This window comes from Talpa europaea, assembly GCF_964194135.1.
Source record: "Talpa europaea genome assembly, chromosome: 5".
Classification (NCBI taxonomy): Eukaryota; Metazoa; Chordata; class Mammalia; order Eulipotyphla; family Talpidae; genus Talpa; species Talpa europaea.
The window spans coordinates 50,954,600-51,026,688 of record NC_140071.1 but is presented as its reverse complement, the minus strand read 5'-3'; the positions used below and the strand labels follow the sequence as shown (position 1 = coordinate 51,026,688).

The following is a 72,089-nucleotide window of genomic DNA, read 5'->3' as shown; positions in this document are numbered from 1 at the left end:
AAGGTGCTTCCTTCCTTACCTTAACAGCACAAGAGCCAAATACCTGGAAAATACCAAATGTGAACTGAACGGTAAGCTTCCCAAATTCCCATGTAAATCACACATCAGGCATCAGGTGGTGTCAAGGATCATCCACTGGACAAAAATATCTGCCTCTCTTTCTAGTCTCTGATGCCTAAAATACTACCATGAAGGATTTTTATCTTTGTATTAAAAAACTGAGTTCACAAGTCAGAGGTTTGGGATTGTGTCATTGGTGGTGTTCTAGCACGCCATTGTTTCATCCCCTTTTAGTCCTCCCTTCTCTTCTACAACATCTGATTAACAATGCCACCTTTTAGGTTGTTGTGAAGATTAAATGAGATAGCAGTTGCTTTCAAACGTTGGTGTCTACAAAAAGTACTTTGGGTATTTGTTAGATTCTCATGCCTCTTTCAGAAGACAATATATAGAAACTTGTCTTGTAAATATAGTCTGTAAAAATACACGTAAATGCTCTTGTCATCCTGGGCATTCCTAGATGGGGTAACACTTTGAACAGTGATTAGCCTGTCACACATCAGGACAGGGGGTCTGTGTGTCTGTTAATCCTAAGTAGCCTGTTTGGCCACCACTTTTTGTAACTTACAGTTCTGCATTCCTATACAAGGTCAGAATTACCCCATCAGTCAGTCATTGGAGCCGAACCTTACAAGGTGCCTTTCAAATCAACCAAGAGCTTAAACCTTGATCATCTGGGAAGGCTATGTGTCGTGAGGTATGACGGGAAATGCCGGGGGGCTGATGACTGATGCATAAACATACTCCTGACTTATACATCACAAGTTATGACCAGGAATGCCCAGCGGGGTGAGGACTGATGTGTGACAAGGGACCCCAGAAGCTGATCAGTGGAAAGCCTTGTTGATAAGATTGAAACCAGGGCTGGGAGTCTAGGGCTAGATCTCAATGACAATACCAAGTCATCAAGCAGATGAGAAGTGCCTGGAGGGCAGACTCACAACCCCTGATACTATAGATGACAGAGCACTTTTCTAGTTTCACCCCTCCCTTTTCTTTTTGTCCTCCTTGTCCTCACAACTGATACTGTATGATTATTCTATCAATAAAAAGGCCAGGATCTTGCTCTTCAGGAGCATCCTGCATTTTATAGCTTACTCCACAACTCCCATTTGTCAGTGTGGTGTTGTCATCGCAACAGGGCAGGGGTGGGGGGCTAAAGTAATAGAATTTGTTGACTACCTAACATAGTCTGGGTCCGTCACATAATTATGTTACTTAATTACATGAGGTAGGTGTTCGTATTCCCATTTTATAGATGAGGGCATTAAGCCTGAGAGAAGTTTTTTTTTTTTTTTTTTAAAGATTCACTTACCCATGCATACAGGAACTGGGGTGTAAGCCAGAGGCTTGGGGGTGGGTGGGTGAGAAGATTCACTGAAGAGAGTGGGGAGCAGAACAGGTAGATCTACTGAGACACACTGCTGAGGGGAGCAGCAGGCAAGGCAGGAGAGGTCTGCTGTGCCATGTGGGTTGTTCCCTGGCTGTCTGGGGATTGGACTCATGCTGCAGTGGCTGGTGATAGCTTGGCAGTGCTGTCTTTAACCCCTGCACCACCAGGGAGACTCCAACTTATGGTTCTTGTTCAGCATCACACAGTTAACAAATGATAGACTCTCTGAATCTTTTTACCTGCACCCAAAGCCCTAGTTCTTCCATGATAATAGACTTAATTCATTGATTAGACTTAGATGCTATCTAAGAAGAGACCAGACTTTTAGAAGTAGAGAGACCATACATAAGTAAGAAATCCCAGATCCCCAGACCAGCAATTTTAGCAGCACCCTGAGAACTTGTTAGATAGGCAAATTATTGGCCCCCTCACCAGACTTCTGGATGAAAACCTGAAAGTGGGGTGCAGAAATTTGGATTTTAACAACTTTTGTAGGTGATTCAGAGGCACAATAATGTCTCACAACCTTTGCCATACAACATTCCCCCACTATCCAAGAGTAGAAAATTCCTCCTTCCTATGATTTGGGAGGTTATTTTGGGGGTCTGAGAATGCTAAAAAAAAAATTCCATATTAATTTGTGGTGATAGATTCCCATTGTAGAGCCGAGGCATAGGGTATAAGTTTCTGTCTGTCTGCTCTGTGTGGTGGGAGAGTCCTGGGATGGAGGAGAGGTCAGAAAGCTCAAGGGAAGAGCCATTGTGAGGTGGGGAAGGCAATGAAGGCAGAGTGGGCAATTGCAGTGCTCACCTTCACTCCCTGCTTGTTCTGTTCATTCCAGTCTCACGAGGAAGCTGCAGGCAGTATGGGGACGAAGCCCACCACTCCATGCCAAGGAATTAAAGGGTGTCCTGAGAGTTCCTATAAATCAAAGGGTCTGCTAAGCACCTGAGCTAATCATTCATTTTTCTTAGGTAACTAGAGATTTAGGGCAAGTTCAACAATGTTGACCAAATATAGGTCTTATCTCACAATGAATGGAAACAGAAAATGAGAATTAAACAATGTTCCCCTTTTCTTTTTGCTTTTACATCACCTCCTCACACCCCCACTCAAGAAATACCATCTGGACATCTTTGGAATGATCTTGCTCCCTTTCCAATTCAAAAAATTTCTCTTTAAAAATTTTATTGGTATTGAAAAAGGAGTGGAAATTGATAGCCAAGTAGCAGGTGATTTAAAAGAGAATTAGAAAATATTTCTAAGAATGGAATGACTAAAATGCAGCTTTTGAACTAATTAGGTCATAAGTATGAATTACCCATAGATGTACATGGGACTTCAGGAAATTACTGAATGTGGCAGAAGTGGATTCTTTCATGTAATTTCTCAGCATTTTTAAATGTGGTCTTTGAACAAGCAAATAGATTCACATGGTTCAAAATTTAACAGCTTCAAAGGGGCACACAAGGAGAATTCCTCCTGTCCCTCTCCAAACAGCCCGTTCCTTTCATGATAGACCTCCAAGGTCATCCCTTTTTCATCACTCTTTCTGGAGATAGTTCGGTTGTCAGACATTTGAACATTTTTACATGAATTTCAGCATAATATACAACCCTCTGCACCTCACTTTTTAAAACCTAACAATAATACCTTTCAAACCAATAAAAATAGGATAGTTTATATAAAGACATGAACTGGAATTATCACTGTGCCTTCCAAAAGAGTATTCCCAGAATAAAAGTATCTCAGTATAACTTGCTTTCCTAAGATACAGTGCTGCCTTCATCAGCTTCCATCGATCCAGATCTGTCTTCCACTTGTGGTTTCTTACTCTTACATGGAAGCAGGATGAGCTGCTGCTGCCACTGGTAAGTGTGATTGAACTGGGTGACCCACCAAAAGGGAACCACCAAGCACCAGTCTTGATTTTTGCAAGTTCAGAAATAGCTCTTTATTTATCCAGGAGGTGTTCCAGCTCCATGGGACTCTTAGAGAAAATTTATAAGTGCCCATTTAAAACAAGACTCAAAAGATTCAAGTAGACTCCAATTGGCTAATGAGCCCCATTAGCCTCTAGGAAAGTTTAGGGTTGGAAGCCAAAGACTATCTAGAAGGCATTTGGTAAAAGTAGATTTGGAGCCAGATGCACTGGTTGTGGTATTGCTGACTTTTGTCAGGGTGCTACTTACAACTTTTGGTGAGGAAGCTCTTACTCATATGGCTATTTTTTTTCTAGTAGTAGTTATTACTTATGCTTATCATGTGCTAAGCACTTTACTCCTGTTATCACATTCAAGTCTCACACAATGCTATGAAGTAAGTCTTACCCACAGGTTAACATATAAAAACTGAGGCCAAGAATGAGTAAACAACTGCCCAAGGTCACACAAAAGCCCTAACTAGTCATCTCCACTCTGCATGATCTTTGGGCAAACCCTCTCCCTAACACATTCATTTCACACAAGAATGTCGGAGTCACAATTTTCTTTCAGCAAACACTCGAGAATGCATCCAGCCTCATTGGCTCCTTGGAGGCTGGAGATATCTGTTGCCCTCATTTAGGAATGAGAAAAGACATGGAAACTAATAGTTACAATGTTCATAGAGACAAGGTACATCAGACATTCCTTGAGGGCATGATGAAATGTTATAACATTTGTTGAGTACTTGCCACATGCCAGGAACTTCTCTATTTTTTTTTTTTTAAACTTAAGCATCTCAACAATCCCCTGAGGGAGGGGATCCCCTTACTGATGAGAAAACAGTCACAGAAACATTATGTAACTGGCCCCTATGGCACACAGTTTGTATCAACTAAGCATTTCCAGAATATGCTTTTCTTAATTCAGTGGACAACATACCTGAGTCTTGTGGCACCTTGCCATGACTCTGATGAATGATTTGTGCTGTTAGAGATAAGGTTTGATGATGTGATGGCTAGGATGGTTTCTGTGAAGAAAAAGTAAAGTTTTATGAAGGTAACCAAGGAAATAGCTTCGATTTTTAACAGTGTGGTCAGCTTGCCCGCGAAGAAAAAATTGAATTGGTGTGAACATAAGTGGTTTTCAGAACTAGTAATTCATTCCATACAGGGCGTGGTGGTGTTATGCCTGGATTAACTTCTCCCCTAGCCTGTACACTGAGAAAAACTTTTTTAGCCAAAGACTGTATCCCTAACCAGCCAGTTGCCTGATGGTAGTTTTAAGGGAAACTAGTATGAAGATTCAACATGACCCACCACTGACACCAGGAAAGACAGTCCATACCTGCCAGCCTATTGGCTTTGATTTCCTGGTGTCATTGATCGAAAGAGCAGAATCACCTCATTGATCCTAAAAGATTCTCCTCTGAGAGGGGGTTTCACAGAAATGTACAAGTGTACAAGATGAACAAGAACCCAAATTTCACATGAGTGGGAACTGTGGAGAATGAGGATTTGGGAAGAATTTCAGAAGACAGAAATGGTCTAACCTATGAAAAGGCTTAAGATCCACTCTTAGAAAGGGACCAAGTATAGGGAATGAGGGCGGAGGTCAGGAGAGCGAGGCCTCTGAGGCAAGTGAGTTGCACTCAATTGTTTCCTGTTCTCTGAGAACTGGCCCCTAGTCACGTGGATGGGTTGCCAAATGCTGTGTCTGAATTACTTGAGACTATCCTTTCTTAGGCATCGTTGAATAGTGCGGGGGACCCCTGGCCTAAATGGAGCCCATCAGATGTGTCTCCGAGGAATTTGAAAGTTTGAACTGAGAAACACAGACACCAGTTGTCCACGCTGCTGAGTGAAGGCAGTGACCTGGTATGCTTGCTAATGTAATGGACCTTCCTTGGATCCAGCCTTCCCTTAGGATGGTTGCTCAGATTTTCCTGATATTTCACTTGTTACTTATTTACTTACTTATCCACCTACTTATGTTTAAGGTAGCTGGAGTTGATTTCTGTAATATGACATCAGAAGAGCCTTATCTAACACTGTCAGAAAGCTGGCAAACACCTCTTCAGATTTCAATGCTATCTTCCCAGTTTTGATTGAAGGAAACCAATTTCTTCTAAGTAAGATTGACAAGTTAATTAACTGGAAATTAAGGCTCCATTGAATCTGAGACTACTTGAGAGTGGAAACCAAGAAAAGTGCTCACTTGCACTCTTTTGCTCCTCCCTCCTTAAATCATTCAAACTATATGACAGGGAACAAGAGTTAAATACAGTTGTGACTGACTTCAGTCAGGAGTGATGAGAAATATTCCACCTGATGATGGCTAAGAGTTCTCAAATATGTTCCTGGCTACTAAGGCAGATCTTATTGCATCAGAATATCTAGACTAGGGCCCAGGAATCTGCATTTTATAAATCTCTATTTTAGGTTTAATGTAATTTTCTAGATAGATATTTACATGTATGTGTATGTATATATGTGTGTGTATACACACACAATATTTTTAGTAATTCTAGTTCTTCTAAAAACATTTATTAATCATTGGCTTACTAAATTCATTTCCTAAGACTACTGAAACCAAGTAGGTGGCATAAAAGACAGATATGTATTCTCCTACGGTTCTGGGGCTAGTCTGAAATCCAGCCATTGGCAGGCCAGTGCTCCCTGTGAAAACTTTAGGGAATACTCTTTCCTTGCTTTTTCTACCTGCTGGAGGTTGCCAGCAATCCTTGGCTTGCAGCCACTTCACCCAATTTCTGCTTCCATTATCATGTGGCATTCTCTCTTGTGTGTCCCTATTTCCTTCTTCTTATAAAGACACCACTCCTTAGATTAGGGCCCACTCTAATTGACGCTGATAATCTTAACATCAGGGAGACCCTATTTCTAAATACAGTCACAGGTACAGGTACTGGAGATTGGGACTTGAACATACGTATTTGGAGGGACACAAATCAACCAACAACACTTCCTATTAGACATTTATGTTGCTTCTAGTTTTTCCCAAATGATAATGTTGTACTGAACTTTTCTTTTATACAGATCTTTGATGTTACCTTCTCTGATAGATTATTAGAAGTGAGTGATGGGCCAGATGAGTATCAATGAGAGTCCAATCAGGAAAACCATTCTGAAGTTTCTATAACAGCGGGGATTTAGTGCAAAAAAAATTGATTACACGGTGTAAAGGCAGGACTGGACACGGAGCAGGTTTTCTGATCCAGCAGACCGGGTAAAGGAGGAGTCAGAGTCCTAGAGCCCTCAGCAGGTTTTCAGGCTTTTGTTGAGGTTCACCAGGCATATGGTAGGCAGGGGTGCTGGGGGGGCCGGGAGGCTGGCAGTCCTCCCAGCCCCCAGCAAATCTTCACTCTAATCTGGGCTCTCCGGCCTTCTCTCATCTTCTGATTCTCTTGCTTCTCTCTCGGCTTCTGCTGGCATCCCCGTGACGTCGCCCTTAAAAGCCCAGTCGAATCCCATCTACCTATGCCCACACCCCACTCCAGGTGCCCGCCATCAGGCATGCATTCAGGACCGCAGGGTTCCGTCCTCCTAATGGCAGGAGGGCAGAAAAGCCTGATACCTTTTACCTTACCCTACACATGGGGTCTAAGATTGGTTAGGGAACCATTAGTGGAAGTAGAGCAACCCAGAGTATAAGGGTGATACCATTAGCACCCCTATAAGCATCCCATGAGATCTAGAATCACAGACGGCAGGTGGGACAGAAGGAGCTGGATCCCTAGCAGTGGCTTTAAGGGGTTCCACCTAAGGCAGAGGAACACTTTTCCTTTCACCCCCCCAATTCCTCACTGGTGTTTCCCATAGCCAGGTGACCAGGGGCTCTGAGGCCCATGACCCACAGGGATCAGTCCCCTGTGGTCCAAAGCAGAACAGAAGAAGATATAAGTAACCTGAGGACAAAGGAACCGAGGCTGGCACAGAATAGAAGAGTATGTGAAATAGAAGGGTATGCTGCATTGCTAAATGCTTTCTACAAAGCATTTCTACAAAGGGCCTACCAGTGTACACTGACAATAATGAGTAAAGGCCTAATCATAACACTTTTGTTAGAATTTAGTATTTAAATCAATAAATAACATTTCCTTCAATTTCAAAGGAGATATATATATATATATATATATATATATATATATATATATACACACATACATGCATGTATAGTAAGAAAACTAGAAAAGCAAATGGAAAAATATTAACATCTCTGTAGTGCCAGGAAGGCATAGAGCAGGTTTTCTTTGATCAAAGCACACAGGTAAAGGAGGAGTTCTGGAGCCCTCAGTGGCTTTTTATGATCTTTCTACACCATTTGTAGTGAGGCAACCAGGTGCAGGGCAGGTGGGAGGCCTGGAGGCTATGAGGCTGTCAGGCCTCCTAGCCCCGGGCAAATCTTCACTCTCTCTGGGCTCTCTGGGGTTCCCTCACCATCTCTCTGCTGGTCTCTACTACTGCTCTCTGCCGCATGGTCTTCTGCCATTCCCCATCCTCTGCCCATATATGCTCAGTCTCTCGGCTCAGCTGTGCTCACTTATTCACGCCCACACCATGCTTCAGGCACCACCATCAGGCACACATGTAAGCCTGCAGGTGTTGATCACTAATGCTAATGGAGGGAGGATGGAAAAAACCTGATTATGTCCATGTACCCTACAATCTCCTTTAACTCTACCAAGGTGACAACCATTATTGACACATTTCTCATACACATCAGGAGTGTTCAATAAATATCCTAAAAACCAAGCGAAATCATGTATGAATTGCCCTTTCACATGCAAAGTGAGAGTTGACATTCACAAGGGTCTGTTCATTTTATTTCTGAACATTGAGACTTCCCCTTAATATTTGCTCTTCTGAATTCTTGAACTCATATCACTGTTGAAATACTATATACAGTGTGATGCAACTCAAAAATCCAGCAAGAAATGCATTTTGATTGCCCCAGCTCAGTGACTGCCAACTCTCAGAAGACCTTTTCTCCTTAGCTTCATGTGCCTGAGCCCAGCCCAGCCACGGCTCATAGCATGCAAGCGTGTGCCTGATGTTTACAGAATGAATGCAGGAGTACTCTCCTTGAAACGAACCACAGCAGCACAACCAGCATTATATAAACACAAAAGTTTATAGATAGAGAATAATTTTCTCACAGAACATAATAAAATTTCTACCTCTGGAAACAGACTTGTCTTGGCTCTGAAATAGGCCACAGGTGTTGGCGTTTACTCTTCCGTCGGCGAGGCAACTTCCTTAGCTCTGTGACTCAACATTTCAAATAAAGCTATCCATTAACACATCCAGGATTCAAACCAAAAACACAGCAGCTAAAGTAAATAAAAGCCTATAGGACATGCAGAAAGGAAGCAGTTTGCTCACAATCGTTTACAGCAGCTAAGGCAGAGCCAAAGCTTTTTCCTGGCCCCTGGCCCTCAGCTTACAATCTCAGGGGCTTAGCTGAATCTAAGCAGACACTGCCTTTATGTTCCTATCACTGGGCTCTAATTGACATTTTTTACCATGTCACTGTAGTGATGACACAAAGTCCTCAAGGATGCACAGAGAGATATGAGTCACTTGTGACTTTGTTGAGCCTTTGTAATAATTTCTAGATAATTGTTTTCAAAAAAGACACACACCATCCACCATTATGTTTTGGCACCATGTCACTTCATACTCAATGCAGATTTATTGATTAACTTATACATGTATTTATGTATATAAGTATGTGTATAAACATACACTATATATGTGTACACTCACACATAGATACAGATATAGATATAGATATAAATATAGATATGCATTGTATTAGACCACATCAGCACCAAGCAATGACAGCTGTCTTTGTTTTTCTAAAACAAATTCTGGTCCCAACATTATACTTGCAAGAGTTAATAGTTAATATCAACCTGATAACAGTGTTATATCTGTCATTTTTTTTTAATGTTCTTTCTTTCTTTTGATTTGTACCTAGACAGTGGCTCCTTAAAGATGTGTCTCCAAAGGGGTGTGTGTGTGGGGGGGGGGGACAGGAGGAAGAGACAGGAAAGGCATCTGCTTATTGGGTCGCACTAATCACTCTTGACACTATGGCTCCTTAGGCTGCATACTGCTGTTGTAGGGGCTGGCACCTGTTAGACGGGGAGGACAGCAGATCTGTAGCTTCACTAGAGATCTGGCATCTGTAGCCTTACACATGTCCTGAGTCAGATTCTGCCCCAGAGGGAACCCAGAGCCCTCTCTCTGCTAGTTTCCTGGAAACCTCTGACTCCAGTAGAAAGCACTGTCCTCTTTCATCCTCAAACCACAAAAGGCTTTCTCCATGGAGGGTGATCTCCAGACTTTGAAAGTAAGAGCTCTTTAGGACTGTCTTCCTGGTGTCTGCAACATTCCTTCTCTCTCTCTCTCTCTCTCTCTCCCTCCCTCTTTCTCCTGTTAACTTTCCTTGAAGATAAAAATAGAGGCCTAACTGACTAACTTTTATTTATGGGATGGTGGGAATAAGATCCTTTTTGTTTCTTTTCAAAAGACAAAGTAAGGAGTGAAGAAAAAAAGCCTGCAATATTACTATAATACAATAACTCATCTTGTTACATATTAATTCATTCCAGACTCAAAATCAGGTCACATCTGGATTCCAAAACTGAAATAATTGTGAGCCAAAAGAAAATAATAGACATTGATGGAGGGGAACATTTACGCTGGCAGAATGTACATTCCTAAGGGGAGGAAACAGGGGTCTCAAAACTCAAAAATCTAGACTCCTAGAGTCTAAAGAGTGGAAGGAAACACTGGGACTCTTAACTTTCTTCCCAGCTTAGACAACCCAGCTTCAGAAAACACCCATATGGTAGGAAATAACCTACTTTTCAGAAGCTGGCTCATTCCACCACCACCATCTTCATTATCTTAACTCAGGCCATTCTACATTTCATTCCTTATTATTATTATTATTTTAATTCTTGAGTCTAGGTTATTTTTGTTTTGTTTTCATTGAGTACATCTTGTCCTTTAGTCTTAGTTTTGCTTTTTAGGAGTAATGTGGAATAGGGTAGCACGGTATTCAAACGTTCAGAGCAGTTGGTGGACTCACGCACCTCCTCTGTGAGCTCCCAGTCTCCACAGCAGGGACTGCTTAACTGCACTGCCAGCCAGGGATCCCGATAAAATGACACTTTAATTCAAACCTCTGTACTGGGCCTCCCTGCTGACATAGGGCTTGAATCTCAGTGCTGTAGTCACTGCAGCCTGAATTCAATTCGAAGGCAAGGAGCTAATCCACATGGCACAGCAGACCTCTCCTGTCTTGCCCACTGCTCCCTTCAGTGGTGGATTTCAGTTCATCTGCCTGTCCTGCTCCCCACTCTGTCTCTGGTAAACCCTTTACCTCTCCCCCCACCGCCATACCTCTGGCCTACACCCCACTTCTTCTATGCATAAATAAATCTTTAAAAAAACAACAACTAAAAGAACCTCTGTACTTCCACATTAGGCAGTGAGATGGTTGGTTCTCCCTGACCTTTGTAATTTTAATGGCTGATAATAAGAAAAGTGTTTGCTAACTCTCACATATGCCAGAGTCACTGTTCTAAGTGGGGTGTGTGTGTGTGTGTGTGTGTGTGTGTGTGAGAGAGAGAGAGAGAGAGAGAGAGAGAGAGAGAGAGAGAGAGAGAGAGAGAGATTACTACTCTATAAGGTAGGTATTATTTCTATTCCCATTTTACAGATGAGGAATTAAAACCACATAGCTAGTAACTGGCAGAACTATATACATATATATTCTGACTCTTGAGTCCACGTACTTAATTACTAAGCCGGGGTACTCAATCCTGAGCATATGTTAGAATCACAGATTCTTTTTTCTCTTAAAGATTTATTTATTTATTTATTTTTTATGCATTCTAGAACTGGAGTACAGGCCAGAGGTGCAGGAAATAAGAGGATTCACCAGAGACAGAGTAGGGAGCAGAATAGGCAGACTGACTGAAATACACTGCTGAGGCGAGCAGCGGGTGAGACAGGAGAGGTCTCCTGTGCCATGTGGGCTATCTCCCTGGCTAGGGATCGAACTCATGTCTCAGTGGCTGCCAATAGCTTGATAGCGCTGAGACTATAACCCCTGTGCCACTAGGGAGGCCCTAGGATCACAGATTCTTTTTTTTTTTAAGATTTATTTATTTATTTATACAAGCACTGGGTACAGTCAGAAGCACGGAAGGGTGAGAGAATTCACCAGAGACAGAGCAGAGAGCTGAAAAGGCAGATTGACGAAGTACACTGCTGAAGGGAGCAGCAGGCGGCAGGAGAGGTCTGCGCGCCATGTGGGACCCTCCCCCGGTGGCCGGGATTGAACCGGTGCTGCAGAGGCTGCAGGCAGCTTCATAACCCAGCGCTCAATCGCTGCACCACTGGGGAGGCCCCAGATTCTTTTTTTTTTTAAAGATTTATTTTATTTATTTATACAAGAACCCGGGCACAGGCCAGATATGTGGGAGGGTGAGAGGATTTACCAGAGACAGAGTGGGGAGCAGAACAGGCAGACTGATGAAACACACTGCTGAGGGGAGCAGCGGGAGAGACAGGAGAGGTCTGCCAAGCCATGTGGGACCCTCGACGCCTGGGTTCGGGGATCGAACCCGTGCTGCAGAGGCTGCGGACAGATTCTCAGTGCAGCACTCAACTGCCTGCACCACCAGGGGAGGCCCAGGATCACAGATTCTAATGATAAGCATAGATTTCTGAGTGTTTCTTATTCAGTAATTTCTGAGGGCCCAGGCATTTGCATTTCTAGCTCATTACTAGATATGCTGATGTTATAGCCTTCTGAGACCATGTTTGGAGAACTACTGCTCAACATTAATTGAATCCTTCTGTGCATCCCCATTTCTCAGTTGTTCCTTTTGTTGCCTACCTTTCACCCCAGCTCCTCAGGAACTGGAATGCTCCCTCAGGGTACCAGGATATTGCTGGGTACCCCCTCTCTACTCTCAGACGCTCTTATACTATTTGATTTTCTAGATATCTGCTTATTGTCATCAGCATGATTTTCTGTTGTTCATCTGGGCTTCCAGATGCTAGAAATATCCCTAGTCATAGCCACTCAGCTGTGGGTTTGTCTGATCTACAGATTTCATTTTGTCCGGTCCCACGAGCTATGCCTGTGACAGCTGCTGTTGTGACATCTGTCAACTATCCCTTAGGTCTTCTCTGACCTAAAATAATTGGCTCTATGATTTCAGGTGAGATGGCCTCCAAACCTGTCACTCTTTAGTTGACCCTCCTCTGACCCTTCTATCAGCCAATGATCATCTTTGTATATGGAGCTCAGAACCAGGCACAGTTTTCCATATGGGGTCCAGCCAGTGTTCATTCAAACCAGCACTTCCCTATTCCCAGCCTTATATTCCCCTCATCCTGCCATTGCCTGAGATTGCATCTGTCTACTCTCTTGGCACATGTTGACTTTGGGCACAAGACTTCTAATAGTTTTCATATGAATTATTTTCAGACCCATCTTACCCCTATTTTATGGTTTTGTAATACTTTTTTTTACCTTGTTTTTAAGAGTTTATTCATGTTAATTTTCATCTGATTTGTTTTTATATTGTTTTGAGATTTTTTTCTTTTTGAAATGCCTATTATTTTTTCTTATTATGAAAGGAATACTTTTCATTACCAAAAGTGTCATGAAATTGAGAGAAATAAAAAGATGAACATCCAAAATTTTATAATGCCACCCACCTCGACAGCCATTATGAATACGTTGGAGCATATCTTTCTAGGACCTTAATAAACATCTTTCCAAATTATTCATACTTTTTTGCACATAACTAATCCATAGAAATCATTTTTAGAGTTTTTCTTACACCTCATATGTTTTCTATTCCTTCTTCTAGCCCGGAGTGAACCACAAAGTGGGTTTAGTGTTTTTGTACATGTTTTTAACAAAGTACTATACAGGCCATGAGAATCACTCTGCAGCCTGCAGGCAGGATCTAAGTCTTGTAATTTCCAAATAAACTGACTTCACAGTGACTATTTGTAGGTCACAAAATGCAGTATTATATTACCCAGCTTTCTTTCAGAAATAAGGTCATTTGTGTAGCTCAAAGTTTCAGGCTCCTTTTCCATTCTTTTAGGCTTAGCAAAAATTATTGGCAGTAATTTTACACTTACTTGGGTTATTTCTTTCAGCACATTGGGATACAATTCATCCAAGTCTAAAGAACGAAATCTTTTACAGAGGTTTCTTTTTCTCTTACTATCTGGACTCTGATCTTCAACTTCAATTACCTCTATACCACATTCACCCCATACTTTCAGGTTTGATGATCTTTCACCATCATAAGGAAGATGGAAGCAAAATAAGAGCTGTAAAGAAATTCTATTTCCCTCCTGTCATCCGTTAGCCTTAGAATATCAGCATCAGTACATGTTCCTGGTCATTTTTGTTCTGGCATATCCAATGAAAGATCATTTTGATGCTCTAGGTCTCTAGGTGTTTCTATCGCTTTGATCTTTTTTTTTTTTTTACCCCTTGGCTTCAGCCTTCCATGTGATTTTTAGTCTTTTATGCGAATTTTTCTTTTCCCCTTAGTAATGTACTGTTCTCTAATCCTATGTGTGTGTGATCTTTTACAACCTGATTTCCTTAAAGTGGCCCATCAACCACTCACTGGATTCCTTGAATTTCTCTCTCTTTGACTTTATCCAAAAATAATTTTTTAATTGTGTTTTCAGATTTGTTGTGTGTAGTCAAATCACTTCCCCCTTTATAGGCTCTAGTTATGTCAACATTCCTATCTTGTCTTTGAGTTTTTAAACCTCAGATAGATGCCTCATCATGCCCTGTTTTACTTTGGGTTATCACCGGATTTATATGGAGTGCATATTCAATAAAGGGATTTCATAGCAGCAGAAACAGACTATGGCTAAATTAAACAAAATGGAATTTATTCGGAGGGTTATCAGGAAACTCATGGAGTGACGAGAGATTTGGAGCCCGGCTCTGAAACAGAAAGAAGCAGGGTAGGCCCAGGAGTTTACTTAGCAGGAATTATTCTGTCCTTGTCAATCTACTTAAAATTAAAAGTCCAAGGGGAGACAGTGTGTCGGACAGAGTTAGCCCAGTTCTACACCCAGCGCTTGACTTGAGGAAGGCATGAAACCCTGATTGACATGCCCGATAAGAATGCATGCAACTGGGGAGGTAATTATCCCAGAGGGAATCAGGGTGCAATAATCTATAACGGGGTGAATACATATCAGAATTCTGAAGAAAAACTTATGTCCACTAACTACTGTCTCCCAACGTTTATCGCACTTCCAATTTACCAGTAAATTCGACTTCTTTCCTCAGGTAGAAGCATTGATCAGTATTGCCTTTATTGATTTATCTGCTTCTGAAAAAAGATATTGTTAGAAAGGAACATTAGAAATTTATGAAATGCTCTGCTTTCATCAGGATGAGACTTCCCATAGGAATCTGAAGACTGAAGTCCAGGAATACCAGTAATCTCTGAATCAATTTTAATAAAACCTCTGATATTCTATTTACCTTGTGGTCCAAAATCTTTTAGAAAGGAATATCAATAAACAAATGCATGTACACATATTAAAATACTGAATTGTTTTAAAAATCATATTTTGGAGTAATCATATAGGCATAGGAATCATAAATATTGTTCCTGAGTCTTTCCCATTTGTTCTTTTTTTGTTGTTGTTGTTGTTCCCATGAGCCCATCCTTACATTACAAGCTCAGGCTATTATCTGGGCTTCTGACCCAATGATTATAGATCAGAGGTTCATCAGACACCTGCCTCAGTTTCAATTAATTCACTAGAGTGGCTCAAAGAATTCAGGATTGATTATGAAGAATATTATTTAGGAATAGCCAGTTGGAAGAGTATACAGGGTAGTATATGACAAAAATATGTTTTCCCATTATTTCTTTCTGAAAATTATTTATTGTCCCTTCAATACCATTAATGAACCCTCCCATAGGTACCTCCTGGTACCCTTCATAATATTTGCTATTACAGCTTTTCTTAGATTTTTTTCTGCCTCTCATAATTTCAGGAAGCTGTTTTTTCTTGTCCTATTAAATGTGTTTCTTCAAGGTTTTTTTAATTGACCCTTGACCTTTGCCAGGAACTGATTCTCACTGATACATGGTATGCCAACCATGTAGCTAGCTGCTCATTTCTCATGACCATCTTCCTTTAAAGACAGACTCTTAAAAAAAAAAGAATAAAAGATGGTGATGCCCACTTTTTTTGTCTTTTATCTAGAACCAGCCATATGTGTGTTTCTTCAAAGATTTACTATTCATTCCATGTGAGCACATAGACATGGGGGTGGAGTCAGAATAGGCTCTCCTTTTCAAACATACTCCAGACTGTTCTAAATTGATCAGGACAGGTTAACTACAGTTATCTCCTCATCCCTCACTATGGATAAGATCCACAAAAAAACACCTTCTACCTGGAAAATCATTGGGTATATAGATATTGGAGTGTAAGGGTTGTTCTTAGAATAACTTATACAGAGTCTCAGGAGGTGGTGATAGTTGTTGGAAAGATGAGACTAAAGGAGTGCCATGGTAATAGAAAAGAATAGAACTCCTTAATAAATTCTTCTCTAAATGAGGTTGTGGTTGTTGTTGTGGTTTTTTTTTTTTTTTTCCATATCATCCTGGAGAACTCCTCTGCCTAACAAATGAGAATAACAATTGAGCTGGAATATTACATTTTAAAACTTTCTGAGCACTAAGGACTGTATTTGAAGTGGAGGTAGGCACACAAATAGTCCTAAATATCATATTTCAGGTGTCATCAACCTAGAAAGACTTGAACTCTATTAGAGAAGTTGAACTTCATTAGACTTTTAAGAAACCACAGTTGCCAACATGAGCTGATAGCCCCATTAGGATTTTTTGCTGGAATATGTCATTGGAATGGCCTTTAGTTTCAGAGACTCACAAATTGGGAAATTTGAAACTTGCCCATTACTCAGTTTTCCTTTCCTTTCCAGCAAGTCACACAATCCAACAATGGCCAAGCAGTCATGGGATAGGTTGGCACTTACTAGGCAAAGTAGTTTTCTGGGGTATTTAGATGTGACGGAAACTGAGGGTGAGACAGTGTCAAAGAGTGCTAAGATTCAAATGGGAGAAGACAGGGGCTTCCCCGGTGGCGCAGCGGTTGAGCACTGGGTTGCGAAGCTGCCTGCAGCCTCTTAAGCGCAGGTTCGATCCCCGGCTGCTCCCCGGCCACCGGAGGAGGGTCCCACATGGCGCGCAGACTCCTGCCGCCCGCGAAACAAAACAAACAAACAAATAAATAAATAAACAAAACATGCCTCTATTAAAACAAAACAAAACAAAACAAAAAAAACAAATGGGAGAAGACAAATTCATGGTCCAGGGATTCAAAAACAATGCAAAAGAGAGCAGAAAAGGCAGCAAGAAGGCTTGAGTAGTGGGAGGGTTTGGGGGAGTGGAACTCTGTCATTTTATGACTGACTTTCTGGAGCATGGGGATGGCAGCCTGAGCTAAAGGCTCGGGCAGGCTGAATAAGAATCACTGTTTTCAAAGAAAGAAACATCTTTCAAAGAAAGAACATACTTATTCTCTTAACCTGGCAGCAGACTAAACATCGAGAGACTTTCTCTTAAATCCCAGTCAGCTGCTCTGCTGAGTAGATGTTGAAAAGTCAACAGGATGATTTGTCATTCAATGTTTCAGAACCAAAAGTCACTCCTTGAACATCTATGTTGGAAAGTCTTAGTGATGAAAATGGAAGAAGAGGCAAGGGGGCTTAATTGAAACTAGATTTAGATAAAGTGAAGATTTATTTGGAGACAGCTTTAAGGTGGACAGAAAGGAGGCTAATGGCTATGGACACATCAGCATCCTCAAATCACCTCTAGCACCCCTCCCTTTCATAATCAAATTAACTTATTCTACCAAAGATTAAAGGGTGTTAAGAAAGTAACCAAGATGGACTGTGGAAAAGATGTTTGTGGGGATGCATGATGGTGGGGGAGGTCAGGATCCCCACATGCTGCCTGTCCTCAATACTATGACATATATCAATCATTGCAAGGGCATATAATTCATATTTCTGTCTATATTTCCATTTTTTACTCATACAAACAGAAAAATGATTTTGAAAAGAATGTTGAAGGAAAAAGATACATTAGAATTAAGATTACTTATCCTTAACAGGGAAAAAGGAGAGAGTTTATCACTAAATCTAAAAGGGATATTGAATAGATACCGTTAAGCTCAGGGTAGACGTAATAAAACAGACTGAAGCCATGGCAAGGGGGGACATTGATCTGGGTAGCAGAATTTTCTTTAAATGAGAAGTGATGCTGTTGTCTTAATAGGACTCAGTCTTGGCCCATGATCCTCAGCAGTGCCTCTGGCCATAGTAAGTATAATCAGATATCATAACCAAACACTCAGCATCAGTCTCTACCTGGTGTGGAGGAAGTAGACTCAGTTGGTATCTTGATCACAACGTCATAAGACACCATAAGCCAGAAAGATCAAATGAACCTCTCCTGAATTCCTGAGCTACAGGATAATAATGCTCAGCTGCTTAGTTCTGGGAGATTTAACCTGTATTGTATGCCACTACAAACAACTGTGGAACAGAAGGCAAAGAACAGGTTGTGGGCAGAGGTTGCAGATGAGTTGTGATGGCCTCAATTGGCCTTAAAGGAGCTTCTGAAGCTGGCATGACCCTGTAGGCAGGATTATTCCTTTTTTTTTTTTTTTACTATAGCAATTTTATATTTTTACCTGTTGGAAATCATTCCATATTTGTCACTTAAATAGCTTCCTTCTTCTCTTCCACAGTGTTGTAGCATGCCATTGTATGGTGGTAGGTATTGTCATTTATTTAGGCAATCTCCTGTAATAAGAGTACTCTAGTAATTTAGACTATCTTGTTATTTTGAAACATACTTAAAGATACATATGTATACGTTCTTGTCTATACACAAGTGCATGCAAAAACAATGAATCCCTACAGTTGGAATTGCTGGTAGCCTGCTCCTCACTCATTGTCCCACACTAAGCTATTGGTGTCGCCTGGGCCTTCATGCTTCACCTACCAAACCCTGTTCCCACCTAAATGCTGCAGCCTCTCTCTACTGTGAACTTCCTGAAGACCCCAGTATACTTGTCACAAAAGGGGCAATTTATGTTAGTTCAGAGACAATTTCTGAAAACCTTATAAATGAGTTATATAAAGACATTACAAGAGAACTGTCTTGATAAGTGCATTTCTGTGTCTGTACAGACTTTCAGGTCAACACAGAGTTCTCACACGCTGCTACGATGAGACACTGGGAGAGCCAAAAGAAATAAAAGACTGGTCTTTACTCTTCAGGAGAAAATCAAGTCTTTCCACTAGTTGAGACTCCAGAGAGCTGAATCTAATCAGCTACTTCTCTCCTGACACAGCTCTAGTTAGCAGAGGAGAAAATACCTGAGGTCACTGGGAATAGAAATATACCCTTTGAAGATCTCTCTCTCATATTCTCTCTCTCTCTCTCTCTCTCTCTCTCTCTCTCTCTCTCTCTCTTCATACACACACACACACACACACACACACTTTTTGATAAAGTAAAGTTATACCATGTAAATAAAATAAAAGGCATTGACTGAGTGATTCAAGTTTCCCCTTACCTTCATGTAATTCTTTATTCTAGAATAGTTGTTTTCATTTATTTTGAGAAAATGCACAAATGTATTTCTGTCCATACACTATTTTAGTGATTTAAAACTATTTTGACATAACCGATAGTAAGAAAAGCATTTACTTTCTAATCCACCAACCATTCATCCATCTATAAATATCTTTAAAAACTATTACCAAAACCATTTACCCTTACTATTCATGTTAGTCTACTCTGTTTCATTTTGTAAAAATATGCCCTTAACATTTTTGATTTCATTAGCCATTAGTGGGTCACGAAGTGTAGTTTGAAGAACACAGTGGTCCATGTATGCCACACCACTCCTGTCTGCGCCGCTTGGGTTACATTAAGGTTGTTCGCCTTGTGTAATAAACACCTTAAGAGACTGTACTGTCATTTGCTAAATTGTTCTTCCCTTAAAAGTAAGATGTTGTCCTCTCTAAATGTACTGGAAGCAACATATGAGACATTCTCAGAGGTCCGCATTAATGTGCTGTAATTTGGTGCTGGTGCTGGGAATATCAGTAAGTGCACCTGGCTCTGTCATTCTGCTTGATTGCCTGTCACAGCTGGGGAGGTACTTTCCCTCTAGATGCCCTTTGATGCAGCTCACACCAGGAGAATGCAAATGCATTCAGTTCATGATAACCATATAATGTCAGGCCTAGCCAAGAATCTGTCTCCCTATAGCTGACTGGGCTGCAGGGCAGAGAAGCATGTGTGTCTCTGCCCACTTGGAAGAGTTGATCTGTTGTGTGGAGAATTGAGGGAAAAGCAGTAAAATGAGAAGGCAAGGAAAGGGGCACAGGTATGGGACAATTCTCCCAAACCCTATGCCATCAATCCCAAAGCAGTATTAATGAACTCACATTTGTGTTCAGGTCAGTTGGGGATGAGGGGGTGAGAAGAGAAAACAACATGTCTGCAAGTCTCCGGTGTGTCGGCTCTGCTCCAGGCGCTTTCCCGTATGGTCACTGTTGTATGTCTATTAAGAGCTAGTGCATATGAGTAGTGATATTGCTTTAAGCATTTATAAGCCCCATCCCAGTGAAATCTCACAGTTCTAGGAGGTAGATGCTCTATGAGTCCCAGTTTTGTATATGAGAAAACAAGCTTGGAGACGGAGAATCATCTCCTCCAGGTTGCAGCCCTAGTGTAAGTTGGAGGGAGAACCAGAGCTCAGGTCTGCCCCAGTCCAGAGTCCGCACTAGTCACCGTCACCCTGTGACATCTCAGTTTGGCAGATGAGAGCAGGCTGAGAGAGGTTGAGCAGTCTGTCCCAGGTCACACAGCCATCTTGGTGGCAGAGTCAGGATTCACGTGGAATCTCTCTTAATGCCATATTCCTTCACTAGAACCTCTAGGCTCTGCTCTCTCAAGCCCACAGTGACTTGCAATAGTATTAGGGGAAATGTGGTTCTTCCAGGAATGCAAGCTGGAATATGGTTGGGTGGAAAGATCCTAAAGTTGCTTTTGAGAAACACGTATTCTAGAATGACTCTTCCTGAGCTAGTAGGGGTGAAGGCTGACGGCATGGGTCTCAGATACATCATTCTGTGTCTTCAGACAAATAACAATGGATGCTCATCACAGACATTTCTGAGGTCCCTATGGATCCAGGACTTTGACCATTTTCAGTTCATTATAACCATAAGACCTGACTTAGAATTCCTTCTTAAACCATGCACCTATGACAGAAATGTTATTCATTGTTTAGATAAATAGAGCTAAATTGTTTGAGGGCAGGAACCATGTTGTATGTTTCTTAGAATATCAAACACTCAAATCTTTCTCCACTGAGACCTTATAAAGTCCCAGAAAAGGAATTTCTAGTATTTAGTGTTTAAAATTTGAGGGGTGTGGGGAGTTGTGTAGATCAGGCTTTCAAGTAATAGTTTTAATCATTCATTATGCATAGTTAATTTACATGAGTAGAATTCGAAAATCATTGCCTTGAAAGGAAGTTAATAATTCTGCTTTGAACTTGGGAACTGTCTATAAATAGATATATTGCTGTTAGGGTAGTAAGAGCAATGGCCATAACATCATTTAGGATAGTGACTGGGAACACTTACTCAGAGTTACATAGAAGAAGCTTAGCAAGTGTTTATTAATGAGTAAAGGCAGTGGTTGATCTCCCTTTTATAAATTTCAACTGGGAAAATAAAGATTAGCAAATACAAAAGACAGCTTTTTGAGTAGGTATCCAAGGTTTTGATGAGTGAATACTGTTCCATACTTAGAAGCTGAGTATAGGCTTTGATCCCAAATGACTCATAGCAGTACTAAGTGAGCCACACTGGTTGTTTCGCTCTCAACAAACCAACAAGAGGTTTTTGTTTGTTTGAAATTTTTTTAGAGATTTATTTATTTATTTATACAAGAACTGGGGTACAGGCCAGATGCGCGAGTGAGAGGATTCGCCAGAGACAGAGCGGGGAACAGAATAGGCAGACTGACGAAATACACTGCTGAGGGAAGCAGCGGGCGAGACAGGAGAGGTCTGCCATGCCATGTTTGAAATTTTTACAGTTAAAAATTTACGAGCTTGGATGAAGGGATAGAGAATTCCCAGCAATTTGAATCCTGCTTGGATACATGTTCTCTGCTTCTGTATGCACACATTGTCCTCCCACCATGCACAACCCCAAGGGAAGATGCAGTGCTTGCCCACCATTCAGAGAAGTCCCGGGAAGGACTAACCTGCATCTTTTTCATACAGGTTTTACAAGGACCAACCAAGGGTACACCCAGCCTGCAATAGCTAGCAGTTCACCTGGCAAGGGTCAAAAAAAAAAAACTCCTCCAGTCCATTTTTCATTTTCTATTTTTTATATTCATAAGAAAAAGTCAAAAGATTATAAAATGCAGATCTCAGCATTAACTGCTGAATGCATACAAGGATTTAAATGCTTTAATTTTTTAAAAAAATCATCACAATGAGATGTCACTTCATACCCGTTAGGATGGTTATTATCCCCAAACATGGAAAATTACAAGTGTGGGCTAGGCTGTGGAGAAATTGAAACATTTGTGCTTTGCTGGTGAGAACATAGAAGGCTGTAGTCATGTCAGAAAATTGTTTGGCATCCCCTCAAGAAGTTCAACATTTAATTATCATCTGCCCAAGCAATTTCATTTTTAGGTATATATACAAAGAATTAAAATCAGGGGCTTAAGCAGATAATTCTATACTAATGTTCACAGCAGCATTGTTTATAACAGCCCCAAATGGGGAACAACTCAAGTGCCCATGGCAGAGGAATGGATAAATAAAACATGATGTCCACATATAATGTATTATTATTCAGTCTTAAAAAGGAATAAAATTTGGCACATGCTACCACATGGATGAATCTTTAAAATATTATGTTAAATAATATAGAACAGGTACACAGGACAAATATTTTGTGATTTTATCTACAGAAGTCAATTTGATGGAGTCAGAAAGTAGTCTGTGGTTTACAAGAGACTGTGTAAAGGAGAGAGTGGGGAGTTGTTGCTTAGTGGATGCAGAATACTGTGATGAAAGATTTCTAGAAATTGACAGTGGTAATGGCTGCATAACATCATGAACATACTTAATGTCAGTGAATCGTATATCCAAAAATGGTTAAAATGGCCATTTTTTATATCATCCATATTTACCACAATGAAAAAATACATTGTAAAACTTGTGAATATATTGATTACATTCACATCTCCCTTAGAATTGGTCTTCCATACCTCAGAGCCAGGGAAAATGGGATCTTCCCATGTTTCTTGGCTGTTTAGCTTGATTAGAGTCACTTTCCTGCACCAGGAGTTGAGGGAGAAGAGAGCTGCCACTTGGCTTCCAATCCCTGGATCTTCTACAACACGGGACTGGGGGGTGGTGGGACGGGACCACGCTTCTCTCCAGCTGCCCCACTGGGCTCTCCTTGCTGAGCAGGACTTTAGGATCCAGTGATCCCCACCACTGCCTGGTCACCTGCCTGGGACAGGTCTTCTGCACAGAGCTATGATGATGTGGGAGTTGTCACTTGATGGCCAGATCCCCTGGAAGAACCTTCTATAATTTGCATTTCGGTAGGTGGGATGAAGCCATGGAATTCCACTGTTCCTACTGACTCTGTGGATTTTGTTGAATAAATATTTCTTAATTGTTATAAGTCCTTTGATCCATCTCCAGAAATTTTGATTGGTCTTTGCTCATTTGTACCAGTTTAATAGATAACTCCCTGGGGGCAAGATTTCACTGGGATCCTTACCACCATTCTGCAAAGCAGCCCTTCTCTTGACTCTTCTCTGGTGTGTTGATTAACCATAATGGAAAGATGCTTATTTTTGAACAGCAGAATTTTGTGCAGTCCCCTGGAAGATTGTACTTGGCATGTTCATGTATCAACATTACATCCTTCTGATAGTCTTCCAAGGGGAAGCAGAGGGAGTGGCTACCTCCAATCTCATCTGTCTAAAAACTTGCTAGAGAAGATGGAGAGGTGGCCAAGCCCTTTGCTCAAAGAGGTGACATACTGAATAAGGCAGAGCATTTGAGCAGATAAATCTGAGATCAAAAATAAAGTGTTTCTGCAGGAAGGTAAGGGGATTAACATAGTGGAGATACATGGAGCTTTTGGAAAGAGATGCTTTTTGAAATCTACAGAATCACCTGTGTCCGGATAGGGGCTTAGAGTGGCTGCTGAGAGATTAGACTCTATCAGCAGAGCTTGCTTCACAGAGATGCATTATTATACTGGATGAATGTTTATTGAATGTCCCCTAAGAGGCTGACATGGTAACTATCCATTTCTAAGGTTCTGCATAACCTTACTTTGATATTCTTTTCTTCCTGTAAAGACTTGGCTATTGCAGGGGATTTTCTCTTTTATTGTCAACTGGTTTTCAAGGAGTGAGAAGCAATTGACTCGATGCTGTATATATTCAATCTTGCAAAACCACAACCGGAGGATTTTACATGTTATTCTAACTTAGATATCCTGCATGCCAAGTAAAACTGTTTTCTTCACTGTACTTACTACAGGTTGGAAGGGAAGCTGTCCTTCAGCACTGGCAAATGACACAACTATCATCTCTTCAAGTCCAGAATGATGAATAGATTTTACCTCATCCACCCCCTCATCTAAGACAGGTTGGAGATCAATTTCATTATTTCTACTTTCGAGAAGAGACAAATTGTTTGCCAGTGAGCTTAAAATGATGAATTGCTAAACTGAAAGAAGTTCTTCATAATCCTTTTGGATGTCTCTTAATGTATCTATCCATTTTCCCCCCCAAAGACCATCTGTTTATTAAGATCGGCCCTGTGAAAAGACTTGCAATGCATATTTTAAATGCCAGGTTAGAATGATTCTTCAGGCATGATGCCAAAAACTTGCAGAGCCTGTCCTTCACATTGTTCTGTGATCTCAGGCAAGTCCTTCCATGCACCCTCTCCCCCTCCCTACCCAAGTGCATTCTGAATAGCAAGGAATTCTGGCTGGACTTATTGTTTGGGTCAAGTTCAGAGAGTGTACTTGTGTTTCTTTCATCATCTAATAAAGATGGGGGTGCGGAGGTCAGGGGAAGCACGTCTTAGAGATGAAGGGCAAACTGAGATCTTTGATTCAAAGACTGTGGCTCCATCACTTTCTCTTATATAGAAATAGTATTCATCCCACACTTCCCACTGCAAATCACTCTGGTACGACGTGACAATGCAACAGATACACAAGGACTTTTCCCACATCGCACTACAAACACAGCCACCCTCTCTGGGGAACCTAAGAGAAACTTTTGGGCTTCCACTTCCCCTCCATTTGTTTGAAGGATCAAGAGAACACAGTTCCATTTTCAACAAAAATTAAAAAGGAAAATCATGAAAAGAGCCAACCTCCTCTCTTTTTTTCCTCTCTCTTAATATATTGTTGCATCCAGGGAAGAGGAAACAGTGAGCACCACTGATACTGGGTCCCCAGGGACCCTATAAGGGTCACTCCCCAGCTATCAAATGAGCATGTCTTCCTCCTCTTACAGAGCAAGTTTGTAATGGGGTTGGAAGTTACTCTTGGCTCAGCTCAGCTATGCAAAAAAAAAAAAAAAAAAAAAAATGAAATGCCTTTAGAGAACCAGGCCGGGTTCACACCTGGGTTTTCACAAAGAAGACAGTTTTCAGCTTTAAGTCTTTGGAGAGTTGGAGAAAGATTTGAAAAACCACTAGTCATGTTCCTGTCAGTCTCCACAGGCCTGCTAAGAATGGTGTGTTCCTTGAAGGCAGGACAAACTCCCTCCACATGTGTCTGGTTTTTATTCCTTCATAGGGTGATGTCTGTGATGCAGTGAGTCACTTCACACTGGGACTTGTCACATGATATCTCCTTTATTCTGCATTGTTGCAAAATAATGTGTGCACTGTATAAAATCTTCCCCATAACTGGACTATCACCCTTTGGGAACTGAATGACTTAAAATGAGTGTGTAAGGAGTGCATTTAGTTAGTAAGTATGGTGGAAATGATTAAATGTTTCTTGACCATGTATGTTCATTATCATGAACTTGTGTATTATTTTAGCGGCTGGGTCAGAGATGTCCTCAGAGCCTAGGGAGATGAAAGGACATTTTGCAGTTTCACCTCATGGTCTTGGGGTTGTAACCTTTCCCACCGGCTTTCGGATATTCTCTCAGCTCATTTGACCTCACTTCTGCTATTCCTTCCCAGGATCTATGTCTGAGAAGCTTCATTCTCTTCCTCAGTCTTGATGATTTACTTCTTCGCCAGTGTAAACCAGAACAAAACTGAGAGAAACCAGATGGACTTAATTCTATATATATTACTTGGAAAATCTGCTCTCCTGTCAATGGGGAAAGAGCTTGAGTTTATGATAGTTATAAAAAGCCAATTCATCCCTTCTGTCATTATGAGGAGATGGACTTTAGAGCAAATGGCATTTTATTTTATACTTAGCAAAATATGTATTTATCTTATTATTAAAGTTGTCCTTCGGTAGAACAAGGGATTAGCTTTCCCCCCCAAACAAAATTTTCAACCATCTCTTTCTAGAGTCTGTTCTGCTACCTCCTTAATCCTGACCAATGTTGTCTCTGATATATTATTAAAAGTGGCTCTGGATGGTCTCCTGGAATCATCCTGGCTTCCTTCCAACCCATCTTCCACACCACAGCCAGGACGTTTTCCAAAACGTAAACTTCGTTATTTCATGTGACTTTCCATTTCTTCCACATCTTGCCCTGCTTTCCTTCCCCTGCTGTGTTTTGATTCCCTCTTGCCTCTCCTTGAACATGTTCCCTTATACCTCCAACCTTTGCTCATGCTGTCTGCTCTGGCTGGAATACTCTTCCCCATGGCTCCTGCTATCTGTCAGTGCTCAACTGAATGTTGTTTTTTCAGAGAGGCAGTTCCTGATCATGCTAATGAAAGCAGGTCCTTGCCATTACTCTTTGTCTAGGGAAAACAGTATGTGGATATACATATGGGAATGAATACAAAGTGTGAATATTTTTGTAGCATATGTTAACAGTCATCGGGTCGCATCCATCATGAATGTGACATTAAATAATCAGGCAGACAGAATGACCTTGCCATTTGACTCCAGTCCTCTGCTAACAGTCATTTCAGTACTGGAACAAAGGACATGTGAATAAAATGGCCACAGTGGCAGAGAGATGGGCGACACATGGGCCCAGCAGCATGAACTGCAGTCACCAAGGTTGCTCTAACTACCACTGCTGAATATCCAACAAGCCAGCAACCAAGCTTGCTCAGCTTCTATTTTTCTTCTATTGATTAAGCTTTTTTATTTTCTTACGTTGTTATTCAATTTTGTACAATATTTGATTTCTCCCCTCAGATGTAGTCCCCATAAATCTCCCACCACCACAACAACCTTGGACCATCTGCATAGTGCCTTGTGCTCCTCTGTCCTCTGTTTTGATCCCTCATCCTCCCCCTCCCCTGCTGTATGCCTCAGATCTGTAGTTTGCCTGCAAGTTTTGTCTCTTTTTTTGACCCTTTGTTAGGTTTTCCTATATTCCTCCTATAAGTGAAACCATCTGATGTTTTTCTTTTTCCTTCTGATTTATTTCAACGAACATAATCCCTTCTAGCTCCATCCATGATGCTGAAAATGGCATGAGTTTATCTTTTTTGATTGCTGAGTAGTATTCCATTGTGTGTATATATATCACATATTCTCAATCCAGTCATCTGTTTTGGGGTATTTAGCTCGTTTCCATATCTTAGCTATTGTAAATAATGCTGAAGTAAACATAAGAGTGCAGATTTCCTTTCAAATTAATGTTTTTGTGTCCTTTGGGTAGATTCTTAAGGGTAGAATCACTGGGTCATCTGGCAGATCCATTTTAATAAGTTAAGTAAACCCTACACAGTTTTCCATGGTGGTTAGAGTGGTTTGCATTCCCACCAGCTGTGTAAGATGGTTCCTTTTTCTCTACACCCTCACCAGCATTTGTTGTTACTTTTTTTTTTCATATGTACCATTCTCACTGGCATGAGGTAGTATCTCATTATGGTTTTGATTTGCATTTCCCTGATTATAAGTGATGTTGAAAATTTTTTCTATGTCCATTGGCCATTTGCATTTCCTCTATGGAGAAGTGTCTTTTCAGCTCTTCTGCCCATTTTCGGACTGGGTTGTTTGCTTTGTTTTTGTTGAGTCATGTGAGCTCTTTGTAGATCTTTGATATCAGGCCCTTATCGGTTGTATGGAGTGCAAATATTTTCTCCCAATCTGTGGGTTGTCTCTTTATTTTGGTTATTGTCTGTTTTGCTGTACAGAAAATTTTCAGTTTGATGTAGTTCCAGCTGAGCTTCCAATAAGGCAAATTGTTCCAGAAAACCAATCAATCACTTGATGAGCAGTTGACTGCATGGATATCCTTTCATTTTGAAGAGCCAGCAGTTCTTTGTCATAGAATATATACATATTATGGACACATGCTTGCCCTTCTTGCTCATAGAACCTCAGCCAGCACTATTGTGCAGGGTAGGGGCAGAAGGAATTTGTTCTACTGGCACAGAATCCCATATATCACATCAAACTATAGGATTCATGTTATACTAAATAAAGTAGAGAGATGGGTCCATGACCACAGTATCTACCTACTGGCTACTAGTCATAACACATACACCTTGCCCAGCAGTAGCCAGCTCTCTAGAGCACTTCTTAGAAGCAAATATGGGGTGTCATCCTCTAGCATATAAATTGGATCAAAAATTACATGTGGTATATGGGAGCTAGTACTCTAAAGGAAATATGCCTGGATCCTAGGAGCAAGAGAGGAAGCAGGAGTGGCCCCACTGTCACCAGTCACAGTGGCACACTGAATAATTTTATACTTTCTCACTCCCATGACCCTGATCTTTGCAGGGTTAGAAGTTCTCATCCTCATCTAGGGGCATAAGAGTACCATTGAATTATAAGCAACAGCTGCTATCTGGACATTTTTTGTCCTTTGTCTCCAAGGACCAGCCCACAAGGAAAAACGTCACCATCTTTGCAGAGGTAATGGATCTGCTCATCCGTTTTGAAGGCTTGTGGGAGGGAGAATCAAATGTCTGTGCATTCCTGGGGCTGAGGTCCCAACCAATATCTTATTTGCTTAAATTAACCAATGGGAACTATGCTGGCAGAGGGTATGAGGGCAGGAGTGACATGTTGAGAATGACGGCTTCCTTAAAAAATGTCAGGTATTTGCAAATAATTAACTCAGATTTTTCAACATATCTTTATTTGCTTAAATTAACAAAATATAGGTTACATGCTATTTTCAGGTAAACTGCCTTTCACCAAAGCAGAAAGCAATATTCACAACTTGGATTGCTACACACTTGCAGTTTTAGTTTTTAAATAGCAAGCCAGAATTCTGTACAAAATCAACATTTGGTGTAATGTTGTCCAAATATGTGAAGGATTTTAAATGTTAGCTCTGTTACATTTTGTTCCAGCAAAGCAGACAAAGATCATAATTCAAAACACAATGTTAATATTTTATTAAATGCCTTCAGGGCTTAATAAATACAGTATGCACATTGGGTTTTCTTATGCAACTACTCATATACAAATATACCAGTTACCCTTGTGGGGTTATGAAAGGTCAGCCTCAGTCTCATGGCCAATGGGAAGTCAAATTTTTAAAAAGAGAGAATAAAAGAGGAATTGAAAGGTAACAAGAGGGGACAATAATAGGCCTGGATAAAATGAATAAAAGGAAAATAAGCCACTTGGTTGGTCAGTTGGTTGGTTTAAAGTGATGGAGGTTGAAAGCTGGGAAAGCATTTGGTAGCGGCCTATTTTCAGTGTCTCAATGAGATGAACGTGTGGAGTATTGTGACCTTGAATGGTTTTATCCTTTCATCCTCTGAGGATGGCCCTGGTGAGCGCTCCTTCAAACATGTGTTCTGGTTAATTTGCTCATTAGACATGGCTGGTCAAGACTTTTCTTAGCTCTGCACTTGTTCACAGGGTGATCATATACTTCATCACCAAGCTAGAATACTCTCAAGAGTAAAGGTGATACTACAATAATTACCCTGGGATAACAAGTATAAGCCAGGCTTGTCCCAGACAAACCAGTACATTGGTCACTCAACATACAAAACCAAGGTCATAGCCTGAGTTCTCAGAGGATTAGTGTAATTATATTAATTAGATCTATAGTCTCTCATACCCAGAATCAAGAACCTAACACAGGCTTTAGGATACAGTCCATAACTCATTTTTTATTACTCTTCCTAGACCTTTTTTCCTCCCTCCAAATGAAATTTTACTTGGACTGCTGACATGTAAAACAAATGAGGTTTGAACTGCTCCAAATGAAGTGAGCAGGAGGGTTCAGTGCTGCTACCTTCTCCCCTTGTGACTCTGAAAGGGCCTAATAGGGACCTCTGGTTCTTCAACACACAATTTGAAAGCCACAGTTCTAGACCCTACTCTCTCCATCTCGACATTAACTGGTTTCCACAAACATTCCTATGTTATTTGTTTTGGTAAGAAAAAACTAAAGTCTGCTTATTCTAGTTCCCCTGGTTCCTATTCCAGCTAGGATTTCCAGGACAAACTGGAAGTCTGCATCTGTGTAGCAGGTTTTCAATAAGTGACTGCTGAAAGAAAGAATATGTAACAGAACCCTAACAGCTGAAGCCTCATAGAGCACTCTACCAGTCTCCCAGGCAATTTTACCTGGGGTACTGAGCTATCTCAACCGTGAATGGAAGGCAAGTTGTCCCACTGACGACTTGAAATAGGTTCTTGGCTCAGAGTTTAGTTTGTAACTACGGAAACCCACAGTATACCCCTGACCATTCGCTTTGTAAATGCTCTGACTTTGGGACATGGCTGTCATTAGGAAACCCAAGCAGCTTTAGTGATAGGGCTTTAGGAAGGAGGTTTAGGTCAACGGGCAGAAGAAATGATGCATCAGGATTGGTAAAGCACACAGGTGAAGGAGCAAACCAGATGAGGCTTATAGGGAAGTACCCCAGCCCACAGAAAAAGCTGGCATCCAGTTGTGAGAGATGAGGCAAGTCTTCAAAGAAATGAACTGAGAACTTTAGGAGGAGAGGAAGCAAAATAATAAACAGTACCTAGCTATACAATTAAGAGTCGAAACTACCAATCGAGAAGCAGTTTTTACATAAACATAGATGCAGTACCAGAGGGTTACTGCTTATGGGTGTCCCACATACTCAGATTCCTATCAGTATTGCTTTACTTGGCACCAGGAAAAGCCTACCTGCTGGGCTCAACTTATGATAGTCATCATCATTCACAGGAATCATGATTCAAGCATCTAGGAAGAAATAACCAGCATTTTAAAACGTCTATTAAATGACCATAAACATCACAGGCATCATCTGGCACAGAAAGTGTGTGTCTATACAGAGTGTATCTACACAAAGAGTGTGTCTCTGCATGAGACTCCTGCAGAAGAGATAAAAAGGTCTGATTTACAATATGACTCCAAGGTTGTCTATGTTCATGAGTCTGAAGCAAGGAACAGATAAAATTATGGAGTTCCTGGGAGGGAGTTTTGGGGGTCACTATTTTAGCTCTGTCAAGTTTTCTCAAGTCTGGCTACACAGACAAATCACCTGGGGCAACCTGGAAAATACCAGTCCCGGGGCTCCTTCCCAGACCAAAGAAATCAGAATCTCCAAGAGGGGGAACCTCCAACATGATATATTTTAAAGTCTCCCAAAATGATTCTCAACAACCTGATGGTTGTTCTGATAGTGCTCCTCGATCTCGGGGAGAATTGCCCCCTTAAGCTCCAGCTCCAGTACTGCTCACTGGGTGACAACTCTTCTTACTGCTGCCTTATGGAACATACAGCCCCAAAGGGGATCTGTTGAGCACTCAAGGGGTGAGCTTGTAGGCTCTGAGCAAGTCAGGCCATCTGAAAAATAAGGTCCAAATGCCACACACGATGACAGCAACTGAAGCAGAACAAGGTGGACTTAGGGAAGAATCTAAATATTGCTGATTTTTCCTTAGTTGACATTATTCAGTCTCTTGAAATTTTATTTTACATTGGCAGCAACTACTCGGACAACGTCCTCCTCAATGACTCTCCCTCCTATATCATTTCTAGTATTTCTAGTACTATAAAGGCAATTTTTATCTATACAACTTCTAATATTTTCATGTACTTAGAAAAATAATGTTTACACATTCAACTAAATAATCATTAATAAAGTAACATGTCAAGCACCGTATTTTTGCAACTAGAAAGAAATTTACCATGTATTAGTAAAGAAAAATAGAATTCTATAAGCACCTCAGCATCAACGTACAATTAGATATGTAGAAAAATATGTACAGTTTGTTCTACTGTATGTGTGTTAAAAATCAAAGGCCCAGTGAATGATCAAGAAACATTTACATTTCTGAAGATGGTCCCTGATCATTTATTCTAAGCCATTTGTAGAGATTTGCACCATTCACTCATCTCCAGCCAGTGACAGCTCATGCGGAAAGCTATATTTGAACTGCCTACTTCTCATTTTCCAAATGTAATTTTAAAACTGTTCACTTAGATACCTAAGAGTACTGCTTGTTTTTCCATTTTCCTCTCCAGTAATTCTTTTAGGCTTTCATCTCTGTGCTTGAAATACAAGTAATCAGGGAAGGAAGGGCCTCGCCGGTTGCTCTGCAAAGCCCGCAGGCCCAGACACTCGTCTCTTGGGGCAAGTCCTCTTTCCTGGTCGGCCTCTGCCTCAACGGCGTCCCTGCTCTTCTCCTGGCATTCTTTGGGCTCATCTTCCTTCTCCTCCTCACTGGCTTCCCCTGGAGCCCTGGCGGCCGGCTCAGGCTGGGTGGATAGATCCTGGGGTGAATAGAGCTGCTTGCACTGGGGGGCCAGCCCCGGGCTTTCCTCCTCCACCTCGTAGTTGTTGTCATCCTCCTCCTCCTCATGGCAGGAGCTGCCTCTGGCACTCTCCCCATCTGAATGGAAGGCGGGTCCCTTCCCCTGGCGTTTCTGGGAGAGGTCGAAGGGTTCATCCTGCTCCAGACTCCGCAGGGCTCCAGCTGCCTGCGCCAGGGCAGTTCTCCCTCGTCCGAAGCCTGTGGAGGCAAAGGCAGTGTTCAAGGCCAGGGAAAAGTCACGAAAATGGGTCATTTAGCAGTGTTTGACTTTACATTTTAAAAATAGGTAAGTTCTCATTAAGGATATAGACATGGGCCTTGGCATAGATGGACTCTAAAAATTGGCATTAACCCCTGGAGGGCAAATCTGGGATTATGCATCAAAAGCCTTAAAAGAAGCAGAGTTCTGACTTAGCAATTACCCTTCTAGGAATTTAAACTATGAAAATCATCAAGCAGGTGCACAAAGCGTATGTGCAAGGATGCTCGTCATCACATTTTTTATAATGAAACTGTGGAAACTATTTAATGAAAGGTTTGGTTATATAAATAATAGTACATCCACCCAGTGAGCCATGTGTAGACCATGGAGATCTATGAATGATCACAAAACCAATCTAATCTTTTGATCAAAAAATGTTTAGAAGGATATATGCCAAAATTTAAAAAATGATTAAGTGAGTTTACGTTAACATTTTTTACTTCTAATGTATTTATGTTACTTCTTTACAGTAAGCAAATATTTTACTATGATAAAATAATAAAGGTAGTTTCATCTTGAAGCAAAAAAGATGATCCATTCGGAGTCAAGGGAGCCACCTCATCACCAGGCCCCCTAAGCACAGCTGGAACACGGAAGGCACAGAGAGGATAGTGTTCCTTTTGTCCTCTTGTCAAGGACATGATAGGAGTTTCAGCCTGAGGCCTGTAGGGAGGGAGCTTTTCAGTAGCTGGCAGATACAGGCTAAAGCTCCACCTGATTTAATCTGGAAGGTTCTTCAGTGGGTGAGTCAACAGGGTGGAGAAGCAACTGGGGATGACTGAAGAGGAGATACAGGAGGCACTGCATCACAGGAGAAGCAGGCTCCTGTATTGGGGACACACAAAGGAAGCTGATGTCCCCCTTTGCCTATTTGATGATACTGTCAGACAATGAAGGTTGCTATAGCTTTAATCTTGTCAGGTGCACAAGAGGATTTAAAAACTGGATCATGTTTCAAAAACTAGAGTAAAAAATGTTAACACCTTTTGAGGATGAAAATATTAAAGTTGTTGAAAGTCTGTTAAAAAAAAAAAACTTTCAAAGTGATTCTCTGATATATAACTGGACTCTTCATTTTTCCAGAAGAATGATGGGGTGTTGCGGTACCTTTTAGGATGTGAGCTCGCGTATGGGTTAAGTCATGGCAAGCAGGTTTCAGAAGGAGGACTGTCTCCTTGTTGCCTTGTACGGCTCCTAGCCCAGAGACTGAGCAAACTGTGGCTCTTATGGAAAACCCAGGCCTAACTTGAAAACTAGAGGTGCAAATAATAACTGAGGAGGAAAACACTGTCAGGAATAAAATATATATATATATATTTGTTTTTTAACCAGAATCTTTTCAGGACTTTTGTACAAATTCCAGGTCTTAGTTTATAATGAGCACAGTTCTCTGTCACTAGGAGTCACTTAGAACTCAGTGGGTACGGTGAGAAATCTGAAAGCTACAATCATTGTTTCAAGCTATGAGTGTGTTTCTTATTTATGAACATGTGTGCCTAACTGACTACCTACTATGTAAAGGGGTGGATCCAGCAAATGGATCCCCCATGTTTTCACTGTGTAATGAACACTGTCTCGATTCAGAAATTTTTAAGCTGGAACCCCAGTTCTGCCTTCAGACTTGCTGTTTGAACATGAGCAGTTTATAGAACACCTCTTGGCCATCATTTCCTCTTGCCTAAAATGAGAATGGCACAGTCTACGCTGTGGAATTGCAGGGGTGATGAGCAGTGTCTCTAAAGCGTCTATGCTTTGATCATAATGTTGACCAGAAAACAGCAGTGAATATGATTTGAAGTTGCATATATGCCCACCTCTCCCCACATATAGACTTCACAGAGGGCAGAGATGGTCTCATTCCACTGGTACCTGCCTGGTATCTGCACAAAGTGCACTGCTTGGACAGAGGCACATTATTGTCTGTTTACTGAAGCACTGCCTGAGTAGGTGATTAAGGAGCAACTCACTGAATTCAGTAGACCTGGAACATAAAGTTATCAAACTAAGGGACTAGGAAGATAAAGGAGGAGAAAACTTTTCATCAGCTCAATTCAGACTCAGTAGGGGAGACAAAACTCCCCGCTCTGCACAAGGGCTGGTCAGCCCTAGCTAGCAGGAACATTGTCCCTGGTGTACCTGATGGTAAGCAGGTAGAGGAGTTCTAGCCTGCTACAGACATACTTCTGTTGACAGCAGAGCTTGCAGGACTGTTTTGTAGAAAGGAAAGAAAAACTCTGTGACAGCAGGGCATGAAGTGAATACAATAAAGGCTTCAGAGTCAGACTTTAGAGTCAGGAAGGTCTGTGTTCAAGTCCTGATCCTGTCACTTTTCAGTTGAGCAACTTCAGGAAAATTAATACCTAAAGCCTCTGCTCCTCCATCTGGAAAGTAGAGATAACAGAAGTTCCTCTGCCCAGAGTTGTTAAAGACTAAAGGAGGCAAGGCACCTGCTGCAGGCTGGAGCCGAGAACTAATAGTTTTCTGGTGTCATTATGATGTTCCAACTGATGCTCTGTAATCCACTTTGACTTACTATCTGCAGATATTACCATTATATTTGTTATAAGCCTGCTCTTGCTACTCTACTGTGGTTTTAAAGATTATGCTCCCTTTTCCAACATTAAGAATAAACTCCCCAAGTAAAGGCTCTACCAACAAGTACAGCTCCCACTTATTATCTGCTGGCCATGACTGGCTTACCTTGAGAATGAAGGCCCCGCTCCATGACCCCATGCTTGACCTTCATGTGACGTGTCAGGTTCCCCTTCAGGGTGAACTTGCTGGGGCAGTAGAGGCACTTGAAGGGTTTACTGTCGGAGTGCAGGTGCATGTGACCCATTAGGTTGTGCATACGGTTGAATTCCTTCCCACACAGCTATTAGACAATGACAGGGAGAGCACAGGTTACTTGGAGGTGGGGCCCCCACCCCATGATCCCAGATTCAGGTCTGTGTGAGGACAGACATGCTGTCACCTACACTGCTTCTAAGGGAAATGTTCTCCTAGAAGTTAGGGAGAGGTGGGATTGTGGCCAGCCTCAGAAGTGCCGTGAGTAAGGATAGATTTGTGATATCTGCCTTTCTGTGCTGCAGGCACATTGCAAAGCTGTTAACACATCTTTGGAATGCAACCTTTGGAAAAGGTGAAAATATAGAAGGCATTGTCTAAAGTAGGCCTTGGAATATCTCATTTAATTGTCACATCAATCCTAGGAGATGGATATTGTCATCACCCTCTCCTCATTTTTGAGAAGGATAAACTGAGGCTCAGGTGAAGGCACTCATCAAGGTATATAGCTAGTAGGTGTTGGAGCTGGGATAATGGACGCAGTCATTGGCCACCAGAGACCACCATCCCTACTTTGCAGTCCCAACATAACTCTTCTTTTAGACTGCATCAGTCAACATTTTCCTAATTTTTTAATTTGCTAATTATTGGAGTGGACTTCAAAGGTAAAGGGAACACAGAGATATATAAAGGCAGGACTGTTTGTTTTCTCTGGGAGATGTGAAGTACTGAAATATTATCTCAGTAAACATATTTACAAAGAATAAACACAATCATTTCTTTCTATTTCATCTTTCTATATTCCTGTCAAAATACAAAGAATGGATGCACCACACACTGCTGAATTGCCTCTTTAAAGGCAATGTGCAGATGCTAACGTGTAATCAGAAGCAACTGACTGGGGCACTTTTCTTCCTTTTCTCATTCCTAAGCCCTCACAAAGCTCTGGACATCCCTGGGTGCACTGTGCAGAATGCAGAGGAGGATTTTGCATCTGCCCTTGGGCCACATTGATAAGACAGGAACATTTCTCCTTCCCTCCCCAGCCTTGGAGGTCCATGTTCTGGGATGAATGAGATGTGTCATGGAGAGGGATTTTAGGCACAGGGTCTGCCGAGACTTGATGCCAGTTTTCCTTTCTCTCTGACAGATATTTTCAGGGTCAATAGTGAGAATTCTGAGTTGAATTTTTTAATAAATTATTAATTATTTTATTAATCAAGGTGGCTATGGAGGTGAGAACTGAACTGGCTTGAAAGAATGGCTAAACCTAACAAATGGTGACTTTGGAAGATTAGCCTAAAGGAATGCTGGGGGCAAGAGGAAGTCAACCTGGATTACAAATCTGGCGCAGGCAGCCCACACATGGGTGAGGTATGGTTGCCTCTGTATTTTTCAGTGATTCACATTTGGAGGTTTCAAGTACTTTGCCCTTTTTACTTCTTTACTAGCAAGGATGAATTTGACACACTGGTGTCCCACACTCATCTGTATTCAGAGCACCTGCATGCCACATTGATTTGGAAAAGATGACCCATCAGGTGAAAGTCTGAGACAGTGGCCTTACTTCAACTTCCTCAGGAGTTCATGTGGGATGGACCCTCGTGTTCTTCTATTCTCAGTAGACAAAATTTATTAAGCTGTATCACCCTTACATGATCCTGTTCATAGCTCAGTATGTGTTTTTCTACTCTAAAGTTTTTCTGATTCAATTCACCCACTACTGAGCTTCCTAGGACATTTTAATACTACATAAGGACATTAAGATATTAAAATATTATTGTCCCTTGATGTCAAGGACTCAGGGGAAGTCCACTGTGGGACATGACAGGTCAGCTATATAATCTGACCTGTGGCTGGTAAAGGAGAATGATTTTCCTGCTGTTGGTAAATTTTGATTTTTATATACCAGGGTTATCCTTCATGGTTCATAGTGGCCTAATGGGCCAGGCAATGGATGGTATGTTTCTCAGCGCAGAGAGACAGTATGTTAGCTTTGAAAGATGTTTAAGACAGTAAAGTATACCCCAGGTAGTCTTCAGAAATGCAAAGTCTGCCTTCCTTTTCTTTGTGGTCAATCTTAGTATTAAGCACAGGGTTACATGCTTAGTAACATTTAATGACTATCTAGGTACTTGGTTGAGGGGCTAAACAGACAAATCAGGAATATGTTACTCTTCATGCAAAATTCCAAAATGTAACCATCACCAACGTTATTCCTTTCCCACACTAAACCTATACATGCTAGTTTGCAAGCAAAAATCCTCAGTCGCAGAAGGATGGAGACAATTAACTCAGGACCCAAGGGACTTGGATACCATTCATATCCTCATGGTAGCTATCTATGATTTCTTCCTCTCTGACCTCTCTACAAAGTCCTTTGTTCCTAATTCAGAACACTTGGCCTCTTCATCTTTTTCATAAGACATTAAACAAATGTATGGTACATTTTGTTTCTGTGAAATTCAGAGTTTTTCAGTCACTCCTAGTGAAGACAGACCAGAGAAGGAGGGTAAATTAAAGATGGCGCCCTTGACAGGGGCTTGAAAGGTGACTCCACACAGACATGTAGTAAAGGAGGGAAATTACAACTAGAAGGAAGAAAAAAAGTTGGGAAGGAGCATTCAAACTCTTAAGTTTCTTCTCTAGGGAAAAGCAGTCATCTAAAAGGCCCCCTTTAATCATAAGATATGAAGCTAAGAGCTAGTCCAAGTAAGGCTTACTGAATCATCTCCTGCCAAGGTCTGCAGACTATAACAGGCAAAGGAAGCTGCCGGAGTGGTGAGGACTCAGACTGCATCTTGCAGGTGGCCAGCTGCACCAGTCTGTTTTCCTCCTGAGCGCTCAGTTGCCCTAATGAGCAGTGTCAGTGTGCCTAATCCTGAATTTCACTTTTCCAGCTACACCCACTTTTATACCTATACTTTTAAAGAGAGAGAGGTGAACCTCAACATTTAATAGAAAATTGGAACAAATGTTTTGAACTGTTCTTTAAAAATAGTCTGCACAGATAATTAGGCTTCAAGATAGCAGAGCAGAAAGGCGACGACGGTGAGACCTCAGAGGGACAGAGAAATTGCTGTTTTCTCTTCAGTAAAATGCTGATGATATTCATAGCTTCTCATGAAGGCTGTTGTAAGGGTTGAATGAGATAATTCAGTAAGGGCTTGGCAAACAGTAAGAGCTCAATAAATATTAACTCTTATTACTATCATTATTATGTACATAATAGATTACTGTACATTCCAGAAATGGACAGATCTTTGAGGATGACGATCCTGTGTTTTCAAACCAAATTATTTGGAAGGAATATTAAAGGAAGGATTAAGTAAGGACACCTGCCAGGTTACTTGAGGAATAACAATGGGAAGAGTTGTGCTTGATGCAGCACTGGGAAATATGGATGAGAAGAGATCCGTCCTAGATTGCAGACTTTGGGTGAGCCCAGCCTAACTTTCCAATTCTCAGTGAACACTGTAAACAGTTAGCAGAAGCCCTGTTTGCTCCAGGCGTCCTTGTTCCCTCATCCTCAAAGGAGTTCTAAATCTGTCCTTCTGGTGCCCCTGCCCTTCCCAGTCCAGGGCCTGGAGGTGCCTCAGGCAACTTCCCCAAGCTCCAGCAATAATGCTGACAGCCAGGGCCACTGAGAAGTCAACTGCATGCATACAGGGCCATGGCAGTCAGCAGCCACTGGGCCTGGCCGGAGCCCCACGGAGCCAAGAAGAGGCACGCTACATCGAGCCAACCAGCCTGATCTGAGCGTGAGGACAAAGATGCACCAGGAAGTCTGTGTTTTCCTATTCTGAGAGAAAAGGTCAAAGAGCTGCGACCTGCAGCTGAGGAGAATGGCCTCTGCTAAACTGCCCTTCCCTTACATTCTTCTCTCTCTGTCTCTCTTTTAATAAGAAGGGTGTTCCTTTCCTCAAAGGGAGAGAGAGGGAGGGAGGGAGAGAGAGACTGTAAACTGTCCAAAAGGACCGTGAGAAAACAGGAAGCTTTGAAAAGTACAAGAGAAAGCAAGATGAAATCTATTTGCAGGCGGGCCTCTGGGGACATGTGAGGCATTGTTAAGCAGGCAGTTCATACAGCTATATCCTTCCTTCTGCTGAGGAGGGCTTTGCTGCCAAAAGGCTGCTATCTGGTCACTGCCTTAACTCCCTCAGTGCCAGGCCGAGAACCCTGATCTCAAGCTCCAGGTCCCTAAAGACCCCCACCTGGTGTCTCCCCTATTGGAGCATCTAAGAGCAGGAGGGGGAAACAGAGCCAATTTAGTGGAGTTGGCAGGGACCCTTTGCAGAGAGACCTCATCCTGTCCTAATAGCTCTTCCCTCCGCCTTCAGGCCTCTGCCTCAGACCAGGCTGCAGATGACCTGGTGATTCATAACTTAGGCAGCTCTGGGCTTCACCCATCTCAAAGGAGAATTTGTCCCGGAAATTCTGGATGGCTGCTTTTCCTGACAGGTTTCCCAAAGACGGCAGCTGGTTCTTTGCTATTATAGAGTGTGGCTGCCATAAGGATAGCATCCAAATCAACCTCTGCGTGCTTACGCAGAATCTGGGAAGCATATTTCTAAAACACAGCTTAAGTCTACAGGCACAAGTCTCTGAAGAAACCTCAGCTGGCTTCAAGAAGCAAGGAGTCCAGAAGTTGAGCCAATGGCAAAAGAGCCCAGAAGGGCAGTAATATTTTTATAAGAAAAAAGAAAGAGAATGGAAACCTTTCCTCCACTCTGTTTTTCCATCCTATTGTTAACGCATAATCCCACAGTGAGAAAATGCGTCTGCTTGGTGTGGACAGCTGTTTTCACTGAGCAGGGCTCTGAGAGAACCATTTCGTGTTGTGACTGGGGGAGGGATTTATGTCAGGAAGGATTCTTGGTGGGAAGAATCCTACGAAATGATACCCTGTTACTATGAGAATTTCCCTTCTTGGCATGTTTTTGGGGAAAGGAGACAGAATTAACTCTTAGAATGAGGCAGGAACAAGGCCTGCCTCTTTCTTGCAGTCACATCAATCATGTAGAGGGAGTAACTGTTCTCTGTTACCAGGCTTAGCTGTCCGGCCTGCTCTCCGACATCGCTATGCAGCCAGCCAGTCATTCTGGCTATGAACTGCAGAGTGGTGAGAAAGTGGCCCTCGGTTCCTCCCCCAAGTCTCAGATCCCCAGCCACCTGTACCCAGGGTGAGATTTCCAAGAACCTGGCACAACGTGGATGGGAAGCAAGACCCACAGGACACCACCTCTAGATTGTCCATCCCACACTGAAATCTAGAGCTAGTTTGCAAACACCTAGAGCCTTGTTACATGATCTGTAAACTCAGACACACTCTGAAGTGCTTTTGAAATGAAGAAGGAAGAGAGTATGACACCATGCAGGGTGGCACTCTGCAGAGAGATGGGGACGAGGAGGAGGAGAACCTGGCAGTACACCTGACATGTGTTCTTGCTTCAGTGTCTAGAAGTGGAGAAGGGCCACTTAAGTTTGGCATCCACGCAGAACATCCAATTCTTCTTGTTCTAATGACGGATGCACTCTCTCTCCTAAGTAGCCTCTGTGGTCTCCTGAGAAGACCTGCCCATCAGAAGGGGTTACCAGTGCAGAATACCAGCTCTCCAATTCCTGCAGCAGGCCCATCTCTCATCGGAGCATGTAAACCATGCCTCCTACCAAAGCTGGATTCCTTTCAGCATCTTATGGGATCCAACAGTATGACGAGGCATCCAGAGTCTAATCCAACCTCAAGAAAACAACATAAAGTTGTTTCTGAAGGGTAAAGTTGACCACCAGGAGGGAGAGGAGGAACAGTCACTCATGAAGGGGACCTGAAACACCCAAAGAGCTGATTCTGCACCACTGGGCCCAGTGGCACTGCACTGTGCCATCTCCTGTGCATAGTACCAGAGAGAACCTTCGAATCCTCAGATACCAGGTTCTTCCAGATGCCCTCAAGAACCCCTCTGAGGCCCTTGAGGGTAGGGAAGCAGACTGCTTCTCTCAGCCATTTCCTGTACTGGCTATGCCCCTTGACATATCTTTCCATTTCAGGGACCTTTTCTGCCTGGTTTACTGCTCCTAACCGTGAATTGACAAAGCAGAGGTGGGAGGGAGATGGTGAGACTGCACAGGGATAGATTTTTAGGGGACTATATACTATGCTGGACAGCTCTGCTAAATGTGAAGGACTTAGGGGGCTCTGTGCAGTTGGACGGAACTCAAGAAACTGCCTAAAGAGCAAGAGAAGAGGTGGTCTATGTGTCCAAGGCCCCTTACTCAGAAGGGCCCTGAATCTGGGCTTAATCCTCTGCTTTTACCAACTTGAAATGCATAATGTTTGAAGAAAGAGCCCCACATTTTCATTTGCCCTGGGTTCTGTGAGTTATGCAGCCCATGCTGCATGCAGCTTCCTCCCCTTCAGCTTGGAAGATTTAAGGTGGGCATAAACTGACTTTCAAACCACTGGGAACTGAAGAAAAGGAGGGGAAACACAAGTAGGTGGCAGGAAAAGGGCTGCAGGGAGAACCCTCCCTCCCCCACCTCCGGAGATGCCCACACAGGTCTAGGAAAGCTCTGGTTCCTGACCCCTGTCACCCCATCCCGGAGTGGCCAACACAGGAAAGAAGTCAGCTTCACAGGGGGTTCCTTCAAGTGGGAGCATGCTGCAGGGAGATTAAAGCAGGAACAGCCCCTGGAAGCAGGGAACCCTAATTTAGAAGTAGAAATCAGTGGAAATTTTATTTGGACCCCATCAAACATGCAGTGACAGATAGAAGAAAACTTATATTTCAAACAAAAGGCTCTAATAGAGCTTATATATGGTGATTTTTCTCTTCTTCCCCCTTGGCCCTCTCTTCATGTCTGGGGTGACACTCGCTGGTACATTCCTTGATTAAACCACCCAATCCTGAGCATGATTCCTCCTCATTTTAGAAATGGAGAAGGAAAACATGCTGGAGGGGAGAGTGGGGACAGTCTTGAAAAGCCCAGGCATTGCTGAGTAATCCCAGTCAGTGCCTTGGGCTTTATAGCTCGCCAGCTCATACATCGTTTCATCTAATGAAATAAAAATCCAGCCAAATTAATCTAAACAGGTCTTAATGGAGATCCTCAATCCCCATGCTCCAGGGTCCTCAGGAATTAATGGAAACCCCTGGGTGACTGTTTCTCAGCCACTTGGACACTATTCCTCAGCCCAATAAGCAACTTGGAGGTCATCTGAGTGGTTGGCCTCAGCATCTCTTTCACTATCTCTGAGAGACCCAACCTCAAATCACACAGCTCAGCCCAAAGTCAGAAGGGCAGGAGGCAAGAGATAAGGAGGAGGGGTCAGTGCTAGGAGCTGCTTCTACTAATTAACTGGAATGAGGGAAAGGCTACTACACCTGATCTCGCTTTTCTAGAACGATGACTCCACATCACCTTCACCCTTTAACCACCTCCTTATCCAAATAGCTTTCCACCTCCAGACCTTCTCCTGTTGGCGGTCTCTAGTGCCTAGGCCCTGATTCCATGGTGAGACAAATAGACTGCTGAGGCGGGATGGGAAGGGGGGCAGAGCCAGCAGCTGGACTGAGGACCTGCTCTGAGCCTGAGAAGCCCCAGGCTGAAATGGAGTAGAAGGTTCCTTGGAGATGCCTCCCTGTCTGCCATTTGCACAACCCTTGATCTGCCCCTTCCCAGGTGCACTGCCCACCTTGCATTTGAAAGGCTTCACGTCAGAATGGACGATCATGTGTGCCTTGAGGGTCTGTTTCTGCACAAAACTCTTGTAGCAGAGGTGACACTGGTAGGCGCGGATGTTGGTGTGGATCAGCACGTGCCTCTTCATGTTGGCCAACAGGGTGAACTCCCGCCCACAAATCCCACATTTGTGTTCCTTCACCCCCTGTAGGGAGGAAAGGTTAAAAAAAAAAAACAAAAAAAAAACATCATTAGCAAGTAACATGCTTTCATCAGAATGCAGTTTTCATTTCTCTGTCACAAAAATCCACAAAACATTTGGTGACACACACTGAGTTCCAAATGATGTGGTATTAGCCTCGTTAAGTTACTATTTTCTTGAAAAGTTTTGATTGTATTATTTTTTTTCTACTGAAAACCACTAACTATCCAGACCATTGGTGGAAAAGGAAGCTACTGCTTTTGTTGTTCTTGCTGCTGCGGGGGTTAATTCTACAGTAACAATTCTCAGGGATTAATAGGATTTGGGGAAGAGCAAATGGAATGATACATGGAATAAATCTATAATCCGGCTTTCATGATAATGAAAAACTAAAACCTCCTAAAGTGATATTATCATTTCCCATATGAAAACCAACATTCTCTTGAGTTCTCATTAATGGACTTACAAATCTCAGAACAACTCACATCCACACTTCAATAAATTACAGCTTGATAATCACTTCTGAGAGGATCCCCTGGGTTCCCACAGGCCATAGTGACCTCTGCATGATTTGGCTGTGGCATCTTCTATAAGTTGGCTTCTGTTCTATAGAGAAATTTGACTGAGGATAACTTTGTGGATTAGAAAACAGCACAGAAGTAGAATTTCTAGTTTCCTTGCTGTTTGCGGAGAAGTTTTTGAATACTTAAGCATCCATGCCCTCAATTGAAAGTGTATCTAGGGACTCAGCATGAGTAGAGCATTATCCAAACTAGAGCTGCCCTAAAAAGGCCTTTGCAAGATATCTTCACCCAGGATGACTTATTAGATGGAAGACTTAGAGAACCACGGCTTTAAAAGTGAGGTTATTACAGGTTATAACAAGCTGTTAGTGAACAACTGTACCTTATGAAACCGACAGTGCTTGGTATCCTCCGTTGATTAAGGAGGGAGGGGTTCCAAGCTCAGCTCCGACTTTCTTTGCCTATATTTCCACTTCGTTCATTTGGGACATGGTAGAAAGTGCGATCCCAGGGCACAAAAGGGTGTGTTCCAGGCTCTGTCAACAACTTACTGGCTGTGTGACCTTAGATAAGTTTTGTGGCCTTTCCCAATGACGGCTCCCTCATCTCAAGATGAAGTGGCGGGTCATAAGAACCTGGGATGGTTTCCAGCTGGAATACTCTCTAGATGATTGCAGATGAGTATGGATTTATGCTAATGAAGAACTCGAAATTTTAATGCCCTCCTCAGAAGATGAATTTTTAAAATGTATTGCATATTCAAACAGTGAGTTTAAATTATGAAATTAATGGGAACTATTTTCTCGATGGATTTTAAAATTACTTTGGCGTCTTTCTTCTCAAAATTGTCTCTGTATCTGGCTATGTGATCCAGCTGTCCTGGAACCAAGGAGAAGCAACCATTTATCACTGCTTTTGGAATTCTCTAAAGAGAATTCTGTGTCCAAAGTAAAATTCATATGTGGGCTAGAACTCAAGTGAGTGGATGCAACTTTGGGGAGCAAAGGAAGCTGCTGTGATGCTAACAGGATCAGAGAAATCTGGTATCTACAGTTGATTAAGGAGGGAGGGGTTCCAAGCCCAGTCCTGACTCTTTTTGCTTCTATTTCTACTTCTTTAACTGGGACAGTTTTAGTGCTCCCAGGGCACTAAAGGGTAAGTTTGGGTCTCTGTCAACAACTTACTAGAAGGATTATTCCAGAAGGAATTCACAGAAGGATTATTAGGGGCGAGCAGAGGGAAGAGGGTGAGAAAGGGGAAGTGCAAACAGTGGTGTTCAATAGCTCAGGTGCTGGAGTCAGAGATTTCTGAGTGACCTTCTCATGTTCTCAGGGTCTTATCTGCAAATCGGGATTGATACCCATAGGTATTATACCATAGTTGAAGAGCATTAAATGAGAAGCACCTAGCACAAAGAAATTATCAATAAATAACACTTCTCATGATTTGCTGATGCCTTTAATTAAAATACATTTAGTTTCCTAATTTCCAAATTCACATTCCTAATTCAAATCAGATACCAGGCTGTTTTCTTACTTTGACTTCATATTCTACTCCCATACAGAATTTTTATATGTTCCCAAATGCACATTTGATTCCTTCTCCAAACACATAGGAGCCCCTGAAGCCAGTTGTGGTTGACTTAGTCTAGGTTCTTGAAGGTTCTTACACTTGGATAGTATCTACAGGTGCCATTTGAGGGCAGGAGCTGTTTGTGCTGTGCCCACAAGGCAACCACACATTTCACCTCTGCAGCAGAGCCAGAAAATTCCCTGTGTTTTGTTCTAACCTAACAAATGAAATCCATTGCGGCAGAGCAGAAATGTTATCTTGACTGGGCAAAGTCCTCCCCTGACCTTTCAGAATTAAAGAATGTTTTAGAAATTGTGGTCTGCTAGAAGCCTCTCTGCCAAGAAAACCATTTGTGGTCATGGGTGTGAATGCAGAGGTCAGTGGGGCAAACCTCTCCTCACAGAAGTTCAAAGCAGACCCAAGTCAGCAGAACTGGGGTAAGATTTCAGGGATACCACTGAGGCCCTTTTTTAGATCATCCTGAATGGCTTCTGTGCTCTGGTTGCAAACTAGGCTGAACTGAGACCCATGGGCCTATATTTCTCCTTGAAAACCTAACCTAGAGAAGACAAAACCAAACCCAAGCAGAGAAAGATGCTCTCCAATGCTTCCTACAGGAACAAAGCACAGGTCACTACACCTAATTAGACAGGTGCTCCACTGGGGGAAGCATAGACCCTGCTGGTCCAGGCCAGCCTCTTCTCCCCTAGAGCCAATTGCATAAGAAGCAGGTTTCATAGTGGAGGAAGAAAAAAACAAACAAAACCCCAAAGGTCGTAACCACTTCATCAACAAAGACCAAGAGAACTCTCTACAATCCTCCAGAATGTTTTAACTAGTGTGTCCCCAGCCACAGAGCTGGTCTTGAATAGCTAGGGTCTGTTGACACATTCATGCTAGTACCTAGTTTCCAGAAGCCAAAGTTTAGGGATTCTTTGGGGCATCTGCACAGCCAGCTGTTTCCTTCATCTTTCCTTTCCTCTCCTCTCCAGACTACCAGCATCATTTATTCCTAGGCCACCCTCGGCCTCAAGAAGGCTAGGTGGGAAAGCTCTTGATTGCAAGTCTCCACATCTTCCTCCACCTCAAGGTGAGGAAGGATGTCTGGGTTGAGGTAAGGCAAGCCCAGGCTTGCACTGCTCCTGGGGTCAGAGGTGGGGAGCAGCTCTGGTCTCCTGGACCAGGCTCCTGGCCCCCAAGGCTCTTTTGCCCCAAGGTCCTGCCAGCCCCGCCCTGGTACCTTGTGGGTGAGGGAGTGCTGCTTGAGGTGGTGGGGCTGCACGAACTCCATGCCACACTCGGAGCAGATGTAGGGCCGGATGTCTTTGTGCTTCATCATGTGGTTCTGCAGCTGGCTCGGGTACTGGAAGGTCTTGTCACACTCGGAGCAGTTGTACTGGATGGGGCCCCGGTGCGTGGTGAGGTGCCTCTTCAGCTGGGCCAGGGTGGGGAAGTCGAGACCGCACTCCACACAGATGTTCTCCCGCCCGCTGGCGTGCTTGGCCTCGTGGGCCTTGAGCTCGCTCGGGTAGGCGAAGCCCCGGCCGCACACGCGGCAGTTGTGTGGCTTCACCTCGCTGTGCTGCATCATGTGGCGCTTCAGGTGGCTGGTCTGGGTGAAGGCCTTGTGGCACACCTGGCATTTGTGGGGCCGCGTGCCCTGGTGGGTGAGCATGTGGGTGTGCAGGTGGCTGAGCTGCTTGAAGAGCTTCCCGCAGCGGGTGCAGGCGTGCGGCTTGATGCCGCTGTGGCCCAGGATGTGGGTGACCAGGTTGTACTTGGAGGTGTAGGACTTGTCGCAGGTGGGGCACTGCCAGCGCTTCTGCGCCCCGCCCACGTCCACGTAGTAGCTATCGTCGATCTGCACGTTCACGTCCACGCGCTCCACCTTCTGCTTGGTCTCCTCGCGCTCGCGGGGCTCGGCTTTGCGCGGCAGCAGCGGCTCGGGGGGCTGCTTGGGCAGGAAGGTGTGCCGGCTGAAGGGGAACGGCGAGGACGCGGGCACGAAGAAGGGGAACATGAGGCCCGGGGGGACTTTGGGGTAGTAGGGGTAGGGCGCCGGCAGGAAGGGCGGGGGTGTGGGCTGGGGCCACACGGCGCTGGGCTTCACGGGCTCCTGCTTGACGGCTTTGCCCCCCGCGTGTTCGCGGGTGCGGTAGAACTGGAAGCCCATGTTGCACAGGTCGATCATCTGCGAGTCGTACTTGGGGCGCGGAGGCTGCGGGAACAGCAAGGGGAGGCCGCGCGGGCCGTGGCTTTTGCCCTCGTCGGCGTGGAGGCCCCCGGCGGCCTCCTCCGCGGGGTGGTGGGAGGGCATCTTGGTGGGCATGCTCTTGCGTTTGCGGGACCCGCCTCCTTCGAAGGCCCCGTCGAGGTCCCCCGGGGGAGGCTCATACCGGAACTGGGAGAAGGGCCCGCGCAGAGCCTCCGGGAACGGGTGTCTCTGAGGCGCCTTCGCGCGGGAGGCCACGGGCTGCAGGCAGTGGGGAAAGGAGGGGCCTCTCTTCACGCCCAGATTGAAATGCACGTCCTCGTCTTTGATCATCTTCATTTCCTTCTGCATCCTTTTCAACTTTCCTTTAAAAAGAAAGAAACTTTTTTAAAATTTTTTATATTTTTTGACAATCAAAACATAAGCTTTAATTTTTTCTCTTTTTTTCCCTTCTAGCTTGACTTTATTTTTTTCCATCTTTTTTTCAATTTAAAAAAAAATTACATCATTGTTTGTTTTTAAACAGTATTTGCTTGACCCCACCCCCTCAGGTGTAGTCCCCATGGAGTGTCCTTCCCCAAGGCACCCCTGCACCATCACCTCAGTCCCCTGAGCTCCTCCCTCCCTCCCTCTGATCCCTCTCCCGTCTCCTCCCCTGCAGGATGTCTCTGTCTCTGCTTTATAATTGCCCGTTTTTGCTTTGTTATGTTTTGTACTGTTATTATTTTTTACACTGATGTCTTACTTGGTTTCCCTATATTCCTGCTATAAGTGAAACTATCCGATATTTTTCTTTTTCCTTCTGGCTTATTTCACTGAGCTTAATTCCTTCTAGCTCCATCCACATTGCTGCGAATGACATGGGTTTATCTCTTTGGATTGCTGAATAATATTCCATTGTATATATATGTCAAAGTAATTTTCTCTTTATGGTTTTGGCTAGATGTCAGTACAAACTTATGGAGAGTAGTGTTTGTTTAATACTGACCCTCATTTATTCTAGAGCTGTTCAAAATATCACTGATGTTTCCCCTTGTGAAGCCAGTCACTAATGTGCAAAGCACTGGCCGTCTGGAGTGTGACCCCAAGCTTGTGTCAACCGGGGCTCCAGTGTGAAAGTCTTTAGCTACAGAAACATAGCTGGGTGTGGGAGAAACCTGAGACTTGTCTGGCCATTATCCCTATTTAAGATGAAGGTACCAAGGCCCAGAGAAATGAAGGGACACTCTCAAACCCCACTGCTACCCACTTCAGGAGTCAGAACTAGGACATGTCCAGTCTGAAATGGCATTGTCTACTAACGCTGATTTAAATTGTGTCTTTTAGGGCTGTTTCTTCTGTGAGGTAACTGATTTCCACTTCCTCGTGGTGTCCTAGGGCCTTTGCTGCTGGAGGATGGGGATATTTGAGACCATGCAGAAGGTATGTGAATGCTTACGTTACTTTTCAGAATTTCTGTGTATCTACCCTGAGTGAAGTATACTGTTGGGGGGTATATCAAAGGGATGAGATCAATGTGATTAAGAAAAGCACATAACCCAGTGTTGCAAAGTCATATTTATGCTTCCACCTGAAGCAATTTTGCATAAACAAAAATCCCAGGATTGTGAACTTGAAAACTGCACTTACATCACCTCCTTCATGCAAGTGTCAAAGCTCGACTTCCAGTGTCTCCTGCTGTGCCTGACATTGCCCTGCTTAAGCAGTACTGCCTGCTGGTGACTACGTCAGGCATGCCTAGGAGAGCCTATGGGCCCAGAGTCTAAGCCAGGGGCCTTTCACTTACCTCCTTGACATTATTCTATCTTCCTCACATGGGTACTTGTGCAAAGAACCAAGTGGTAGACTCTGCATTTTCAATAATAGCCCTTTTTTTCTCAAATCCTCTAAGCTTGCAAGAGATTGACCCCCTTTGCTCCTCAGAGGTTCCCACAGAGCCAGTGGGTGTGGCCAGGTGTGAGTTCTGGCTCTGAGCCACTGGAGACAGGAGTGGTATAGGGCCCAGGACTACCTCAAGGCTCAGGCCCCTGAGAATAGCCTCTTGCTTAACAATGCAAGGTGATGTCTCCCGTAGTGAGAGGGGCAGTAGCTTTTAGTGATTTGCTGTAGCCTTTGGTAAAGCAAATGCGTTCTCACAAGTTTTACAATTTGGAATATTCAAAAATTGCATGTGTGTCTTTATGAGAGATCTGAGAAGTGCAGTACAATTTAAACAAAAATAGACCCTTTAATATTGAATTCCCAGTTCTATACACAGACATCTGATCGAGAGAAAGAAATATGTGCCCTTATTCAATGACTGTTTTGACATTGTTTAAAGCTGTTATGTGTCAGGGAACTAAAAAGTAGTGTCTATTAATATTTGCTTTGTGTTTATGTGAGTGGGAAGATAGCTCACTTGTTTCCATGGGTTTGGGGCTTAGTAATTATGAACAAGAGTTCATATATCCAGCAAAGGGGTAACCCAGTCCCATGTGCCATCCTTGTGCGTTTCCTAAAATTCTTACAAAATGTTAGGTTTTCTACTACTGCTGCTTTAAGAACCAGGCACTTGCAGGAAGTGATAAGAGCAATAGGAGAATGATATGCTTAGTGTTAGGTGACTAGGAGGGACTGGGGTGTTGAATAGGGGGAGTTGTGCTGCTGCTGCTGCTCTGAAAGGATGGCCACAGGGCAGAGGCTCTAGGGTGGTTTTTCATGTTTACTAGGTCATCCTCTTGGCTTGCAATTCAGCAGGTCCTCCTCATTCCTAATATCACATATGATTAAAGAGTGTCTGACCCTAGACTAAGAACCTGTTAATCTATAAATAGAATTGTTTTTTTCCAATAAGGCTAATGTGTCCTATTAAAAGGGGAGAGGGGAGATGGCAGATCCAGTCTCTGGGATTTCATTTTGCCTACAATTGATTTTATAACCCCTTTGGAGATAAGATTCTATTTGCAGAAAGACTATAGACTGGCGAGAACACTCCCAGGCTACCAGTGACTATGGCAGACACAGCAGAGCCAATGCAAACTGGTTCTGTCTGTTTTATCCTGATCTGGTTGAAAGAGGCAGTGGTTTCTACTTCATATTAGATTGTTTGATTGAAGAATCAGTTAAAAAAAAAAAAGACTGGTCAGAACATACTGAATAATATGTGTATTTTATTGTTAAGAATGTATTTGAAAATGCATGGCTAATGATAAATAATATCTTTATATCAGATGCCGTGTCTTATACTGGAAAGCTACTGCTTCAAAAAGAATGTTGTCACTAATTTTGAAATTGAAGGTGTTTCAGTTTTATACACATTGTTATTGCTTTGCTTAATATTTTTGTTTTAGTTTTGACATAGTCTTGCTAATTAATTCATTTTAATGTATTAGGAGTGACACTTCTGATTTAATGCTGGATTCCAAAATATATTTATTTTCAGTGTTTGCATTTGTATTTTATCACCATTGACCTAGTAAAGCAGAAAAATATTGTTTAATGGTGATGATGTGTGTTTTTTTTTACACATGGCAGACTTATGTCCCCCAAATGCAGAGATTTTGCATATGTGCATTTTAATTTACCTTCTCTTTCAATATGATGAAAAGCATTTCTCCCAGTTTCTGGCTTGTGCATATATATACCCCACCCCTAAAATAGTAGTCTGTCTGTTCTGATAAAATCAGTAACTCAGGAGATTTAAAAAAGCATTGAGATTCATCCATGTGCATTTATCAAGCCCTTCAAAACAGCAGTCACTTTCTGCATAAAGATCTTAGGAGCACAACCACTCCTTGCAGAGGTCGAGATTTGGACCTACTTCCTCTCAGCCTTCTTGAGAGATAAGTCAGCTTTGGCTGCTACTAGTTACTAAAATCCCTATGTTTTCGGTACAGGGTACTAAGGAGAAACCCTAAAAAGAAACAGAACCCAAAAACAAGTCCATATTGGGTATGAGAAATATTGAAGGGAAGAGCAGGGAAAGGATGTCTTCCTTAGGAGGTAATTTATCTTGAAATTAGTCAACTTAAAACTCTGAGCAGACTCTGCAAAAATATTAATAGACACCTAGAAAATCTCAGTGTGTGCTACCCACGTGCTCCCCTTGATTTCTAAAAATTGGCATGCATCCATAGAAGATACCGGATTCCAGTGCAAGAGATAAGAGGGAAAAAAATGTAGCAATAAATCTACTTAACTAAGGCTGGGTAGAGGACAGGGAACAAAAGGGCCTCCCTTGGTCCATAATCCGTCACTGCTCCCAAAATTCCTGCAGGTGGTAAGACAGTTCCCCACCAGGATGTACTGAAACAATATGTAAAAAGAAAGAAGTGAAATTGTAAAAGTAGGTAGCTATAGGATAATGGAAAGAGTGTTGGTTTGAGCCTGAGGATCTATGTTTGATACTGTCATTGTAGGAGCAGCTGTGAGAAATTGAGCAAGTTTGTTTGGGGGCTTGATTTTCTAACTCACGAAATTGGGGTTGGTATATCCCCATAAGGTTGTTGGAAACCTAAAATAAAGTATGTATGTGAAAGCTTATTAAACATCGGACCGTGTCAAACCCACGAGGGTAACAAAGAATGGACAGGAAAAGTTGGGATGAGCATCAGTGGGTTGATGTCAGCTGACATCATCTGTTTTCCAAATGGAGGCTCTTGGTCACCATTGCCTGACATCTGGGCCTCTGCTTTGTTAATTCAAAATCAAGACTTCACTGATTTACCTTGAATTAGTCTTGTCACAACAGAGTGTAAATGAGTAAGAGGCCAATAGGTAAGGCCAGGATAGGTTTACCCATTCACTGTGAAGATCAACCTTCTAGCTTAAGAATATTCTCACCCTTCTCTTTGGTTCTCTTCCCTATGTGGAGATATCTTTGAGCCACATTAAAAGCAGATGGTTGTGGTGAGTGGTTACACCATGGGATAGGGTGGTCTTATGAGTTATTTCATCTGGTCTATGGAAAAATGAAAAACTGCCTTTAGTCTAATATCAGAAGTCACCTCCTCATAGTTTGAGGAGGACCTGTTTGTCAGACTCAGAATCTCGGATTCTGGGACAGGGCTGGAGATCAGCACTGGCAAACTGATTCTTTCCATTGCTGCTGAACTGTGAGAATGAGGACTTTGGTTTATTCATTGTGGGGTTTCCAGTCCCAGCATGGTGCCTGGCACACAGTAAATATTCACTAAACTGCTTCAGGATGAAAGAAGGAACACCTGGTTCTTATATTTAAAGTCTCCATGGAGAACTTTCAAATGTGTGATTTTATTTTATATTATTTAAACTGTAGGGACTTTTTGGTATGTTCCTCATCATATTATCAACACACTCATATATGTGTAGGTAGTTAAGTGGAAAGATCTCAATATACACACCTTTGGTGTGTGTTGATGCTTATCTTCCTCATTTTCCAAGGAACGATACTCTGAACTATCCCTTTGACTCAAAATAAGCCCTAAATCCCGACTGAACAAATGTGAAGGGGCCATCCTCAAAGTGCCACAAGATTCTGCAACTCATTCAAAAACTAGATGCTTGCAAAGTCCAACAGGCGGTAGAGGGAACAGCCATAGAGGGTAAAAAAATAAAAGACCCCTGGAGTGAGAATGTGAAACATAAACCTAGAATAGGTAGTAGCCCTATACTTTTCTACCCAAAGGATATATTTGGGAAGTTAGTAGCAGTTTATCCTTTGTACAAATGTGGGGGTGGGAAGGGGAAGCTTAGAATAATTACATTTCTTTTAATTGCTATGGCCAGAGAATATTCTAAGTCACTGGCTTTCTTGCATATATACTCAGTGACTAAACCAATAGAATGTAATGTGGGAAGCATAGTTTGAGGAGGGAAATACATGGATGGTCTGTGTTAGAGGAATCTGGAACTCAGCATTGTGTTCCGAAAACAGATCTATCATCCATGAAAGTTAGTGATGGGGACATGGGAAATGAATGGATTTTATAAACAAAAACAAAATCTCTTTGAACCAATTAGAAATGCAAGGTGTTATCAAGATGAAACTACTTTAGTTTGGGGGGGAAATGCTTCTAATAATGCCCTTTAATTGGGAATTCACCTACTGCACCAAAATATAAATATTCCCCAGATAAAATTACTGGTATTTTGTGGTTCTCATTCTAATGGAAGGTCATTCCAGTAAATGCTGTTACAGAGTCATAGTGAGTCAGCATGCCAGGGGCAATCTTTTTATCTTCACTCCACACTGTTCTGTTCATCCTGAAATTCATGAAAGGTTACTCTCTCATATGAAAAAAAGAAAACACCTTCTTTATTACTTGAAGATGGCCAGTATTTCATTGGAAAATATTACTTTTTAATGTTGGAGATTCTACCTTCCCCTTTAATTTGAGAGTGGCACTTTACTTATGTAGGCTACCCTGGAAGTTGGCTCTTAACAAAGATGGAAGCAGAGAGGTGGGTGAGACTTATGAATAATTTTAAGAATAAGAAGCTGTGCTGAGAGAAGCAATGGGTGGGGATAACAGAAAGGCAGGATGGGACATATATGTAATGACTGCTAACCTCTCTCTGATTGTACAAAGGGGTCCTGTAAGGCTCCACCAAAGTAGAATTTTGTTGGGTCAGCTGGTTCTTCCTGAATTTGTGCTAACAGAAGACATTGAGTCTTAGAATTAAATGTTCTAATGAATCAGCAAAATTGTGTTATGTATGTATGGAGAACTTTCAAATGTGTGATTTTATTTTATATTATTTAAACTGTTGGTGACTTTTTGGTATGTTCCTCATCATATTATCATGTTGAGTTCTTCACCTGAAAGTATTTGGCAAGCAGTGACTCTGTTTTGCATTCCTGAAGTTGGCAGAATGGATGGTTCTCTGTATACATGTGATAGATAGAGCAATATGTTCTTAAGAAATGAATGGCCTGCAATTGTCTCTCCAGAGTTATTGGTCAGAGTCAATAAGTAACCAGATACCTGGTAGCCAGGACCCAGAACCCTTCTAGATAGCCTTGTGGTCCCATTTAATTTATAAACCCAAATTCCTCTTAAAGGAAAGTAATCTGTCAGCTCATGGCATGGGCTGAATCCCCTAAGTGGTCAGAAAACTGATGATGAGACTTGTTTAAATGTGAAATAGACATTTAAAACCATGATTTACTTATATTCCTAAATATCACCAAAACAGAACTTAGTTGAAGTCAAGTTTAGTTTTCTATGTTTAAATTGCCCATAATAGACTTGCATATATACCATTCTTAAAGATCACCTATAAAAATAACAAATTCAGCTAGTAACTGCAGGTTTTATTTAGGAAAGTACTTAATACTAAACCTAATACCTAGGTTTAGTTTTGGGCAAGCAGGAGTGAATATAATTCCTTGAGCACCGAAACAACTGCTAGCATGTTGAGGTTATCGCTGTCCTTGTAACCCATTTAAAGGAAGGAAATGAATGGGAGATATGACTTAGCATTTCTCTTTCCCAACCCTCAGAGGTAAAATATCTCTTGTGGATAGAGTTCCAAATGGAGTATTAGAATTTTCCTCCAACTTTTTAAAGGGGAAACATTAGTCAATTTTTTATTTTATTTACATAGATTAAAAAAACACACCACTCCTACTTAAGCAATAAACGTTAATGCATGTGTACATGCACATTAAAAAGCCTCAGTTTGTCCATCTCTGGATATGGCAACATAGTTGGTTTGGTAGGCCTCAGAAAATATGACATGTAAACAAAAGTGGCAGAATCAACTCAAAGTGGATGAGGTTAGTCATCTGAGGAAAGACTACTTTAAAAGTATAACTCAAGGCAAACTTTTTTCAGGTGAGAGAGTGAAGAACTGTTTTGTATTTTGATTGTGGTTGTTCTTATACAGCTATTAAATATCATAGAACTCAATGACGTTTACTCTAAGGAATTAAAAATAAGTTTAAGAATATAAAAGAAACATGTTAATACTACTCTGCGCATCATTTATAAAAAGAATTACAGGATATTTGGGAAATTTCCAACAATAGTCAAGGCAACCAGACTCTACCTACTAAACAATTCATATCTATGGGATGCATCCAGTATATCCATGCATCCATATGGTATATAAAGGGGAACAGTGTTACAAGAATTTGATAATACTGATTCCTATTCCCTCCATAAGGGGCACTTTAAATATGACAGAGGTCAACTATTTTTGTGTGTGTATGCTTTCTGTTCAGCAAGAATATTGTGAAGCAGGGGATAGTACATTAAGTTATCCTTCAAGGTTCTAATCTTTGCCCCTGATGGCATATTCTGTAAACAATCTTCTATAATTGCTCCAGTATTCTTTGAAATGTAAAATAGTTTACTCTCAGTAGGCAGGATCCATTCTGGTCATTAGAAACTATACTTCTATCCCATATAAATCAATAGATTGGTATTAATATTCAGGTCCACAGCACACTCTTGTGAATCATTTTCTATAATCCTGATTAACTGAGACCTCCTACAAAATGGAACTCATGAATTTCTAAACCCAGAGGCCAAATTCTGAGTCATGACAGCCCCAGAGGAGCCACTTTCCCATGAAGTTTACATGAGCAGCCAGCTGCCTTCTTTCTTTGATACTTTTATTGATTTATCAGCCAAACCATCCCAAGAACCTACAGGGCAGAAGGTAGAGAGACCCTCACCTACTGGAGCTTTGTGGAAAATTAAAGACGAAATTTTCCTTTAAAATGGAGCTGGAGGCAAATCCTTCATTTCTCTGAAGTCTGACATGTTTGAAGTGCCTATCGCTGGTAGTGTGCTGTGCTGCTAGTCACCTTTCTTAGTGGGTGGGTATCGGTTTTCTAACAGAACCTGGCTAGAAAGTCAGAAACTTGCCTGGCACCTTATATATTGTTGAGATTTAGTAATTACTTGGGGATTTATTTGACAAATACCATGTTCTAGTTTCTCTTGCTCCCTAATCCCAAACAGAATTTTGGTATAACTTGAAAGAAAGAACAATTGATTGACTTGACCTCTTCCAGTTCATCTAAGCCAATGCCACATCAATAAACTATCAAGAATATCTCAAGTGAGCAAGGTGGTTTAGCAAAGACATAGCAATGACTAGAATAGTGCTCCTCAGATAACATGCCACCCCGCCCCCCTCACCGGTTCCGCATGTTTTCCTCCTGGTTCTGGATTCTTGACCAGTATATAGAAAGGTAAAGTGTCCTTTTATTTCAAAATACTAGGAATGAATGTTGGAGGGCTCTGCAAATGCCCAAGGATAACAGTGACCAAATGCCATGGGGTCTCTGAGGGAGTATGTCACTATAGACTAGAAGGTGCCTATGTTTCAGCAAACATGACCCAGGAGGGCAGGCCCCCATAGCTTCTCTCATTTACTCAAAGATATAAAGTTCTCCTTATACCTAAAAATATCGTAAGTCTACCTCATTCAATAATACTCACTAGTCTAGAAATTGCTATGGCTTTGTTATTTGATGTTTTAACTTCAGTTTTTAAAAATTTAATTAGCAAAACAAAAATGATAGAAAGAATAAATTGTTTCTTTTGTATTTTCTGTGGGTAAACCATGGGGCAAATGCCCATGACACCCATTTATAAATGTCTGTAAGTTATTCTGGGGTCTTTTGAGGAGTCCCAATCTTGCTTGGTGAGGACCTCACCAGGGAGTCTTGAACGGAAAGGACTGAGGCATTTTCTTTTTCCCAAAATTACTGAGCTTACAAGTGACAAAACTAAGAGCTAAATCTCTTAAAGACTTCCTGAAGGATTGGGGCTTAGGAGTGACCACCAGTCTATCTCAATGCACTGATCTCTAATGTATTTACTGCCGACCACAAGCAAGACCATGGAGAATGTAAATGGAAGGTGAGAGGTATAAAATTGTGTAGGTGCAATGCCTTTCCTCAGGGAGCTAACCACCTACTTGAGGAAACCAGCTAGAGATGGTAGGATCAAAGATTATCTGAGTTAGAGGGATCTAATAGGTTAAAAAAAAAAGTAAGCCACAATACTAGTTTCTTAATTATTCAGTGTCTTGGCTTTCACATTTACGAAACAGACTGGCAATGCCTACCTTTGCAGTGGATTAAATACCTTGCAGAGTACCTGCACACAGTGCAGTTCAGTCTGTCTTTAGCATTATCATTATTACTTGTCAGCAAATTGTGTTCAATAAATGATGCTGTCAGTAAGATATCACTTTATTGTGGGATAATTAAGAGTAGGTGAAAGGTTAAAAGGGTGGAGAATTCTGGAATTAAACTACTAAGGGTGAGGTATGGCCTATGATAGCTTCTGGTTATAGTGGTTGATCTAGGCTGTCTAGTCAGGGTCTCTCATGCTTCATCAGCCTGTAGAACTTGGGCTGAGGAAACACAGTGGCACACTGTCAAGAAGCAAAGTATGACCCCACAACAACAATCCTCTGACCACCCTTAAGTTACATAATCTAAATTAATGACTTTCTCCATCTTCCAATGCTCTCTTTCATAGCTCCTAGCTTTATTTCCCTGGTAGTACTATCAGAAAGTATTTGGCCATTCATTCATCTATTCTGTGTCTTTCCCCACTAGACCATAAGCCCCATGACATCTGGTACCTTGCCTAGGCTATTCATTATTGTATCCATCTAGAAGAATGCCCAGCACATAGTAGGTTAGCACATTAGAATTACTTGGAAAGTTTTAAAGATACAGTGCCCCTCTGCACCTAAAAAAAAGTGCAGTGCCTAAGTCCCTCCCCAGCTCTAAATTACATCAGGATCTCTAGAGTTGGGACCCAGACATTAATGTATTTTAAGAGCTCTGTAGGTGATTCTCATGGCCACCCAAGGTAAGAACTACTTGATGGAGGCACTGAACAAAGTTGTGTTACACACATAACAGAGCCTGTACAGTAAGAGAAGAATGAGTGGATATGGGGTGGTAGAAGAGGTTCTGATGGAAGAATCCCTGTGACTTACAGCCATCCCTCCCTTTCTATTACCTACCAAGGCTACTAGTAATGGAGTCTGGGAGTGAAGAGTAGATTCTTCTCTCTGCCAAGGCTGAGTTGATGAAGCATGGCCCATGGCAATGACCATTTTGGGGTCCAGGTCATCCACAGAGGGAAGTGTCCTGGATAGGTCATACCCTGGTGGTAGATATCATCAGTGCACTATTTGCAGGCATATGAATCTTAGGCTTGAGAACATTCCCCACTCTTTTTCCTTATCCCAGACATCTACCCCATCCCAGTGTCCTACCCAGTCACCTGACAAAAAGCTGGTCTGGAGCTCTGACCACTCACAGGGATGGTCCCCTGGCTCTTCTAACCTGCAAAGCTGTCAATGAGGAAGAGGGTAGAAGAAGGTTTTCTCTCTGCATGACTATGATCTTCTAAAAGGTTGAGTTGTGGGATTTCTTTTTTCACTTCTCTCTTGGAAATTACCTTCATATTCTGATTGGCCTATAGGCTAAGACTTCTTCTTTACATTGAGAAAGCATTTCCCACTATTTAGGAGGCAAAGTAGGACTGTTTTTTTTTTTTTTCTTCAGCTTTCCTGATTGACTTTCAATGCCATTTGTCAAGGTTGGTTTTCTTAACAATTTTTAAAAAAATTTTCTAACAATAAACAACTAAATGCAAAATCTTCCCTTGTATTTTGATGGATGGTTCACACCTTTTAGAATATCTAGCTCATATTTTTAGAAAGAAGCAGCTGGTATTCTTGACATTTAATTCCAACAAAATGCCTCATTCATTTCAATCCCCCTCTTCCAGATAGTGTACAGAGACTATTGGAAAATAGTTGATGACACGGGTCCAAATGTCTACATTAAATGTATAGGAAAGGTAGAATATGCTTTTAATATCTTGGAAGCTGTGCTAATGGCATCGAAATGACAGATAGTAAGAAAATGTGATTGTGCCAGGGAAGAGTGACTGTTTTAGTTGCTACTGGTATCTATAAGGGGTACCTTTGAAACTCAAGTTGAATCAACAGGTTTTTGTTCCTGGTCAAGAAGAATGTTTTACCCAAAAGTCTTTGCTGTAAATCAGTGGTGACAGTAGTAATGTAAAACTGTCCTTAATGGAGGATTCATCAAATGCAAGGTTTTTACATGATTATGTTGTTCTACCATTATTCCTATTTTAAAGGTAAAGGACTTGAGGCACAATAAGTATAAATGAGTTGTCAAAGATCATGTAGTCAGAAAGTAGCAGCTCTTAGCCAGGGGTTGGCAAAATTTTACTGTATGGGATCAAAAAGTAAATATTTTTGGCTTTGTGAAGCCTAGGCTCTCTGTTGCACATTCTCAAACCTGCTGTTGTAATGAAAGCAGCCAGGGTTACCATATAAACAAATGAGAGAAGCTGTGTTCCAGTGAAACAGCCCAAACAGAGGTGGTGGGCTGGATTTAAACTTGGGACTTTGGTTTGCTAAGTCCTGCTCTTAGCCATCACATAAACTCTCTCTTGGGGTCTGCTGCTGGCCTTTTCTGTTTCAATAACCCCTTTTCAAGGTTTACATATGAGCTATTGTAGACACTCAGTGGCCTACTGGGCAAATAATCGAGTTTTTTAAATGAGTCTTATAGCTCAAGGCCAGCAACACTTTAAATGTTACCATGGGAAAGGTCTTTGGGGATTATAAACCATACAAGGATATTCAGAGGAAAGGCTCCCAGTGCATCTAGCTCTCAGGAGTGAACTGGCACAATGGAAGAATTAGATCTATGTGGCATCTGCTCTGTGCCAGGCCCTGTGCAAGGACACTTGCTCTCCCACAGCTTCCAAGCATCTTATACACCATTCCTTCCATGCCAGGGTTAATAAGGTGACCCTCAAGAACACACACTACCAATAAGATAAAAGAATTTAAGAAATGGAACATTATGTCATTAATGTTCCCACATCAATCTTGTAAAACAGGTGCCATGATTACTTTTTATAGATGAGAAATAGATCGGAAAGGAAGTCATGCCCGAGGTCAGAGTGAGTGAGATGTTGGGCTGGCACTTTACCCCCAGATGTGCTCAGTTTCTTTGCTTGTACACTAGTATGTGTACGTACACATATGGTTAAGCCACTGCCCCTCTACAATGGACTTAACACCTCACAGTGCTTCATAAACAATCACTAAGTGAGTTTGAATTGTCAGTTAAATCTGAAATTCTGTTTGCTTCTGTTCTGTACAAAGGAGAATATGCAATGTTGATGAACCCCTCTCACATCACATAGCTGCTGTAATAAACGATATAAACGTGAAAGATCTTTGCAAATGGCAAAAGTATTCTGCCAGTGATCAGTGATGGCATCTGTCAGGGAACTTTTTTGTGGTGAGGTAGGTCCTTTCACCTCCTTGCTGCGTTGCTGGCTCCTGAAGGGTTCCCCTGAATCCAGGAGACCCAGGCCACTGAATCATTCAGATTGCCCACATCTAGGGCAGAATTGGCCTCCCAAAATCCCCTGAAATAGGAGCTTGGTAACTTGAAAAAGGTTACAAAGTAGTCATCCAATTTATACTCACATAAATGATTGTCCTCGCCATCCTTCCCCCTTCTACCTTCTTTCCAAGAGACTTTCCACCCATTTCTATTCCTCTAGTTTCAAAATGGGCTTTTTCCTCTGGATAAGTGTAAATCTCACTCTTTCTGCCAGACCTAAACCCTGTTTAGTTGTTAGTACAACATGGTGTAGGGGATATTGAAGAGCTTGGTTCAAAGTTGGAATCTCCAACTCATTGGTGAGAGGGCTTTTGTGTGTCTTAGCTTAATACTGTGGGCTCTGAAAATCTTTGACTAGAAACTGGAAAAGTTGAATAGCTTAATACCCAATTCTCATGGAATCACCAATAATGAAAATGTGTAGACAAAGTACATCAGGTCATATTAGGCACTTTTAAGGGGGTGTGTGTGTGTGTGTAGGGTAAAGTAAAAAGTATCAGGCTTTTCTGCCCTCCTGCCATCAGGATAGATGATGGATCCTTGCGGTCCTGAATGCATGCCTGATGGCGGGCACCTGGAGTAGGGTGTGGGCATAGGTAGATGGGATTCACCTGGGCTGAGACTGGGCTATTAAGGGCGGCGTCACGGTGACGCCAGCAGAAGCCGAGAAAGAGACAACCATGAGAGAGCAGAGAAGCAAGGCCACAAGAAAACGCCAGAGAGCCCAGATAGAGTGAAGACTGGCTGGGACCAGCACCCTTGTCTGCCGTGTACCTGGTAAATCCCAATAAAAGCCTGCAGAAGCTGTTGAGGGCTCCAGGACTCTGACTCCTCCCTTACCCCGTCTGCTGGGATCATGGAAAACCTGCACTGTGTCCATTCCTGCCTTTCCAGTATGTGTGTATAATCTCTTTATATAAACCTGCACTTGCTGGGGTAGTTTAGATAACTGGAGAGAATGATTTCAAAGACAAGGATGGCACCGAATTTCAGATTTAAAATGTATGAAGACAAAATATACAATGAGTATCAAGGGCTGAGAATCACTGAATCAAAATCACACTGGAAAAAAATCCAGTCATGAAAGTAAATATTCTTGAAATGACATTTCATAAGATAGACAAAAACCAAAGTGCGAAGGACATTTTCTGAATCAATGTAAAAGTGTGTAGAAATAGCTGAATCTAAATTGAGTAAGAACTGTGTGACAAATTGATGAGGTAGTGAAGGCCAATGGAGATAGTGATTTGCCTGTTCTGAGAGTTTGAATGCTGCAGATCAAATCAAGAATATTCTGGCTAAAGAATATTTCCTTGGGTGGGGTCGGGGTGGGGGTTGGTGAGATTTCCTTGGAAGTGTTCGCAAAAGAAAGAGTGCTTTTAGTGATGCACACCTGAAACTTAAGTAATGTTATAATGCAGAGTTACTTCATTTTTTTTTTAAAAGAAAGTTTTTAAAAGTGCTTTCTTATACCTATTTTCTGCTCTTTGGAGCTTTTTGACTTCAAACTATTGAGGATGGCTTGGTTTTTGGTTGATCTCTATCAATACCCCCCATTTCTCTCCTTCCTCCCCCCTCATTAACTATCTCTGGCATTCTGATAAAAAGGGTACAGTTGGCAACATCAAGTTTTTAATCTTCATTTTTGCTAGTTGAAAAATGGTGCAGCTGACCTAAGCTAGAACTAACGTGAATGAGTGAGTAAATAACAAAACACCTTCCTATTGAAGGTCTCACCTGGTAAGGCGTATCTCATTTGGCCCGTTTAACAGTAATAACATAGGTGCCAATTCAATCTAGAGCCTAGTGAATTGCTTTTAATATCTGAAACATTTGGGTTTTCAGGGTAATCACTTTTCTTTAGGGGTTAATAGGAAATTCAACACCAGTGGAGAATCTTGCATAGAGCTTCTTTGGGAGAATCAAGCAAGTAACATTTTTAAAGTGGTCCTTGGTATATCTTATTCTAGAAGAAATGAGTCACTGGCCAATTCATGGCTTATGAACGTCGTGTGAATAAAGAGTGTGTGGGATATTCAAAGAAGAAATGGGCACCATATGTGGACACCCTAAAACTGGCTGGTGACTCAGCTATCTGGGTGCTGTCTAGGCTGCTGGCAAAAGACAGGCATAATACAAAGCCCACACAGCATTATGGTTAGCAGAACAACAAGAAGACAGTCAGGAAAGCAGTTGGTATAATTTGGCTATTGATCAAGCTATTAGATTAAAAGACAAATGAGCTGGCACCACAATTATGTTAAGGTGGGCAACTCCACACAATTTATTTTTAATGAGCTTTTAAATAATATAAATTCATTACTTTTGTAAACTTTAATACTAAAACATTTAAGGAAGAAAATGAAAATAATCAGTAATACCACCACCAACCGTAACCACGTAAATATTTTGGTTTCTGTTGAGTCTTTTGTAAAGCGTGAATACGTTTTCTTTTATATCTCTATTTACTATGTACATCGTTATGCTATATACAAATAACACTGCAGTAGACAACTTGGTATACAAATCTTGATTGAGTTGCTTTTATTTCCTGAGATAGATTATCTAGTGATAGATTTACTCAGCTAAAGAATATGCATTTTCAGATCATATATATATTGCTAAATTGACTTTCAGAAAAGTCAATCTAATTTATACTTAAATGATTAATTTCTTTAAATTTATCCTTTTACCTTTTATAGATTCCTTCACTTTCCACCTGAAATTAAATAACTTCCTGTTATACCCATTATTATGGTTAGTCCTCCCCAAAACCTCGTTAGATGAAGAGAATGTTTCAAGCACGGAAGAAAGTTTCAGACACCAACTTGTTCAGATTTTATTAGTGCTTCCATCTGACAGAAGCACAGGAAAGATAATGAGAGTTAAAATTCTAGATCTTAAACATTTGGAATCTCAGTTCATGTATTTCCTTCCTACTGGATGACCTTGACTCTATATGTCAAGGTCAGTAATACTCTCAGATGAATGAGATATCTCTGGTCTCTTCCTATTCATCTTGTAATTCTAGGTAGGAGGTTAGGTACTCAAGAGCAGGCAACAAGAGACTGGAGAAGACTTTGTCATCTTTCTGTATCCATTAGGAAATACATCATTCCATTTCTCCCTGATGCGAAGATTAGATTTGCACATAACCTAGAAGAGAACCCCCAAGGTGAAGGACAATGAGCCAATGCTCGTTGTAGAGTTGAGAGAATCAGATCTGAACTTGGGATGAACTTAATAACTGATGTGGCTAAGGAAAACTTAGTAAAAACAAAGATGGCACTCCAGCCTCAAGCTACGTTAGTAGCACATGCTCTGACCATGAGGACAACTGAATGCTGGAGAATGCTGAGATACTCTTCCCCTAGATAATTTTTACCTTCTTATGTGACTTAAGTAACACAGAGGAATCCATAAGAAAAGCGAGCAAGACTCCTTCCTCCCTGATTTGCACAATATTTGCAGATTATCATCTGCTAATGCACTATGGGATTACAATTTAGTGCCTAGAAAAAAAAAAACTGCTTTACACTGATGTTTGCTGGTCCACTAAAGCTTCACCATAATCTGTGGTCAACCATTGCCTCATTTTCCTGCAGGGGTCAAATTTATTTTATTTTGAAACATGTCTTTTCCATTTGTGTCTGTGCAATTTCAAATTCAGAGAAACCATTTCTTAAAATGCCTGACATTTAAGAAAACCTGGCACTGTATTACCATCCTGAAGCCAAGTGTCACATGTGTAGAAAGTAGTAGAGTTTAGCTTATTGAGTGTGCCAGATTTTCCTTAAAATTAACATTTGTGCCATATGTTGGTACCCTAAACTTAATACTCCTTTGGCTGATGAAAATGAAAAAGGAAAACATTTTCAGACTGAACCCTGTTCTCTCTTTGTAGATATTGTTTTATGGAGATATTAGCAGCAAACTTATTTGTAAGTGACAATGAGTTTGAATGCCTGCTCTGGAATTCTAGGTAAGAGGTTAGGAACCCAAAATCAGGCAGGCTCAAAGATCTGAGTTTTTAGGTGAAGGTGTCTGAGGGTGTCTGCCCTCTGATGAAACTATATTCTCAATTTACTCTTCAGTTGTTCACAATGCCATCAGCAGTAACTTGAGATATCCCCATTTACAATGTTAAGAGGGTGAGGTGAACAGGAAGAGACCAGAGATAACTCATTCATCTCAGAGAATTACTCCAGAAATATAGACAATGCCCAGGCAACACAGGTTAACAAGTGACCAATACTTACACATCTCCCTTCTGGGTCACAGCTGTTGGGTGCCTCCTGACCTTTGAGGTTACATTCACTCTGACTTCCTTCCTCTGCCCATGCCTATCTCAGTAAATGTGGCTTCCATGATGTGAAGAAAAAGTAATAGTTCTATGCCCATAAGCTATCTGCATAATTTCTAGGTTTGCAATATGCAAACCCTGGGTGACTCGGACAGAGTCTGGTGCTCTCCTTGGCTCACAGAGGGCATGGCCTTTTGTTTATAAACATCCAAAACCCATATCCAAGGGGGAGGTGAGAGGGCAAAGTCATCATGGGAACCTTACCAAGCCAGACTGAGACTCCTCAGAAGACCCCAAAATAACACACAAAAACTTATAAATAGGTTAGTTATGGGCATTTGCCCCATATTCTACCTACTGATGTGGTCCTGAACAGACCACCTGAGTCCACCCACACATGACTTAGCAAAATCTGTAGCCTCTGTTTTTAGTGTCTGTTCAGAATCTAATCACTTCTTACCACCTCCACTGCTTCTATGTTGGTCTATACCATGCCTTTCTTCAAGGAACTTTGACTTTTACTCTGAAGTAGGTGGACGGTCACCTTTTCATAGCCTCTAAATTCTTCTCCTAAATTCCACACTTAGCTCCCATTAGCCTATTTAATACAGTAGTCAGACTGATTCTGTTAAAATGCAACTCAGATATTGTCACAAGGCCCTCCAGCATCTTCCATGTATTTTAGACTAAAATCTAGAATCCTACTAATGACCTTCAAGGCCCCAACGATATAGATACTTCTCTGAACTTGTAGCCAACTACACTCTCCCTAGCTTACTCTACTCCAATCCCACTGGCCTCTGTTTCTTCACACAGACTAGGCATTTGCCTACCTCAGGGTCTTTGCACCTTCTGCCCAGATACCTACATGATTCTCCCTTGTTTCTTTCAAGTTTTGTTCAATATCACCTTTTCAGTGGAGCTTTCCTAAATCTGCATCACCAGCACTTCTTATTCTATCTCCCCACCCCCTATTTTATTTTTCTCCATTATCTTATTCATTGTCCATTTCTCTCTACTAGCACAGGAAAGCTTATCTTTTGTTCCCTGTTTTGTATATTTAGAATATCTTTCCCATAAAAGCTTGTTGAATGACAAATTACAACTCAGCCATGCACGTGAAAATTAAGTAGGCTTGAACATATAGAATAGTCTGTGTTGTCAACAGAGCTAATTGGGCTCCACTTCAGAGCAACTTCAGGAGACTTGGAAGCTCTCTAAGCCCAGCTCAGCTGCTCATCTTCCAGCTCAGTTCTGATAACTGTCTGTGAGGCCCACAGAAGCAGTTGGGTTCCAGAGAGCCTGTATACATCCTCTCCACCTCGCCCTGCTCCACCCCTAGCAGACACGAACACACCACACAACCCTCTCCCTTTTCAAGGACACAACACAGACTATTTCTAAAACTGAAATCCTGATCCAGAACAGTAGCCAACACATAGAGCATCTCCATGTGTACAGGAAAAGAAAAGAGACCTCTGAGCAATTTCCTGACCTTATATTTTTCCATTCCAGTAAATGAGGCCTTCTTTAGCTCAGGAATCTCTCTCTGAACCAAGCCAATGCCTTAATGGTACCTGCCATTTGTCACTGCCTGAGCTGTTTCTTTGTTCTTTGATTTTCCGTTTTAACTGATCAACACCAGGGTTCATAAATTTGACTACCAGCTCTAGTGGATGTTGACTACTACCTGAGGCACTAGAGTGCTAATGGAGAGTTCCCTTCCTCAATGGGCATTTTATTTAATAATACATAATATTTCAATTGTAGTCTGTCTTCAAAGAGTTTTGCAAACTTTACATTAGGCTGAGCAGCATTTGAGCCTATGTTTTATATCTGGGAAAATAGCAAGATTGAATAATTTGGCTAAGTGTAGTTAGCTATACCTTGGACAAAGTACTTTATCTTTTTTAATGGATAAGGAAAATAAAACCAACAAAAATTTAGTTCTTTAACAACTGTCTTTATCTGGAAGCTATTTCATGTTCCTCTTTTCCCTTATCCCCTGTCCTTCCTCCTCCTCTTACTTGCCTTTATTGTCTCCTGGTTTCTGGGGTACTCTAGCTGCTAAAGGGAACCCACTATACACTCAACTTGATAATTATCTGATCCCTTTGTCTCTGGGGCCCATTCTCAGGTGAAAAGCATGTTATTGTTGATGTATGGAGAAGACTTGAGGTTGTTACTAGGGCTTACCCACAGCATAGAGTTCATTGGTGCATCTTCCTGGCCTAACACTTTTAAATGCTTATATTTAAAATATTAAAAATGCAAATACATAAGGATGTGTAATGGAGCAAAATGAAACAAAACAAAACAAACAACCCAGGAAATTCCTCCTGTGTCAGCCCTAGGATTTCTTCTCAGATTTTCTCTTCCATTAGGGGTACTTAGTTTAGAAAAGTCTGAGAAGAATTGATATAATGTGACACTTCCTTTGGTCCCCAGGGAGATGAAATATTGGGATTGATTTTTTTAGAATTGGTAGAATCAGTCTTGTTATTTTATTGTTCCTTTGAGCAAGTAATTTTTTTTTTCTGGAGACTGTCTCGAAAGTAATAGAGGCAATTAGAGGTGTCCTTTCCTCTGGATATTGAATATCCACCAGGCAGCAGCCTTTCCAAACTAAGGGCAGGACTTCTCTCATTAGTCAACAAATAAAAGCAGTAAGCAAAGAGCCTGTCACACTTGAGACTGTGATTAGAAAGAAAAATTTGTCATATTTTAAAGTACACTTCTGTTAATAATGATTTCACACTGAATGTGTTGAAGTCCTTTTAAAGAAAATAGAAATGGGTAAAATAAAACACAGACTGAGCCACAGTAATTTTGATTTCATTTTAACTTGTCCATACCTTGGTCTGTGGGCATACCTCCTTAAGCCCCCAAAGACATTTTAGACTAGCAAAACATTTGAAGAAGAGCTTGAAACAATGTGTATAATGTGCTTGTAGAATGCACCCACTAGAAGATAGCAAAAAATTCAGGGGAGCAAATCAGAAACCTGCTTTAGAATCCTAGATCCATTGCCTACTAATGCTCTGAAGCCTGCAGTTTCTCAGATATACTTACAGTATAAATAACATTTTATTCATTGAATATTGTTCTCTCTCCTCTGGATGTGTAATTGGATTCCATTTCCCTATTCCTTTTATATGTAGGCATGGCCATGTGTTTTGCTTTGACCAACAAAGTGAGAGCATGGGAGATGCGTCATTTCCTTGGGAATGTTCAAGATGTAGTCCATGATTCCACATAATTTTCTTTCTCTTTGCCATCACAACCTGAAACATATCAGGTAACTGTTCTGTCAGCCTGGGACGTAGGATGACCTTTGTCCAGGCCAGAGCTGATTCATACAATGGTTACGTAATGGAGGTGAGATATAGAGATCCTTGTTTTCTTCCTTCCTTCCTTCCTTTTTCTTTTTTGTCATGGAGATTAGGAAGCTATTATTGAAGCATAACCTGGTCTGTCTTAATCAATGCACACTATACTGCTTCATGAATCTGGAGAAAGAGTAAAATGAGATACCAAAATAGGTAATGTACATGGCCATAGCCAGTCTTAAATAAATGTTAGTTCTTTCCTTCCTCACCAAATTTCTCTGCTTTATGACCTTTCTTAGCCTTTAAGAGTCCTGAGCTATGCTGCTCTTCAGAGTTATTTTCAGTTTGATAAGAATGAAAGTAACTTTATTTCAAGACTTCTTTATATACACACACACACACATACATACACACACACATACATACATACATACATTGTTCATTTTTGTTCAATGTTTGATTTTTCCTCTCAGGTGTAGTCCCTGTAAAATTCCCACCACCAAGTCACCAGTAAACCATCACCATAGTCTCTTGTGTTCTTCCTGCCCCTCTTTTAATTCCGCTTCCTCACCCTCCCCTGCTGAATGTCTTCAATTTATAGTTGCCTGCTAGTTTTGTCTCTCTCTTTTTTCCCTCGATCCCTTATTTGGTTCCCCTATATTCCTCCTATAAGTGAAACCATCTGATATTTTTCTTTTTTCCTTCTGCCTTATTTGAAGTGTATCCTAATACCCTTTTTGAAAATGAGAGAACCCCTGTGTGAGCAGTTTGGAATTCCCATAATGGGAAGAGAACCTTCTCTTTAGAATTTACAAAAGGGAAAGAAGTGTCTGATCAAGGAAATAAGCCAGAAAGTAAAACCAATTAACTTCGAAAATTTCCAACCACAGAGAATGCCCCCCCGCCCCCCCCCCCACATACAATGTATCATACTACCATCTTGGAGCTGGAACCGGGGCACAGACACCTCATGGGGGATGCAGTTCTGACACTCCTTTAGCAGTTTGTCGGTCCTGGAGGGCAATGCAGCTTTGATTTACTTGTTATCAGATTTCTTGAGATTTCAGCCAGAATAAAGAAGATGGTCAGGCCTCAAGTTTTTAGATTTTTCTCACTGGCTCCTTTAGTGGCCTCGCCTCTCCTGCAACTGATCCAGGTGTGTAGGTTTGAGAGGGAGGCACACAGGTCTGCTGCCTTTGCTAAGCTAAATTATTTGAAGGTAATCATTTAGTAGCCTGCTGAATTAGGACATCAGTACACTTTCAGGGTATTTGAATGTACTCTAGAAGGAAAAAAACACCTACTAAATTACTCTAGAAAGCCATGTCTTTGAGTTTTACTCAAAGAGTAAATCACAGCCGATCAATTTAGAAGGTGTTCATTAAGGCTGTGGGTCTTCCAGTTGTTGAAAATTTTAAGAGAAGATAAATGGAATGTGGATGAGACAGAGCTATATGAAGCCTCCACCTTTGAAGTTGCCTCCAGAAATTAGAGACAAGCAGCATGACTCGCTTTCAGACCCTCCAGTGGGAGAAGAGATACGTGATAAAGGACGTATGCAGAAGATTTGTATTAAGTATATATTTGGAGGGGCAATGGTGAGAAGACAGGCACGGCTCTGACTTTTCCAAGAGGAGCAGCTGCTGCTGCTATTTTGTGTGGGCTCATTGCAGAACTCGACACCCAATCTTAGATGCTAGCAGTTGAACCATTGAACTTAAGTATGATAGTTGCTAGAGATGATACAAAGGTGGCCTCCCCTGGTGGCGCAGTGGTTGAGCGCTGGGCTGTGAAGCTGCCCGCAGCCTCTGCAGCATCGATTCGATCCCTGGCCACCGGCGAGGATCCCACATGGTGCCGCAGACCTCTCTTGCCGCACCTGCTGCTCCCCTCAGCAGTGTATTTCGTTGGTCTGCCTGTTCTCTCTCCGCTCTGGCTCTGGTGAATTCTCTCACCCTCCCGTGCTTCTGACTGTACCCAGTGCTTGTGTAAATAAATAAATATTTTAAAAAAAATGATACAAAGGGCATAAAGGATCCACTAATGGTAGAAAGAACCAAAGAGAAGCCCACCGTAAGACCCCCTTCCTCTCCCTGAGATAGCACTTGCTGCCTACATATTTTCCTGACTTCTGAGCTGGGAGGTCCGAAGGCAACAGGGCCAGGTTTGAGTTACTAGAATTCTCAATAGACACTGACTTAAATTAGATGGTTTGGGGAATGAATAGAATTATTTGAAGAAAGAAGAGGGAGCTATGAAAGGTGGGGACTGGTTCAAATGAGCCCCCAGTCATCCCTTGAGTGTAAACTGCTTGACAGAATAGGTGTTATCCTAAAAGCAGCCCAACAGCCCCACATCTAGGGGTTAGGTAGTTAAAGGCACATCATGTCAGAATTCATGTTCTATGATCACCTCAGAGGTCTAACAAATACTTTTGGCAACTCAAAGCCCTGTCCTTCATTTTTAGGTTGCATGTGATGACTTGAAACATAATAACCCACTTCATAGGGTTTGTGAGATTTCATAAAATTAGAAATATAAAGCACCTGGTAACCTCCCCCACCCCCCCAAAAAAGGAATTAAATAGTACTATACTAATTTTTGTCCCTCTAACAACACTGGTAAGATAGTCTCATGATTGTACAGAGGAAGGGGGAAGATCTAAGAGAAGATCTTGGCTGGGGAGCTAAAAAAATAATAAGGCAAGTCAATAGTGCTTTCATCTAGTTCCTTGTTTTTTACTGCAGGCCCCTTCATATGGACCTTTTGAGGGAGAGTCCAACAGTTGCTGTATCTCTAAAAATGGGCCTCAGAGAATATAGCCCTACTGGGCACTGGCCAAACCATTGGGATAGGAGAGGGGAATATTCTGGGTCAAACTATGGAATATGCAGAGGAGGGGACCTGCTGATGAGGATACATTAAACAATACTTAACTGAGATGGCGAAGGAACTGGGCAGGTAACAAAGGAGGTGTGTTGGAGGTTTGGGGCGTTGATAGCTTATGTTGAAGAACTTGAAAGAGCTGACACTTAGAAGGGCTAAGTTTGTTTTGAGTGATCTCAGTGGCCAGAGAGAGGACCAGTAGATGGAGATGACAGGGAAGCATATCTATTTCCATTTTAAATATAGCCATTAATTTACTAGAAGCTTCTGGAAGATTTGAAACATTAATTTACTAAAAACTTCTGGAAGGTTTGAACTGGGCCTTATTTACTTTAGTGTCCATGTCACTAGCACAGAGCCTCACCCACATGGGACAGCCAAGGAGCAGTAGCTGCCAGGATAATCACTGCTTGGTGTCAGATAAAGCAGCAGAT

General features: G+C 41.9%; 1 protein-coding gene across 1 annotated transcript; it reads right to left on the bottom strand.

The window, feature by feature from the left end:
• Positions 1–32,164: 32,164 nt before the first annotated feature.
• ZNF366 (zinc finger protein 366) lies at positions 32,165–48,378 on the bottom strand (the record flags this gene model as incomplete). Its single annotated transcript, XM_084233541.1, has 4 exons — positions 46,767–48,378; positions 43,242–43,433; positions 35,462–35,636; positions 32,165–32,697 (listed from the first exon to the last, which is right to left on the bottom strand). The coding sequence occupies exons 1-4, from the start codon at positions 48,087–48,089 to the stop codon at positions 32,165–32,167; spliced, it is 2,223 nt and encodes a 740-aa protein (XP_084089667.1). The 5' UTR covers positions 48,090–48,378.
• Between the last annotated feature and the right edge of the window lie 23,711 nt (positions 48,379–72,089).